The 71,014-nt window shown below is 42.7% G+C and overlaps 5 protein-coding genes across 11 annotated transcripts; 4 read left to right on the top strand and 1 right to left on the bottom strand.

Moving 5' to 3' along the window:
• The first annotated feature begins 336 nt into the window (after positions 1-336).
• LOC120063273 (zinc finger protein 131-like) lies at positions 337-15,233 on the top strand. The gene is made up of 9 exons (XM_039013540.1): positions 337-444; positions 2,908-3,034; positions 3,280-3,381; positions 3,567-3,711; positions 11,716-11,815; positions 11,976-12,164; positions 12,342-12,717; positions 13,353-13,483; positions 13,595-15,233. The coding sequence occupies exons 2-9, from the start codon at positions 2,923-2,925 to the stop codon at positions 14,102-14,104; spliced, it is 1,665 nt and encodes a 554-aa protein (XP_038869468.1). The 5' UTR covers positions 337-444; positions 2,908-2,922; the 3' UTR covers positions 14,105-15,233.
• Positions 15,234-23,511: 8,278 nt separating this feature from the next.
• On the top strand, positions 23,512-30,302 carry LOC120063274 (RING finger protein 37-like). Of its 3 annotated transcripts, none has more exons than XM_039013543.1 (7): positions 23,512-23,628; positions 25,222-25,288; positions 26,665-26,766; positions 26,894-27,627; positions 27,777-28,552; positions 28,702-28,893; positions 29,555-30,302. In XM_039013543.1, exons 2-7 carry the CDS (start codon positions 25,235-25,237, stop codon positions 29,824-29,826), a joined length of 2,130 nt encoding a protein of 709 aa, XP_038869471.1. In that variant the 5' UTR covers positions 23,512-23,628; positions 25,222-25,234; the 3' UTR covers positions 29,827-30,302. The 3 variants fall into 3 exon arrangements, with proteins under 3 accessions (XP_038869471.1, XP_038869470.1, XP_038869472.1); XM_039013542.1 differs by having other exon boundaries at positions 25,225-25,288; XM_039013544.1 differs by lacking the exon at positions 23,512-23,628 and adding an exon at positions 23,679-23,833 and having other exon boundaries at positions 25,225-25,288.
• A 14,149-nt stretch (positions 30,303-44,451) lies between these two features.
• Positions 44,452-51,089, top strand: LOC120062888 (C-C motif chemokine 28-like). Its single transcript, XM_039012955.1, is given in 5 exon segments — positions 44,452-44,515; positions 47,352-47,469; positions 47,661-47,728; positions 47,731-47,789; positions 50,811-51,089. Coding segments are annotated over 5 exon segments (588 nt in total).
• An 811-nt stretch (positions 51,090-51,900) lies between these two features.
• Positions 51,901-59,893, top strand: LOC120063275 (UDP-N-acetylglucosamine/UDP-glucose/GDP-mannose transporter-like). Of its 5 annotated transcripts, none has more exons than XM_039013548.1 (12): positions 51,901-52,100; positions 54,301-54,360; positions 56,388-56,421; positions 56,612-56,698; positions 56,895-56,962; positions 57,150-57,221; positions 57,335-57,403; positions 57,559-57,661; positions 58,226-58,318; positions 58,431-58,498; positions 58,847-58,925; positions 59,319-59,893. In XM_039013548.1, exons 3-12 carry the CDS (start codon positions 56,401-56,403, stop codon positions 59,598-59,600), a joined length of 942 nt encoding a protein of 313 aa, XP_038869476.1. In that variant the 5' UTR covers positions 51,901-52,100; positions 54,301-54,360; positions 56,388-56,400; the 3' UTR covers positions 59,601-59,893. The 5 variants fall into 5 exon arrangements, with proteins under 5 accessions (XP_038869476.1, XP_038869474.1, XP_038869475.1 ...); XM_039013546.1 differs by lacking the exon at positions 54,301-54,360 and adding an exon at positions 59,167-59,249 and having other exon boundaries at positions 59,361-59,893; XM_039013547.1 differs by having other exon boundaries at positions 56,612-56,962.
• A 4,639-nt stretch (positions 59,894-64,532) lies between these two features.
• On the bottom strand, positions 64,533-67,837 carry LOC120063276 (zinc finger protein 367-like). Its single transcript, XM_039013550.1, has 5 exons — positions 67,191-67,837; positions 66,182-66,344; positions 65,866-65,985; positions 65,482-65,620; positions 64,533-65,346 (listed from the first exon to the last, which is right to left on the bottom strand). The coding sequence occupies exons 1-5, from the start codon at positions 67,473-67,475 to the stop codon at positions 65,094-65,096; spliced, it is 960 nt and encodes a 319-aa protein (XP_038869478.1). The 5' UTR covers positions 67,476-67,837; the 3' UTR covers positions 64,533-65,093.
• Positions 67,838-71,014: the final 3,177 nt, after the last annotated feature.

A 71,014-nucleotide genomic window follows, 5' to 3' on the forward strand; every position in this document is an offset into this window, starting at 1 on the left:
GCGGCACAGTCGATAGCGCACCGGACCTCGGGCTAGGAGGTCGAGGGTTCGAGACCTGCTCCCTGCCTGTTTCATTACATTGGTGTCAGAAGTGGGATTCATTACAATTTTGTTTCATTACTGTTTCATTACAATATTTTGGTGTACTGTATTGTTGTTTTGTGTAGAATATGAAAAAAGGGGGAAGGCGCTGACTACCGAAATGGAACTGGACCCGAGAACCGAACCAAGGGGCCCGGGTTCCGGTAAACCAAACGGGAGAAGACCATCTGTTGCTCAGCAACGCTCCTCGGCGTCTTCTGGAGTTTGCAGTGACTGCTGGGAATCTGAGGCCCGACTGAGCGACCGCCCTTTTTAGACGAACGAGCGAAGAGCAACGCTGCAAGTGTCGGGAAAGAGCTATACGCAAAAACAACTTAATAAAGCGGCAGAACGTAACTTGAGGTATGTTTTCAGATGTATGAGGTGAAATATTTCAGGCAAATTATGTCTAAATTAAGAAACGTCTCAGGAAAAAGTGTATTTTAATGCGCGATTTGATGACGTACTGGCGATGGTCAAACTCGAAATGGGGAGAGCCTTTATGGGTCTATTTGAAAGGATTAGCTACTGTAACTTGTTGGCTAACGTTAACTAGATTGTTCGCTGCTTCTTATAACCCATTATGTAGTTAGCGTTGCTAGTATTAGGTACACATTCTGATTAAATATATATCGTTAAGTTTGATTTTACGGCCCTCAATTATAGCCCGAGGCCTTCTGCTGCAGCTAAACTTGCTAGCTACCGTTAGCATTGTCTGCTATATTCAATTGGTCAACTTGATGCCAATCACACTGCTGTCAAACGCATGATTGGCTGAATTCGACGTCTTCTCTTTGCATCGGTAATATTCTATTGGATAACACATGAGGTTGACGCGATTTTCCCGCCTCGAACGTTATCATTTTCACGACGAAATACTGTCGGTCCAATTTGTGCAGAACACAAACATACGACAAACAGCAATATTTCCCACAAATATTGCCCACATTGGCAGATAAAGATGGAAATATACAGTACCAGTCAAAAGTTTGGACACACCTACTTATTCAAGGGTTTTCCTTTTATTTTACTATTTTCTACATTGTAAAATAATAGTGAAGACATCAAAACTATGAAATAATACATATGGAATCATGTAGTAACCCAAAAAGTGTTAAACAAATCAAAATACAGTTGAGATTATTAAAAGTAGCCACCCTTAGCCTTAATGACAGCTTTGCACACTCTTGGCATTTAAAAAAAATAAATGTTTTACTAGGCAGTTAAGAACAAATTCTTATTTATAATGACGGCCTACCAAAAGGCAAAAGGCCTCCTGCGGGGATGGGAGCTGGGATTAAAAATAAAAACAAATATTTAAAGAAAATTCTCTCAACCAGCTTCAGCTGGAATGCTTTTCCAACAGTCTTGAAGGAGCTCCCACATATGCTGAGCACTTGTTGGCTGCTTTTCCTTCACTCTGCAGTCCAACTCAGCCCAAACCATCTCAGTTGGGTTGAGGTCGGGTGATAGTGGAGGTCAGGTCATCTGATGCAGCACTCCATCACTCTCCTTCTTGGTAAAATAGCCCTTATACAGCCTGGAGGTGTGGTGGGTCATTGTGCTGTTGAAAAACAAATGATAGTCCCACTAAGCGCAAACCAGATGGGATGGCATATCACTGCAGAATGCTGTGGTAGCCATGCTGGTTAAGTGTGCCTTGAATTCTAAATAAATCAGACAGTGTCACCAGCAAAGCAACCTCCTCCTCCATGCTTCACGATGGGAACTACAAATGCGGAGATCATCCGTTCACCTACTCTGCATCTCACAGAGACATGGCGGTTGGAACCAAAAATCTTGCATTTGGACAGATTTCCACCGGTCTAATGTCCGTTGCTCGTGTTTCCGTCTCTTCTTATTGGTGTCCTTTAGTAGTGGTTTCTTTGCAGCAATTCGACCATGAAGGCCTGATTCACGCAGTCTCATCTAAACAGTTGATGTTGAGATGTCTGTTACTTGAACTGCTGCAAAGGAACCTGAAACCTTGAACTGAAGCATTTATTTGGGCTGCAATACCTGAGGCTGGTAACTCTAATGAACTTATCGTCTGCAGCAGAGGTAACTCTGGGTCTTACTTTCCTGTGGCGGTCCTCCTGAGAGCCAGTTTCATCATAGCGCTTGATTGTTTTTGCAACTGCACTTGAAGAAACTTTCCAAAGTAAAATATGGAATGTTGTTTGTCTTTGCTTATTTGAGCTGTTCTTGCCCTAATATGGACTTGGTATTTTACCAAGTAAGGCTATATTCTGTATACCACCTCTACCTTGCTACAACACAACTGATTGGCTCAAACGCTTTAAGACGGAAAGAAATTACACAAATGAACTTTTAACAAAGCACACCTATTAATTCAAATGTATTCCAGGGGACTACCTCATGAAGCTGATTGAGAGAATGCCAAGAGTGTGCAAAGCTGTCATCAAGGCGAAGGGTGGCTACTTTGAAAAATCTCATATTTTGATTTGTTTAACACTTTTTTGGTTACTACATGATTCCATATGTGTTATTTCATAGTTCTGATGTATTATTCTACATTGTAGAAAATAGTAAAAAAATAAAGGAAAAACCCTTGAATGAGTACGTGTCCAAACTTTTCACTGGTACTATATATATTCATAAAAGCTGCAGAATGCCCAATGATAACATTGTATTTAAATCTATGTTAAAATCACATTACTGTCTGTGCATCAATATGCTGTGAGCATGTTGTTCATGTTTAACTTGTTTGCCCAGATGTAATTGTACACTCAGACCATATAGTCTGTCATTACTGGTGATGTGAACTGTGTGCCATCTCTGCATGAATTTCTTCCTTGTGTGCAGGTGAGGGGCTGAGCCATGGCAGATGAGTGTGGTAGTCAGTTCCCAGACCATTATAAAGTCATGCTGGACAAACTGAATGAACAGAGACAGCTGGACCAGTTCACAGACATCACTCTCATAGTGGACGGTAAGCTCATCCTCAGTGATGTTTGTTGAATTGCAGAAAGTTAAGGTGCAGCTTTAGCTTGTCAACTAAAAGTTAATTATATATTTTATTAATACAAAAACAGCCTTGTTTCAGTCTTGTAGGTTAATAGTAGAACAAAAAAAAGTTTTTCAATATCATTGTGTTAAGGAAAAATGCCCACATTGTATTAAGTATTCTATTATGTGCTGTACCATTCATGCGTTCATCTTACCTCTGGTCTGTAGGACACCAGTTCAGGGCCCATAAGGCAGTGTTAGCAGCGTGCAGTCAGTTCTTCCACAAGTTCTTCCAGGACTTCACACAGGAGCCACTAGTGGAGATTGAAGGTATGTACTGCTGAACCACTGATGCATCCACTGACGTATGTCTGTCATCAATCAAGAAAATAAACGATAGCAGATAGCGCTATAGACCCTGAGAAACAAAACAAGGCCTACATCCACTTCTGACAATAACTATAAGACTATCACACAATAACCCAATGTACCCATCAATCCGCTGTGTTGTGCAGGAGTAAGTAACTCAGCTTTCCGCCAGCTGATGGAATTTACGTACACGGCTACGCTGGCTGTCAATGGGCCAGAGGAGGTCAACGACGTGTGGAAGGCAGCAGAGTACCTCCAGATGCAGGAGGCCATCAAGGCCCTCAACAACAGGTTGGACGGCCATTATAACATCTGGACCCCCTTACTACTAATATAGTCCCTTACTACTTACTGTGCCTTCAGAAAGTATTCATACCCCTTGACTTATTCCACGTTTTGTTGTGTTAGAGCAGGTATTCCCAAACTGGAATTTCCAGGGGTACGCGCAATGCCGTCGGGGGTACGCCAAATAAAAATGTGATTTACATTTAAAAATATATATTATTTATTTACTTAAAAAAAACAACACACATTTTCAAACAGTCCATTTATATTTTCTAACAGGGCTATCTATACATTTGGGTGAGATTTTTTTATCACCTGAGTAGCCTCGTTTCACTGCCAAAAATAAAATTAAACCAGCTAGTGTTCAGTGAAATAACAACACAATGTCAAATACAGGTAGCCTAGTCAAATAATTAACTTCTTTGGGAACGGGGGGCAGTATTGAGTAGCTTGGATGAATAAGGTGCCCAGAGTAAACTGCCTGCTACTCAGGCCCAGAAGATAGAATATGCATATAATTAGTAGATTTGGATAGAAAACACTAATAATGTCTGTGAGTATAACAGAACTCATATGGCAGGCAAAAACCTGAGAAAAATCCAACCAGGAAGTGGGAAATCTGAGGTTTGTAGTTTTTCAAGTGATTGCCTATCCAATATACTGTGTCTATGGGGTCAGATTGCACTTCCTAATGCTTCCACTAGATGTCAACAGTCTTTAGAAAGTTGTTTCAGGCTTCTATTGTGAAAGGGGAGCGAATAAGAGCTGTTTCAACCAGTGGTCAGGCTGAAAGCTGATAAAAACATCCTAAAGATTGATTATATACATCGTTTGACATGTTTCTACGAGATATAATGGAACTTTTTTGACTTTTCGTCTGGACTTTGTGAGCGCGCTTTGTGCATTTGGATTACTGGACTAAACGCTCGAACAAAAAGGAGGTATTTGGACATAAAGATTAACTTTATCGAACAAAACAAACATGTATTGTCTAACATGGAGACCTGGGAGTGCCATCAGATGAAGATCATCAAAGGTAAGTGATTAATTTTAACGCTATTTCTGACTTTTGTGACAACTCTCCTTGGTTGGAAAATGGCTGTATGGTTTTCTGTGGCTAGGCGCTGACCTAACATAATCGCATGGTGTGTTTTCGCCGTAAAGCTTTTTTCAAATCTGACACAGCGGTTGCATTAAGGAGACGTTTATCTTTAATCGTATGTATAACTCTTGTATCTTTCATAAATGTTTATGATGAGTATTTCTGTAATTTGATGTGGCCCTCTGCACTTTCACCGGATGTTTGTTTGAGACAATGTATTTCTGAACATAACGCGCCAATTTCAAAGGAGGTTTTTGGACATAAAGATTAACTTAATCGGAACAAAACACACATTTATTGTCTAACATGGAGTACTGGGAGTGCCATCCAGGGAAGATCATCAAAGGTTAGTGTTTAATTTTAATGCTATTTCTGTCTTTTGTGACACCTCTCCTTCTTTGGAAAATGGCTGTATGGTTTTCTGTGGCTAGGCGCTGACCTAACATAATCACATGGTGTGCTTTCGCTGTAAAGCCTTTTTGAATTCAGACACTGTGGCTGGATTAACAATAAGTTTATCTTTAAAATGGGGTATAATACTTGTGTGTTTGAGGAATTTTTTTTTATTATTTTTTTATTTTTATATTTTTTTAATTTTATCCCATTTTCTCCCCAATTTTCGTGGTATCCAATCGCTAGTAATTACTATCTTGTCTCATCGCTACAACTCCCGTACGGGCTCGGGAGAGACGAAGGTCGAAAGCCATGCGTCCTCCGAAGCACAACCCAACCAAGCCGCACTGCTTCTTAACACAGCGCGCCTCCAACCCCGAAGCCAGCCGCACCAATGTGTCGGAGGAAACACCGTGTACCTGGCCCCCTTGGTTAGCGCGCACTGCGCCCGGCCCGCCACAGGAGTCGCTGGAGCGCGATGAGACAAGGATATCCCTACCGGCCAAACCCTCCCTAACCCGGACGACCCTATGCCAATTGTGCGTCGCCCCACGGACCTCCCGGTCGCGGCCGGCTGCGACAGAGCCTGGGCACGAACCCAGAGACTCTGGTGGCGCAGTTAGCACTGCGATGCAGTGCCCTAGACCACTGCGCCACCCGGGAGGCCTGTTTGAGGAATTTTAATGGTGAGATTTCTGTTGTTTGAATTTGGCGCCCTGCAATTTCACTGGCTGTTGGCGAGGTGGGACGCTAGAGTCCCACTGGGACGTTGTGACATCAAATGGACTTTGGTGGTCAAGATGTGTATGTATCTGTACTGATGGCGCAAAAGCCATGACAGGGAGACATAGTGGAGTGGTAAAGCGAGTGCAAGCAGTTGCTCCCGACGCCACTTGGGTACACTGCAGCATCCACCGAAGAGGCTCTTGTTGCCAAGGAAATGTCTAACAGCTTGAAATACGTTTTGGACACTATAGTGAAAATGATTAACTTTTTAAAGCAAGGCCCCTGAACTCTTGTGTATTTTCTCCACTATGCAATAGTGGGCAGCGACCATGTAACGCTTTTACAACACACAGAAGTGCAATGGTTATCAATTGGCAAACTATTGACACGTTTTTTTAAATTGAGAGACGAGCTTGAAGTTTTCTTTACTGACCATAATTTTCACTTGTCTGACCGCTTGCATGATGACGAGTTTCTCACACGACTGGCCTATCTGGGTGATTTTTTTTATTTATTTTTTTCTCGCCTGAATAATCTGAATCTAGGATTACAGGGAGTCTACGCAACTATATTCAATGTGCGGGACAAAATTGAGGTTATGATTAAAAGGTTGGAGCTCTTCTCTGTCTGCATTAACAACACACAGGTCTTTCCATCATTGTATAATTTTTTGTGTGCAAATTAACTCAAGCTTACAGACAATGTCAAATGTGATATAGCGATGCACCTGAGTGAGCTGGGTGAGCAATTACGCAGGTACTTTCCCGAAAAGGATGACACAAACAACTGGATTCGTTATCCTTTTCATGCCCTGCCTCCAGTCCACTTACCGATATCCGAACAAGAGAGCCTCATCGAAATTGCAACAAGTGGTTCTGTGAAAATGTCATTTACTCTGAAGCCACTGTCAGATTTCTGGATTGGGCTGCGCTCAGAGTATCCTGCCTTGGCAAATCGTGCTGTTAAGACACTGATGCCCTTTGCAACCACGTACCTATGTGAGAGTGGATTCTCGGCCCTCACTAGCATGAAAAGTAAATACAGGCACAGTGTGTAGAAAATGATTTAAGACAGGCTCTCCAATACAACCCAACATTGCAGAGTTATGTGCATCCTTTCAAGCACACCCTTCTCATTAACCTGTGGTGAGTTATTCACAATTTTCTATGAACAAATAAGGTTTTATATGTAAGATGGTTAAATATAGAGCAAAATTATTGATTATTATTTGTTCCCTAGTCCTATAAGAGCTCTTTGTCACAACCCGGTTCGTGGGAAGTGACAAACTCATTCTTATGTTTAATAAATGTATCTTATAGTGTGTGTGTGGCAGGCTTACAATGATGGCAAAAACAACATTTGAGAGTGCACTGACCCTGGTGCTAGAGGAGGTACGCAGCTGGAGGTTGAATGTTTGAAGGGGTACGGGACTATAAAACGTTTGGGAACCACTGTGTTAGAGAATTCAAAATGGATTAGATTGTGTTCTTTCACCCATCCACACAAAATACACCATAATGACAAAGTGAAAACATGTTTATAAAAATGTTAGCAAATGTATTGAAAATGAAATACAGAAAGTATTCACGCCCCTGAGTCAGTACATGTTAGAATCACCTTTGGCAGTGATTACAGATGTGAGTGTTTCTGGATAAGTCTCTAAGAGCTTTGCACACCTGGATTGTCCAATAGTTTCACATAATTTTTTTATTTCTTCAAGCTGTCAAGTTGGTTGTCTAGGTGTTCCGAGCAGCGTCTGTCATTGCTAGACGGACATTTTCAAGTCTTGCTATAGATTTTCAAGCTGATTTAAGTCAAAACTGTAACTAGGCCTCTCACCTAACTGAGTTAGGAAGGATGCCTGTATCTTTGTAGTGACTGGGTGTATTGATACACCATCCAAAGTGTAATGAATAACTTCAACATGCTCAAACAGATATTCAATGTTTCCTTTATTTTTTACAGATAATTGGGTGATGCACAGAGATGAGGTAGTCCATGCAATTTATTAAGTGACTTGTTAAGCACATGTTTTACTCCTGAACTTATTTAGACTTGCCCTAACAAAGGGGTTCAATACTTATTGACTCAAGACATTTCAGCTTTTCATTATTTTTTTTATTTTTTTTTACAATTTGTGAAAATGTCTAAAAACACAATTCCACTTTATAGGGTATAGTGTCACTAGCCTACACAATCTCAATTTTAATCAATTTTGAGTGGAATAAATATTATGGCTGAACTCAAATGTGCTGGTTGATAAAATACCTGTATTTATGGGAAAGATGTTTGAAAAGGGTATTTTGTTTGTAAATTATATTGTAAATTGTTATGGTAGAGTTATGTCTTTCATGGAGTGATCAGAATTCTATGGGAAGGTTTGCTCAATCCAAGATTACAACCAATTGATTACAGCATTACCCCAAAAATGGACGAGGCAGTTACATTTAGTCATTTAGCAGACGCTCTTATCCAGAGCGACTTACAGTAGAGTGCATACATTTTATTACATTTTTACATACTGAGACAAGGATATCCCTACCGGCCTAACCCGGACGACGCTATGCCAATTGTGCGTCGCCCCACGGACCTCCCGGTTGCGGCCGGCTGCGACAGAGCCTGGGCGCGAACCCAGCCCAGCCTGGGCGCGAACCCAGAGACTCTGGTGGCGCAGCTAGCACTGCGATGCAGTGCCCTAGACCACTGCGCCACCCGGGAGACCCAGGTAGGGATATCCAGTTGGCAGCGGAAGGAGGTAGGGAACTGGTCTGTCTGCCCAATATAAAGAATCAACTGACAGAGGAATACAAATAGCATAAATAGGAAAATATACCAGTTTCATTTGAGGACCAGGATGTTGACAGCTGTGCCATACAGATTGCAAAATATTTGGGAAGAGATTTATGATGTACCAATTCCACGGTACAGGGTGTATGAGGTGATATAAAAATAATGACGCAAGATTCAAGACTTTGTGCTTTTCAGCTAAAAGTATTATATAGAATTCTTGCCACCAACAAAATGTTAAATAATGTTGCATTCAATCATCAAAGCTCTGCAGATTTTTTTGTGAGGATACAGAATCAATAGACCATTTATTTTGGTATTGCCCTCAGGTAGCCTGTTTTCTCTTTCAGGAATGGCTGAAAATGCAGAACATTGATCTAAAATTTACCCTAGAAATAAACTTAGTAAAAAAAGAAACGTCATTTTTTCAGGACCCAGTCTTTCAAAGATAATTTGTAAAAATCCAAATAACTTCACAGATCTTCATTGTAAAGGGTTTAAACACTGTTTCCCATGCTTGTTCAATAATCCATAAAAAATTCATGAACATGCACCTGTGGAACGGTCGTTAACAGCTTACAGATGGTAGGCAATTAAGGTCACAATTATGAAAACTTAGGACCTAAAGAGGCCTTTCTACTGACTCTGAAAAACACAAAGAAAGATGCCCAGGGTCCCTGCTCATCTGCGTGAACGTGCCTTAGGCATGCTGCAAGGAGGCATGAGGACTGCAGATGTGGCCAGGACAATAAATTGCAATGTCTGCACTGTGAGACGCCGAAGACAGAGCTACAGGGAGACAGGACGGACAGCTGATCGTCCTCGCAGTGGCAGACCATGTGTAACAACACCTGCACAGGATCGGTACATCCGAACATCATACCTGCGGGACAGGTACAGGATGGTAACAACAACTGCCCGAGTTACACCAGGAACGCACAATCCCTCCATCAGTGCTCAGACTGTCCGCTATAGACTGAGAGAGGCTGGACCGAGGGCTTGTAGGCCTGGTGTAAGGCAGGTCCTCACCAGACATCACCAGCAACCACGTCGCCTATGGGCACAAACCCATCGTTGCTGGAGCAGACAGGACTGTCAAAAAGTGCTCTTCACTGACGAGTCGCGGTTTTGTTTCACCAGGGGTGATGGTCGGATTCGCGTTTATCGTTGAAGGAATGAGCGTTACACCGAGGCCTGTACTCTGGAGCGGGATTGATTTGGAGGTGGAGGGTCCGTCATGGTCCGGGGTGGTGTGTCACAGCATCATCAAACTGAGCTTGTTGTCATTGCAGGAAATCTCAACACTGTGAGATACAGGGAAGACATCCTCCTCCCCCATGTGGTACCCTTCCTGCAGGCTCATCTTGACATGATCCTCCAGCATGACGATGCCACCAGCCATACTGCTCATTCTGTGCGTGATTTCCTGCAAGACAGGAATGTCAGTGTTCTGCCATGGCCAGCGAAGAGCCCGGCTCTCAATCCCATTGAGCACGTCTGGGACCTGTTGGATCGGATGGTGCGGGTTAGGGACATTTCCCCCCCCAGAAATGTCCGGGAACTTGCAGGTGCCTTGGTGGAAGAGTGGGGTAACATCTCACAGCAAGAACTGGCAAATCTGGTGCAGTCCATGAGGATGAGATGCACTGCAGTACTTAATGCAGCTGGTGGCCACACCAGATACTGACCGTTACTTTTGATTTTCACCCCCCTCTTGTTCAGGGACCCATTATTCCATTTCTGTTAGTCACATATCTGTGGAACTTGTTCAGTTTATGTCTCAGTTGTTGAATCTTGTTATGTTCATACAAATATTTACACGTTAAGTTTTCTGAAAATAAACGCAGTTGACAGTGAGAGGACGTTTCTTTTTTTTTTGCTGAGTTTAGTACTGTTGGGAGATCTGGAGAGACCAGGTCAGTCAATTAATAATATGCTAATACTCTTAGTAAAAGTATTTATCTTCAACTCGCAGTCTGTGGATTCGATTAGATAGATTGAATTTCTATGTTAAACATCACAGCATAGTTGAAAAATATGTGGTGTGTAGAAATCTGCAGTGGGTGGCCAGCAGAGCTAGGTGGGAGGGGCTGAGGGAAGCTGAGGTTTGTGATGTGGAATTGGAGACAAGTGGGAGTGGAGTTGTTGGGCGGCGTATAGAATGATGGTCAAAGATAAAAGTATAAAACAAAAAGTATGTTTGAATGACACTGAGGGACAGTGTTGTTACAGCTAATGCCGGGTTTGCATGAGGCTGATGCCGTGCAGGTGTTTGTACACATGCATATACTCACACTCTCATTCAAATGTGCACATACACGGACACACACGCAGGTAAATAGTGCCATATATGCACTCAAACATATTCAGTTGGCCTTGCGGTCATGATTTTGTTGTCCTTGATGTCTTTGTTGTTTTTTGCATTGTTGTTTTCTGTTTTGCTTTGTCTTTCTCTTTTTTTATATATATATTTTGTTGGTGCATGGGGGGGGTCTTGGGGGTGGGGAATGGGATTTTTTTTATTTTTGGTAATTTTTTTACTGGGGGGGGGGGGGGGGGTCTCAGATGGTTGAGGGTCAGCTCTTGGGGAACTGTGGGGAGGGATCTTGGAGGGCTGGTGGTTGGGAGCTTGGGCCGTCGGCTGATGGATCGCTGTTTCTGGTCCCCGTTTTTTGACCTTGTGTTAGATCTGTCGACGTGCCCTTGACCAGGGTGTTGACCCTGGTTGCTTCTGTGTGTCATTCTGGATGGGAGTCTGTTAGATGACTAATGTGATGTAGTTGTTGAGTGGCTTCACTGCAAGTATATTATATGTTTTAAACATTCAATAAACAAAAATAAAACATTTTACATTCAGGCTCTAACACAACAAAATGTGGAAAAAGTCAAGGGGTGTGAACACTTTCTGAAGGCTTGCGTGTTGGGTTCTATTCTTGTTTAATGGTATCTGTTGGAACGTAAAGCACTTTGAATGAATATAACCCTCTCTCTCTTCTCCATAGGATGAGTGATGGCACCCTCTTCCAGGCTCTGGCGGCAGGGAATAGCAAGGCCAAGAAGAGGAAGATATCTGAGACTCTTCCCTCAGTGGAGGGGGAGCAGGTTAGAGATCTACAATGGCACATTATGTTTGTAGTTGTTATGACATAAAATCGGCATAAAGTGCAAAAAAAGTGTCCCAAATGATACTCATCATCCTCTTCATCATCCGTCCTTTCCTCCTGATATGTATTGCTGTGCTGACCCAAGTCTGTCCTTGCAGGTGGAGATTGAGATCGGGGAGGGTACCATTGAGGTGGAGGAGACGGGGCTGGAGGAGGTGGTGGACGCTGTTCGGAACACCCAGGCAGTCTCGGATGACTCTGCCCTGGCTCTGCTTGCTGACATTACCAGCAAGTACCAGCAGGGGGGGCTAACGCTGCATGTCCTGAAGAAGGAAGGACTGGAGGAGGTAAACAAAGCACTCTGTTTCTCTGTGGCACATGTAAAAACCACACACCTTGATTCAAAACAAAAAAACAATTATATATAAGAATATTTTTTGTTGACGTTTCCAATCTTTCTCAAAACAAGTCATCCTTTCATCTCAATGCATCCATACATCATGGTTTGTGTGTGTGTGATCCAGGAGATGGTGTATCAGGAGGAGACGGTGACACCTCCCAAGACTCTCGAGAGTCTGGAGATGGTCGAGGTCCAGATCTCTCAGCTGGACAACATGTTCCGCTGCAACAAATGTGACCGCAGCTTCCGCCTGTACTATCACCTTAAACAGCACATGCGCGCGCACATGGCCGCGCTGGACAAGCCTCATGCGTGTTGCCACTGCGGGAAGGCGTACACGCGGGAGGGGGCGCTGAAACAGCACTTGAACACGTTACATTACGAGGCGGAGGAGCTGTCGCGCAGCCAGTCCCAGAAGAAGAAGACACACGTGTGCGAGTACTGTGACAAGCAATTTGACCACTTTGGACACTTCAAGGAGCACTTACGAAAGCACACTGGTAAGAGTTATCATACCAAGAGGTATTAATTAAGGGGTTCATATTTGTAGAAGTGCCTGAGTTAACTATACACTGAGTGTACAAAACATTAGGAACACCTGCTCTTTCCATGATAGACTGACCAGATAGATATCCAGGTGAAAGCTATGATTCCTTATTGATGTCATCTGTTAAATCCACTTCAATCAGTGTAGATTAAGGGGAGTAAAAGGGTTAAAGAAGGATGTTTAAACCTTGAGACATGGACGTCCAGGCAACTTGACGTCCAGGCAACTTGACACAACTGTTGGATGTATTGGAGTCAACATGGGCCAGCATCCCTGTGCAACACTTTTGACCCTTTGTAGAGTCCATGCCCTGACGAATTTGAGGCTTTTCTGTTGAAGGTGTTCCTAATGTTTTGTACACTCTGTACAGCTGATGTGCATTTGTAGTTTCTAGGCAGACTAAAACATAGCAACAACAGCACTTCATTGCACATCAACAACACCTTCTCTCTGAGTGTGATCTCTTTGATTGGGCATTGATGAGTGAATGACCTGTTCTTGTGAAGTGAATGTAAATCAGACCACCTTAATAGAATCTCCTGAGTTATGCGGTGGATGTAATAAGTAGTTTATCCCTTGTGTGTGTAGGTGAGAAACCGTTTGCGTGTCCAGACTGCCATGAGCGCTTTGCCAGGAACAGCACATTGAAATGTCACATGGCTGCCTGTCAGAACGGCGCCGGGGCCAAGAAGGGACGCAAGAAACTCTACGAATGTCAGGTGCAGAGAACGCTCTTGTTTTTTCTTGATTTATAAGGAGTCAAAATCACCCATCACATCCCTGAGTAGGGCATATGCTGGATTGTAAAATGACCTCTCCCCCCTCCCCAGGTGTGCAGCAGTGTGTTCAACAGCTGGGAGCTGTTTAAAAACCACCTGACGACACACACGGGAGAAAAGCCTAACCATTGCACCATGTGTGACCTCTGGTTCACCCAGCCCGACGACCTCCGCCAACATCTCCGTGACCTGCACAGCGTCACAGACGACAAGCTGATAACCCAGGAACTGGTCATTGCTGCCGCCACCGTGGCAACGCAAGGGGAAGTGGCCGGGGAGGAGAAGGGAGGCGAGAGGGAGACCCTTCTACTAGAGGACGGGATAAGCGTGGAGCATGTTACCGTGGAGCCCGTAGGTGTGGTAGCATTGTCGGAAACAGCCATGTTGGTGGACGGGGAGGTGACCGAGATGTGTGAGGAGGACATAGAGAGACTGAAGGAAGCGGGTGTTGAGATCCGGGTGTTGCAGGTGTCAGCAGAGGGACAGGTGAACTCTGCGATCCAGGTGGAGGGTAGCGAGGTGGAGGTGGAGGAGGATTCGCAAACGGCTATTGCTGTATGAAGCAGGAGCGGGGCGACATCTCAAATCATACACTATTCCCCATAAATACACTACCTTGGCTCTGGCCAGAAGTAGTGCACTGTATGGGGAATAGGGTTTTATTTTAGATGTGCCCGCTGATGTTTGTCAAACTGGAAAAGCTCCCCCTTACCCCCTTCACCCTATGAAATAATAGGGTAACGGACAGACGAGGATTGGAAGTTACTCATATTTCTAGAGGGTATTTATTTGGAGCCTGATGTCATGGCTCTGTCTTCCTCTGTCTGTGGCAGAGAGAGTGGCTGAATGCCTTCACAATGAACCCGTTCAAGGTTTCGTTTCAATCTTTTTTGTTGTTGCTTTCTTTTGTTTTTTACACTTTAGGATGTACATTTGAGATGATCAATATTAATTTGCTAAGACAATATGCCATCCATAAAGATCCCTACTCATTTCTATGGTGTCACCAGCAGACACCATTTATTGATTGGGATGCACCGTGTGTTATACTGTCATACGGCTGCAGACATATTACTGATATGCCTCACTGATGACGCCACACATTTCCCAGTTTGAACCCATCTGAAGCACAGATCTGTTAGTCAAGCTCTGAATTATTTTTTGACAAAAGAAAGAGCATGTTTGTAATGGTGTCTAGCCCCTAACTGGTAAAAATAGCTTTATTTTCTTAACCTTTTAATCAGTTTGTTTAGCAGAATAATAGCTGTTTGCGTGCGTATGTTTCCCCCCCCCCCTAAATTCCCTGCTTGACTTCCTGTCTACCTCTTCCTACTTCCTGTTCTGACTGCAGCCCACTAAACACTGGGTTCTATGTATGACACTGTTACAGCATGATGCTCCTCAGAAACAGAAGTAAGAAAGTATCAAGTGAACACGTTTTTGTTTGTTTTTATTTGACACATGTTCATAGTTGTATTGTTTTATTTGTACAGAGCAATAAAGAAGTGATGTAATCAATACATTTGGAATTCTCAAAATGTTTCCACACCAGTATTTCTTACAATGCTTTCAAACGTGCCTTTCTGAGACATGGAAGGACTGAAGATTAGATGTTTAGCTTACTAAACATGAAGAATGAACCCCCCAAAAATGTATGTATGCTTGTAAATATAAATGTGGCTGATGTAAACCACAGTGTTGTTGTTGTTTACTGCGTGTGTCTCTGTAACTCTTCTTCTTTCTACCACAGCAGAAGGACCTGGATAGGGCAGCATACATACAGGTTCATATCAACAGCGGTGACGATGGCGTCCAGGACACAGTGTCATCCTCAAGGAAACTGCTTACTGTAACCTTTGGTTATCCTGCCAGTGCCTGGTCAAATAGGGTTAAGGACGTGTGGACAGGGAATTTGGACTATGATCTTCCTCATGGTTATCTTCAGAATGTTCTGACTCAGAACAACTGGGGCCCCATCACTGGCTACCACATCGTTGGCTGTTGGCATCATCCTCTGATTAACCTCTGGCAGGAGGAACTCAATGCAGGAATACAGAGATGATGAAACCGGAGAGGCTTCTGAAGATGTGTTGGCCTGGATCTCGTCCACAGTGTTGGTGATAGTCTCATCAACAGCGAAGTTCCCTTGCCCGGTGTTGGTGATGCTCAGATGGAGTGCAGTGGTGGAGGTGCTTTCCTCTGCCCTAGAGATACTCAGGATGACTGTCTCATGATGTTTTTTTTGTGTTCCGTTCAGACCAAGTGGGCGTTCCGCACCCCGCGCCTAGAGACATCTGTGACTTGCTTTGCTCTACGGAGCAGGGCGCAATTGAAAGGAGTGATAACTGGGGTGGCATTAAGTGTTGAAGATCAACTGAAATTGAAGATTCCCGTTGTCTGTGTCGCCTGCCGTTTGGTGTGACGCAGACCCGGTGGAGAGTGTGGTGAAACAGAGAAGACAGTCTGTCCTACTGAGTTTTGATGCAAGGTCATTACCCAACAGTCAAATTAGGATGTGTCAGTTGTCCCGAACCTTTTACAGTGTTTTAGGTGCCAAGCTTATGGTCATGTTGCAGCAGTGTGTAGAATGGAGATTTCTGGATGTGAGAGGTGTGCAGGAGGGCATTAGACAAAGCAATGTTTAGTATCAGTGGAAAAAGTTGGGTGTGTTAACTGTAGGGGTACCCATGGTGCGGGAGATCCGAAGTGTCCGGTGAGAGAGAGGCAAGTTGAGGTTGCCAGGATCAGAGTAGTACAGATACAGAAGGTGTCGTATGCTGAGGCAGTGAAGAGAGTAGCAGAGGAAGATTATGGGTCCAGGGCAAGGGATCCTAAGAGGATCCCTGTGAGTAGGCTGAGGCCAATATAGAGTGATAGGAATAACATGTGCTTCAGGAACGTTGGATTCTTAGCATTCATAGCCATGGTTATCAACTGTACCGCAGAAATGGAACGTGAATCACAGAAAATAGATGTTGTGGTGGCAGCTGCAGAGAAGTACTTGGGTTTACGAGATTTTACTGCAGAAGAGTTACAAGGTGTGTTGAACGATAGTGTCCCCTCCACCCAGGCTGCTGGACTGGTGTAGGATCAGATAGGGCCAAAGTAGTGGAATAGTGGTGAAGTTTTAACGGGTGTAGGGTTAGTTGGTAGGGCAATTTTTCTTCCCTTTTTGTGTAATGACTTCACACTCCAGAACAGTAGGCTGACACACAGCCCATACGGTAAGTGGCAGCATGTACCTCTAACCTATGTTTGTGGACCGCCATAATACCGAAGATGAAGGCCTGCCTAGCGTTATCCAATGAGGCTGCAGGAACCGGTAAAGTCCCATATTTTGTGTCCTGCATGGAAGTTTGATTTGGGGACAGTGCTCGAGCTAGTGGACATGTGACATGGCAGCTGCAGACGGATTGATACTGAGTTTCCTGAAGTCCCACACGGAAATGGAATTCATGTCAAGGGACCGGGTGAGGAAAATGGCGGATGGCAAAGCTGAGTACTTTCTTCTTTGAGACAAGTACAGGAGGAAAAAATACATGTTATGCGCCTGAATGTCCTGAACAGTCGCTGGATAAGGAACTCGAAATCGATCCTTACAAAAATGAGGAGAAAGAACCTGCATCGTCAGGTGAGGTGAAGGCTTCCGAGCCTCACCCCAACGATCAAAAAAATCCCCTAGATGACTGGTCTAGTGAGAGTACGATTCGTGGAGAAAGTGGATCATTGCCTTTTGGCCGCTCTGTTTGTGGTATCAGGCTGGGAAAGGGAGGCGGTCAAATGATCAATTTGCTCAAAGTATCCAGAGGTAGCCTTGTTGATGTTTTTATTTGCCTGCTGCTCAAAAGGAGAGGGTGCTGCGTGGAGCGCCGCTGAAAGGAATGATAACTGGGGTGGGGTTAAGTGTTAAGGTGGATCAACTGAAGTTGGGGATCCCCGGTGTCTGTGATGTATGTAGTTTGGTGCGACGCAGACCCGGTGGTGAGCACAAGACTGAGGAGACCCTGTGTTCTTTTGAGAAATGTTTGCCAGATCAAGTCATGCTAGGGTATATAAGTTATCCCGTGAGAGCTTTTGTTCTGATCCCACTATGGTGTTTCAGGTGCCAAGTTCATGGTCATGTTGCAGCAATATGTTGAAGGGAGATTCTGAGGGGTGAGAAGTATGCAGGAGGGCATGGGACACTAGAGTGTTTAGCTTCCCCCTTTGCCCTCGGAACAGCCTCAATTTGCCGTGACATGCATTCTACAAGGTGTCTTAAGCGTTCCACAAGGATGCTGGCCCATGTCGGATTCACAAGAACAGGTCACTCACTCATCAATGCACAATCAAAGAGAAGAAAGGTGTTGTTGATAAGTGCAATGAAGTGCTGTTGATGCTATGTTTTAGTCTGCCTAGGAACTACAAATACACATTAGCTGTACACAGAGTGTACAAAACATTAGGAACACCAACAGAAAAGCCTCAATTCGTCAGGGCATGGACTCTACAAAGGGTCAAAAGCATTGCATAGGGATGCTGGCCCATGTTGACTCCAATGCTTCCCACAGTTGTGTCAAGTTGGCTGGATGTCCTTTGGGTGGTGGACCATTCTTGATACACACAGAAAACTGTTGAGTGTGGAAAAACGCAGCAGTGTTGCAGTTCTTGACACAAACCAGTGTGCCTGGCACCTACTACATTACCCCGTTCAAAGACAATTTTTTTGTCTTCCCCATTCACCCTCTGAATGGCACACATACACAATCAATGTCTCAATTGTTTCAAGGCTTAAACATCCTTCTTCAACCCGTCTTCTCCCCTTCATCTACACCGATTTAACAGGTGACATCAATAAAGGATCATAGCTTTCACCTGGTCAGTCTATGTCATGGAAAGAGCAGGTGTTCCTAATGTTTTGTACACTCAGTATGCTGAGGCAGTGAGAAAAGTAGAGGATGGTGTGCGAAGTGTGAGGGAGCCTAAGCGGATCCCTGTGAGTAGGGATCCATACGCCACACATTTTACCTGGCACCCAAAGTACTCGTTTTGAATGCTTAGCAGGACAGGAAAATTGTCCAATTCACGCACTTATCAAGACAACCCTTTTGCCTCTGATCTGGCAGGCTCATTACACAAATGCATCTTTTGTAAATGATGTCTGAGTGTTGGCTTCTGCCCCTGGCTATCCGTAAAAAAATTGAAACAAGAAAATGGTGCCATCTGCTTTGCTTAATATAAGGAATTTGAAATTATTTATACATTTACTTTTGATAGTGAAGTATATTTAGAACCAAATAATTTTAGACTTTTACTCAAGTAGTATTTTACTGGGTGACTTTTACTTGAGTAACTTTCAATTAAGGTATCTATACTTTAGTATGACAATTGGGTACTTTTTCCACCACTGACGCTAAGAAGCCAACCTTAGTGGGGCATATAGTGCATTCGGAAGGTATTCAGACCCCCTGACTTTTTCCACATGTTGTTACGTTACAGCCTTATTCTAAAATTGAATAAATAGTTTTTTCCCTCATCAATCTACACACAATACCCTATAATGACAAAGCAAAAACAGGTTATTAGAATATTTTGCAAATGTATTAAAAATAATAAACTGATGTCATATTTACATAAGAATTCAGACCCTTTACTTGGTACATTTTGAAGCATATTTGGCAGCGATAACAGCCTTGAGTCTTCTTGGGTAAGACACTACAAGCTCTTTCAGGTTGGATGGGGCTGCACAGCTATGTTTTCGCTGCACAGCTATTTTCAGGTCTCTCCAGAGATGTACGATCGAGTTCAAGTCCGGGCTCTGGCTGGACCACTCAAGGACATTCAGAGGCTCAGAATAAGTTAGAGGAAAAACAAAAAGAAATGGAGGAACTTATTTAAGAAACTCAAGTGTAATATATTATAAAAAATAAAGCAAACCGGATAGAATATGGGGACAAATGCACCAAATAATTTTTAAATCTTCAACATAGAAATGCTACCAAAAATAATTTACTGAAACTTGTTACAAATGACAGAGTTACCCATGATTGAACAAATTTTGAAAGAGGAAGCAAAGTACTTTAAGCATATGTTTTTGTTTCAGTCTCCTCCATCTCCTCTAACAGACGCTAATTGTATGGATTTTTTTTCTATTAATAATGTAAAATTAATAGACGTACAGAAAGACTCATGTGAAGGCCAAATTACAAAGGAGGAACTTCTTGATGCAATTAAAGCTTTAAGTCCAGGAAAACTCCAGGGCTGGATGGCATATCAGTTGAGGTATACAAAACTTTTTTGATATACTCAGAGGACCGTTACTGGCATGTTTTAACAACTCTAATGTAAATGGTAGATTATCCGACACTCAACAAGAAGGTCTGATTTCATTATTACTGAAACAGGATACAAGTGTGAAATATAAAGATCCAGTCCATTTAAAAAATTTGGAGGCCCCTTAAACTTCAGTGTTGTGATGCAAAACTTCTACCAAAATGTATAGCTCATAGAATTAAAAAGGTATTGTCGGACATTATTCATTCTAATCAGACAGGTTTTTTACATGGACGATACATGAGAGATAATATAAGGCAAGTACTGGAAACAATAATTGTTTAACACTTTTTTGGTTACTACATGATTTCATACATGTTATTTCATAGTTTTTATGTCTTCACTATTATTCTACAATGTAGAAAATATAGTAAAACTAAAGAAAACTTGAATTATTAGGTGTGTACAAACTTTTGACTGGTACTATATATATATATTAGCAAAAATATATATGGGGGATTGGAAGTGATGCAGACAATTACATTGATGGAAGCTACAATCTATCTGCAATATTAAAGCTGATCTAGCCTCTAAAATACATGTAAAAAAAAAAGTACATTCAGAGGCTTGTCCTGAAGCCACTTCTGCGTTGTCTTGGCTGTGTGCTTAGAGTCGTTGTCCTGTTGGAAGGTGAACCTTTGCCCAAGTCTGAGGTTTCCTCCTCCTCTCTCTGTACTTTGCTCCGTTCATCTTTCCCTTGATCCTGACTAGTCTCCCAGTCCCTGCCGCTGAAAAATATCCCCACAGCATGGTGCATCAACCACCATGCTTCATCCTAGGGATGGTGCCAGGTTTCCTTCAGATGTTACGTTTGGCATTCAGGTCAAAGAGTTCAATCTTGGTTTCATCAGACCGGAGAATCTTGTTTCTCATGGTCTGAGAGTCCTTTAGGTGCCTTTTGGCCAACTCCAAGCGGGCTGTCGTGCCTTTTACTGAGGAGTGGCTTCCGTCTGGCCACTCTACCATAAAGGCCTGATTGGTGGAGTCCTGCAGAGATGGTTGTCCTTCTGGAAGTTTCTTCCATCTCCACAGAGGAACTCTGGAGCTCTGTCAGAGTGACCATCGGGTTCTTGGTCACCTCCCTGACCAAGGCCCTTCTCCCCCAATTTCTCAGTTTGGCCAGGCAGCCAGCTCTAGGAAGAGTCTTGGTGGTTCCAAACTTCTTCCATTTTAGAATGATGGAGGCCACTGTGTTTTGGGGGACCTTCAACCTTCCCTGGATCTGTGTCTCAACAGAATCCTGTCTCGGAGCTCTATAGACAATTCCTTCAACCTCATGGCATGGTTTTTGCTCTGACATACACTGTCAACTGTGGGACCTTATATAGACAGGTATGTGCCTTTCCAAATCGTGTCCAATTAATTGAATTTACCACAGGTATCACAACACTGAACTGTAAGGGGCAATCAAGTTGTAGAAACATCTCAAGGACGATCAATGGAAACAGGATGCACCCGAGTTCAATTTCGAGTCTCATAGCAAAGGGTCTGAATACTTATGCACATTTTTAATACATTTGCAAAAATCTCTAAAAACCTGTTACACTTTGTCATTCCGGGGTATTGTGTGTAGATTGAGAGGATTTGTTTTTATTTAATCCATTTTAAGCCTGTAACGTAACAAAATGTGGAAAAGTCAAGAGGTCTGAATACTTTCCGAATGCACTGTATATCACTCATTGGCTTATCCTTCTGTGCAAGCACATATGTACTATTCACACGGATCCTCTCAGAATCCCTCACCCTTGACCCATCCTCCTCTACTTTCTTCACTGCCTCAGCATATGACACCTTCTGCATAATTTTCTTCTCTTTACCCCTTTTTTCTCCCCAATTTTGTGATATCCAATTGCGATCTTGTCTCATCGCTGCAGTTCCCCAACATGCTCGGGAGAGGCAAAGGTCGAGTCATGCGTCTTCCTAAACATGACCCGCCAAGCCGCGCTGCTTCGTAACACCCGCTCGCTTAACTCGGGAGCTAGCTGCACTAATGTGTCGGAGGAAACACCGTTCAACTGACGACCGAGTCAGCTTGCAGGCTCCAGGCCAGCCACAAAGTGCCTCTAGAGCGCGATGAGCCAAGTAAAGCACCCGCAGCCAAACCCTCCCCCTAACCCGGATGACGCTGGGCCAATTGTGTGCTGCTCTATGGGACTCCCGGTCACGTCTGGGATCAAACCCCAGGGTGTAGCAACACTGCAATGCAGTGCCTTAGACCGCTGTTCCACTCGGGAGGCCTTACCTTCTGCACTACTCTGACTCTAGCCACCTCAACCTGCCTCTCTCACTGGACACTTCCGATCCCCAACACCATGTGCACCCCTACAGTTGACACACACAAATGACATGACGATAAATGTTGCACCTGAAACAGCTCAGTGGGTTCGCCATAAAAGCTCTAACGGGATAATTGTTATATCCTAACATGACCTTGTCTTGTAAAGACTCTGACTCAAAACTCAAAAGGACTGACAGTGACTCCTCTGTTTCACCACGCTCACCACTGGGTCTGCGTCGCACCAAACAGCAGGCGTCACAAACACCAGGAATCTTCAACTTCAATTGCTCCACCTCCACACTTAACGCTACCACAGAAATCATTCCTTTCAATGGTGCAAGAAACAGATCTTGACCCAAGTTGCATGACATGGAGCGCCCGCTTCCTCTGATCAGAAGAAACACAAACAAATATCACAAGTCCACTGCAGGTTACCTATTTACTGATTCAACTGCACCCAACTCCTTTTCCACCCACTCTGAAACCACAAATGGATCCACCAAAAGGCTAGGATCCACTTTCTCCAAAAATGTCACTCCTACTGGATCAGAATCTTCTTTATCATGTCCATCGATGCCATGTTCAGGCCTCCGAGCTTTTCACCACACCTTCCACCTCATTTAAATCGTCCTCGTTCACTTCCATTTCACTTCCAGAACTCGGGCTGGCGCACGGCTCACTCTGTTTGCGCTTGACACCAATCTTCTTCGACACTGCATCTACATTTTTATTGCCATCTTCCTCAAATTCAAATCAACCTCTTCTTACTAATTTTCCCCCTCCATTCCTCCTCAGAAATACCGATATTCCTCTTCTCCCAACTTTGCTTGCGGCCCAATGACATCCTGGCGTAACTCCATCTCTGTCTTTCTCCCTGTGGCATTAGTCCTAGATCTGAACTCTCACTCCAGTTCCCATTGCCTCACTGTCTTTCTGACACGAGCAGCAGATACTACTGTACTGGAGCGGCTCTGTCTCCTGGCTACGTACTGGAGTCATAGCTTAAAAATGGACCAATAGAAGTATAATGAGAGGTTCCTGCAGATGCATGAATGCCCACATGCAGGAACGCCCAGAACTGCGGGCTGCAGTTGCACCCTGCTTAATAAATCTGCCAAGGCACTGCTGCTTTTCTGATTTAATCTTCTGTTGCCACATGGAAACTATTAACCATTTACAATGTAGGAAAATACTTTCATTCATTGCAGAAAAGCTGAAGGAACCGATTTTACATTGTAGACCTACATGCTTTTGGCATCATAGTGCCAGAGACGATTTTTGAGAACGCAGCAGGGTATCTCGGTCACACCATACAGGCAATCGCGAAAATAGTTGACGCCGTAATATGTCCCTTCTCTCTTTCCTTCCATTAGCTAGCCAGTGTTTTGGCTAAATGTAAAGTGGTCCAACCAGAGAAAAGTTCCAGTGATTGCATCGTTTGAATTTCTTCCAGACAGTTCGTGTGAGCTGGTCTACAAGAACATTAGGAAACACGGTGAGCTCCGGTAGCTTACTGGTCAACTTTCTGCAAGAAATTAGACTGGGTTCAGTAAACAAAAACTAGCTAGCGTTAGTTAGCTAGCAATGAAGCAATTAGCCATACTAGATTACCCTGTCGTCGGGTCTCGGCTAGGAAGTAACCAATGAAGTACTAGCTAACGTTAGCTAGCTAGCTTTAGAGATGAGAGGGCCAAAATAAGGTACAGAATACTGTCATAAGTCAGCAGTTTGTGTGTGGAATAAAACATGGTAACTGTACTGTGTACGAAGGCTAACGCGTTAGCTATGGCTCTGTGTAACGTAAGTTAGCTATATGCTAACTAATCTGTGTGGTGGAGGAATAGCTAGGCTAACTGAACATGACTAGATTGAACTCCAGATAGCTACTTTAGGCTACTGGATGCAATTTTATATATATATATATATATATATAGATTGCTTTCTCGACTGTGTTCTATTATAATGTAGTGTGTCATCCTTCTTTGGATTGATGGGATGTAATGTTAACGCCGTCGTTAGTTATAGTAACGTCAGTACGGCGGGGTCTACTAACATTATGGTACCATCACACATTGCTTCCCATGAGATTGTTTTCTTGTCTTGAGTCAAGTAATTGCGTGAGTTTTTTGGGACGTTGGGCTGTATTGTTGACTCCCTTGCCCAATGTCTCAAAAGACTACCGAAGTAGCCCCTGACGCTAACTATTATTGTGATGTGAGACTAAATCAAATTCACCCGTTCTAAGGCAAGGTCAACTGACAGTTCACAGTGGGGAGAGGTCAAGTGTTATAGCAATTCTGAAAAGAAGCAATGTCGTTCAGCCTGTAGGGGGTGGGTATAATTTGTGAAACGTTCCAACAGGAATCTGTTCCAAAAACTTCGTAAAGTACAAGGTTGCCAACAAACAACGCATACAAAGTAGCATGATAAATTAGCCTAGCTAACTAAGTTAGCTGCCGAATAGGTATCAACTCACCACGTAGCTTATTCTTAATGTTTGTCCATAGGCTACCAGAGTGAGGACAGACATGTTTCAGAATAAACGTGGTGAGTGAAAACCCTAATGAAATAGCCCACTCCCTATCCGGTATCTTATTCTGCTGCTAAACAACTTTGTATGCGTGGTTTGTTGGCAACCTTGTTGTTTACGAAGTTTTGAACAGATTCATGTTGGAACCTTCCACAAATTATACCCACCGGCCTGTAGGATTGCCTGTATAGAACTTTGTCATGTGAATGATTCACAACACCCGGATCTTATTATTCCATTGTCAGTTTATTTGCTGTGTGTATGTATTATTATTTTTTACGCTGCACAAGCATTGTCCTTAGCGGATAATAAAGATCTAGGCTATTGAATAGATTATGAATATTCTCTGTCATACATCCACACGTGATTGGTAGGGTTGACACTTGTTTTGCTATGCCTGGTTTAGACTGCATGCTACACTAACCTGGGGTAATTTAACAAAGAGTTCACAGCAAAGAAGCTCTGGCTGTCTGAATAACTTGACTATTCCACAGCATGAGTAGGAGACTAATGTCTAGTGTAGAAGTTGAAAACATTGATTTTAGTTTCTTATTTCAGCAGGTGTGAGACCATGGTGGTGAATCTCTGCCTACCACATTTCAAGACCACCATCCAGTGTGACAAGGTACAAAACAATTAGAGTTTTATGGACTGGAGTAGCCAAAACGCCACTTGAAGTTCAGTACCTTGTTGTCAAGTCAAAATGCTCATCACCCATAATGCTTGCACTGCGATGACAAACCCGGGATATGGCTCCAAAAGCGTACGTACTGAACTTCAAGTGGCGGTTTGGCTAGGACCAGAGCTGACATTATCCCCCATGTCCCTCCATAGATCCTTGACTAACGTTGGTTCAATGTATAACAATCTGAACAAATGGTTATATTCCCAGTCAAAGCAAATGGGAGAAAATGCTTCTAAATGAACATCTAAAATAAGCATTCTTATTGGAAAAATGTAGATACTCTCTTTCCCCTACCTCTTCTTCCTCTTCTCCATACTCTACATCTTCTTCCTCTACTCCATACTCTACCTCTTCTCCATACTCTACCTTTTCTTCCTCTTCTCCATACTCTACATCTTCTTCCTCTACTCCATACTCTACCTCTTCTCCATACTCTACCTTTTCTTCCTCTTCTCCATACTCTACATCTTCTTCCTCTACTCCATACTCTACCGTACTCTACCTCTTCTCCATACTCTACCTTTTCTTCCTCTTCTCCATACTCTACCTCTTCTTGATCTTCTCCATACTCTACCTCTTCTTCCTCTACTCCATACTCTACCTCTTCTTCCTCTACTCCATACTCTACCTCTTCCTCCTCTGGAGTACAACACAAAGCCAATCTTCCCTTTGTCTCATCACACCTCCCTGTCCTTCTCACCTACTGTGGTCATTTTCTGTCCTCTGGGTTTTATGGAGAGGAGGAGGAGAAAGGGAGAGAGATGTGTGCTTGAATGAGAAGAGGAGGAAAGGGTTGAATGATGTAGGTGGCAGATGGGAAGAGGAGAAGGAGAGGAGCAGGGTGCTATGTGGGAGGTTGAATCACAGATGACCTTGCTATGTACCGGTCTTTATATTATAGGTTGTCTGATACTCACTTCGCTAGGTGTTATTCTTCTTCTGGGAATGAGTCTTCCACTTTTTCACCCTCTTTACCTCTCCCCTCTTTCCTTTCACTCTCCACCTCTCCTTTTTGCTCTTTCCGTCGCCTCTTCCTTCACTCCTCCCCCTCATCATTTCACTGCTTTTAAATGTATGTAGTTCTGTTCTTGAGCTATTCTTGTCTATTAATGTTCTGCATTCATGTCATGTTTCATGTTTTGTGTGGAACCCAGGAAGAGTAGCTGCGGCTTTCGCAACAGCTAATGGGGATCCTATTAAATATCAAATACTTCTCTCTTCAACCCTACCTCCCTCTCTCCCCTAACCTCCTCTCTTCCATTCCTTCCTTCTCACGTTCCTCACTCTGCCCCTATTCTTTTCCCTCCCTCATCTAGCTATGTGCAGATGGGTACGACGTCACCAACCTCCTATCGGCCGACCCAGCAGTCCGGAGGCGGGGTTTTAAGCTGGAGTACTTCCTGCGGCCGCCTGTACAGGTGAGCTGACGCTGTAGAATATTTAGAGATGTGTATTATGACATCACTGTCCTATTCTTCTTCATCTCTTTCTAGAGAAGTGGTCATGGTGGGTATGTCTGTCTAATCTTCCTTTGTCTGACTCTAGGTGACACTGCAGTTTGGCTTCCAGGTGGAAGTGTGTCGGGTGGATGTGGAGCTGTGGCCCTGGGGAATGGACCGAGGACAGGCCTGCAAGAGGCTGGAGATCAGCACCAGCTCTGACCCCCCACTCCCCCACAATCACAGCTTAGAGCAGGGCCAAACCCAGGCCCAGCAAGGCCAAGAGAAGGGCCAGCAATGGGACCAAGCCAAGGCCCAGTTCAAAGGCCACCAATGGAGCCTCCAGGCCCAACAATATAGTCTACAAGGCCAGGAGAAGAGCCAGCAATGGACCCAACGTGGCCAAACGCACAGCCATACAGACACCAGCCAGGGGGCTTTCCACCTGGTGGGACGCTGTGAACTAACAGAAGAGACCCACGTCAGTTTCTCCCATCCCTGTTTCCGCCCGCGCCCTCCCTTCCCCTCCCTGCCCCCGGCACCCCGTGAGGGGTGTAGACAAGAGGAGCTGTGGAGCAGGGGCCCGCTCTCACTAGGCTCTGTGAAGCAGCTCCGTGTGACGGTGCCATACGGTGCGGGTGCCTCCGCGATGGGGCTTAAGGCACTGGCAGTGTGGGGGCTGCCTTCTCGCTGCTGCCCTCCGGACGAGGTGGAGAGGGTGAGGATAACGCATGAGAACGCTAGCCTGAGACCAGTGCCACGGCTCAGCCACTTGGCATCAGCTCAGCCTTCACCTGTCAATCAACCACCGGCACTGTCACAGACGACAACAGCAACTAGGTACAGTGTGTATAAAACACTGACTGTTTTCAACACAATATATGAGGCAGATGAATTGCAACTCTTTTTCACAAAGCCAAAGGCAAAACCGTCATCTGTGGGAGGATATTAATGTATTTTTCTCCTCTTTTCTATTCTCTGACCCCCAGCCTCCTGCAAGTCCCTGAGGAGTTCCTGGACCCGCTGACCCAGGAAGTGATGTTGTTGCCCATGCTGCTGCCCAGTGGAGTGTCTGTGGACAGCTCTACTTTGGAGGAGTACCAGAGGAGGGAGGCTACCTGGGGTCGTGTCCCCAACGACCCCTTCACCGGTGTCCCCTTCGTCTCTGAGTCACAGGCCCTCCCCAACCCCCACCTGAAGAGCCGCATCGACCGCTTCTTGCTCCAGACAGGGTTAGAGGTCAGGGAGGGAGCGGTTGGGAGGCAGGGCCACGGGGAGAGTCCGCACCCCTCCAGACTCATACCTCCACAGAGGACTGGAGAGAGTAGGGACTCTGCTGTCACCACTGCTGCTGCTGTAGAGTCAGCCAACCACCAGGGGGCACTTAGCCGAAACAGTGGGACTCGCACACAGACTACCCAAAAAGGGTCAGAAAGTGTTATTACACAGAGGAGCCAGCTTACGCAGTACAGGGGGACTGGGGCTTTTAACAACAGGGCGAAGAATGGGAATGGGAAGGATCGGTGCGCTGGTAAAGTTGGTCCTAAAGAAGGGGCAGTGGATAGAGTGAGTTCCCAGGAGGGAGGGCCAGACTTGGGGACAAGGAGAAAGAGAGAGCTTGAGGTTTGGGCCACTCTGATCCGTTCTAAGGGAAAGGGTGAGCCCACCGGGCCCAAAGCAGCCTCTGCTAGTGCTGGTCACTCCAAGGAGCTACTTCCTGACTTGAAAAGACCAAGAACAGATGCAAACCCCACTATCTCCTCAGGTGAGTGGTAAATTAGACAATGTGAAAAGCGTGAGAACAAAAACATTGCATTCTGGCGTTTAGTTAAAGTGACTTTGTTTAGGGTTGGCTGTATCAAGTGTTTGAATGTGTGTCACTTATGAGTGTTTGTGTTATTCCTCTTGTTCCAGCCACAGTTCCTAGCAGTAGCTCCCATGAGCAACGCTTGTCTGCCAGTCTAGACCAAGAACAGCGTTTGTCTGCCAGTCTAGACCAGGCCCTTCTCTCAGCCCTGCAGGGTCGACCCTCCTTTACCTCCTACCCCTCCCAAACCCCCCAGCTCCAGCACAAACACACAGACACACCTGCTGACACCCCAACAGGTAGGAACGGCCTCTAGCGGCTCTGTTTGAATTTGGCTAAAATGTACCCTTCCTTGGATTATGAATGCATGACGGGGAATTTCTTGAGTTGACTAGTCATTGGTTGAACAAGTTAGACGGTCAAGTAGTGCGATGTTGCCTAGGTAACCGGGAGAAAAACACTGTCAGAGGCAGTCCAAGGACTTTCAGCCTCATTACACTGTACCAAGTATTTTCTAGTCTTTATTATGTTCACCTACAGTACAATAATAATTTGGTGGGTGATTATTTGTCCTGTTTCACTCATGTACAAGTGTTTGTTAATACGCATGTGTGAATTGGAAATGTGTTTTTTGCATAGCCCACTCTCCCTGAGACACCCTCAGAGTGGGGTCACGGCCAGGGTCTGCCATTACCAACAGTGACCCCAGGTTTGCAGAGATAGGTTAACATCTGTCTTTATACTTCATCCTCCTCGACTCGCCATACAAACGTCCTTCCCATTGCTGTAATTAATGTAGTTTGTTGATAGAGCCTTTTTAAAATAGTGTTTGTTGTTGGAGTATTAAGTGGTCAGTCAGGGAGAATAAAATACAAACTGAACAGAGACTCATTCATGGTGTACATACTGCTCAATACATGCATTCTCTTTCTCTCCTTCATCCTCTCTCTCACCCTCTAGCTTTTCCTATTTCTCTCTTTCCCCCTCTTCTCTCCCCACTTCCCTTTCTTTCTCTCCCAGGTGAGAACAGGTGTGGTTCCTGTTCCTGCTCTCTGTCAGTCTACTCGACCTCTCCATCAGCATATCGCCTGCCCTGTGGTCACTTCCTGTGCCGCCCCTGCCTACACAGGAAGTCCCGCCCACTTGTCACTACAGCAATGCCCAATCACATCCTCTGTCCCACCTGCCATAGCCCTGCCGCTTCCAGTGACATCACACACGTGCATCACTGAACGGAAAAATGTGTGTCGCATTAACCACTGAACGGGCTATGGCGGCAGGTAACCTAGCGGTTAAGAGTGTTGGGCCAGTAACTGAAAGGTTGCCGGTTCAAATCCCTGAGTCGACTAGTTGAAACATCTGTCTGTACCCTTGAGCAAGGCACTTAAACCTAATTGCTTCTCTAAGTTGCTCTGGATAAGAGTGTCGGCTAAATGACTAAAATGTAAACGAACTGAACAACCCTACTGCAACTCACTGAAAATGTGTGTGCTCTTAACCACCAATGGATACGCAGTCACACACTCACTCTGCCTGTGCTCTTCACTGCACATGTGAGCAGCAGAATAGTGGTGGACATTGGAGGAAACACAGATTACAATGGGACTCTTTATTGTCCATTGGGCCTTGATGAACAATGACTTAAAATCCCTCCCTGCCTCTCTACCCCTGTCCCCAACAGAACTCATTAAAACGTTTACAGACATCTTCTGAAATGTGTGTTTTAGTTTGTATTATTCACTGTGGTGATGTGGGTTCTACTTATACCCAACTGTCATAACTTGAGAACCTTCCCTTTGCTTGGTCGGGGAGTGTGTTTGTTTCTGCTTTTCCAACTTGTTGTCTTGCTAAACCAAGGCTAGAGTGTAGCGTCAGTGTGTCACAGCTGCCATTGTAGATCTGTACAGAGAGGAATAGAAAAGTGTGTTCCGTCACAAAGAATGGTTAGGAGAGAAAAGAACAGAGGTCCAAGGCTGCTGTCTCATTGAGAAGTGGCCAGTACAGAACAAACATACCTTTGCTCCCCCTCTTCCTACTTTCCCCTTGTTTTCCCTTGTTTCAACTTAATTGTCCCAGAGGGAAAATATATTTTGCAGCAATAATCTTTAAACATGGACATAAATGTCCATTGATGATTGACAGGGACTTCATACATACAGTGCCTCATGAGTAGACATATCCCTTGCACGGTCTTCACATTTTGCTGCCTTAAAATTACATCTAAAAAGGGATTACATTCGATTTCTTTCCTACAGAGCTACACAACCTACTCCCCATATTCAAAATGAAAAGGGTAAAACTTGTTATAAATTAATACAAAAAGCGAAGATGACTTGATTACATATGTCTTCACACCCCAGAGTTAATACTTGGTGGAAACACCTTTGGCAGACATTACAGCTGTGAATCATTTTGAATATTATTCTTCCAACTTTTCACAACTCTTAGGGCAAAATATGTCCATTTGTTCTGGTCAAAATTGCTCAAGGTTGGTAAATTTGGTTGGGAATCATTGATGGATACAATATTCAAACCTTGTCTCTGATTTAAGTAAATTTAAGTCAGGACATACTAGACCACTCAAACTCAACACCTCATGGAAAGCCATTTTGGTGTGTCTTTGGTATAAAAATATTTGTAAATGTGTTGCTGAAATATAAATCTATCCCAGGGTTAGGTTTTCGGAAGACTGAGGCAGGGTTTTTTGTTAAACTTTTTACCTGGGCTTTGCTCCTTTCACATTTCTTTTGATCCTGACAAACTCCCCACTCCCTGCCGATGACAAGCATACCCATAACATGATGCTTCTACCACAATACTTAAATATGACCAAAACCTGTAGTTTTTAATTTAGGCCATACAGGTAATGTCTTGAGGTGTAAAGTACTTAAGTAAAAATACTTTAAAGTACTACTTAAGTAGTTTTGTTTGGTATCTGTACTTTACTATTTATATTTTTGACTACCTAAAGAAAATGTCCTTTTTTTTTTTAGTACATTTTCCCTGACACCCAAAAGTACTTGTGCATTTCGAATGCTTAGCACGACAGGAAAATTGTCCAATTCACGCACTTATCAATTTTCTATTAAGGTATCTTTACTCAAGTATAACAATTTGATACTTTTTCCACCACTGAGTATTACTCAATGTCCTTGTTGCGAACTGAATGGATGAATTTAGTGTTTTTTTAACAGGCTTCCTTCCTTTCACTTTGTTATTCAGGCCAGTAATGTGGAGTGGTGGCAGCATCATCTTTGTTATTCAGGCCAGTAATGTGGAGTGGTGGCAGCATCATCTTTGTTATTCAGGCCAGTAATGTGGAATGGTGGCAGCATCATCTTTGTTATTCAGGCCAGTAATGTGGAGTGGTGGCAGCATCATCTTTGTTATTCAGGCCAGTAATGTGGAATGGTGGCAGCATCATCTTTGTTATTCAGGCCAGTAATGTGGAGTGGTGGCAGCATCATCTTTGTTATTCAGGCCAGTAATGTGGAATGGTGGCAGCATCATCTTTGTTATTCAGGCCAGTAATGTGGAGTGGTGGCAGCATCATCTTTGTTATTCAGGCCAGTAATGTGGAGTGGTGGCAGCATCATCTTTGTTATTCAGGCCAGTAATGTGGAATGGTGGCAGCATCATCTTTGTTATTCAGGCCAGTAATGTGGAGTGGTGGCAGCATCATCTTTGTTATTCAGGCCAGTAATGTGGAATGGTGGCAGCATCATCTTTGTTATTCAGGCCAGTAATGTGGAGTGGTGGCAGCATCATCTTTGTTATTCAGGCCAGTAATGTGGAGTGGTGGCAGCATCATCTTTGTTATTCAGGCCAGTAATGTGGAGTGGTGGCAGCATCATCTTTGTTATTCAGGCCAGTAATGTGGAATGGTGGCAGCATCATCTTTGTTATTCAGGCCAGTAATGTGGAGTGGTGGCAGCATCATCTTTGTTATTCAGGCCAGTAATGTGGAGTGGTGGCAGCATCATCTTTGTTATTCAGGCCAGTAATGTGGAGTGGTGGCAGCATCATCTTATGGTCATAGCCATAGGGGGGTGGGTGTGGCTTAGGAGTATTTTTGCCCACTCATACAGGAGTAATAAATCCCTACTTGAAGGTGTAATCTAATTTAGTGGATTTGTTTTACTTTTTATCCTGGGAGCACCCTCAGCACTCCTAGCACCCATGAATATGGGTATGTTTGTCATCAGCAGGGACTGGGGAGTTTGTAAAAATTGTAATAAATATGAAAGGAGAAAAGCCCAGATAAAAAGACTGAGGCAGGTTTTCCCTCTGTCTTCTGAAAACCGTGGTATAGAATTACATTTTTCCACAGCACAATTACCCACATTTGAATTCCAAAGACACCAGAATGGCTTTGCAAGTGGTGTAGAGTGTTCCTGAATGGTCCAGTCTCCGTGCTGACTTTAAATCTGCCTAAAAAACTCAGATAATGTTTGAATATTGCTGTCCATCAACGATTCTCAACCAAATTTACTGAGCTTGAACAATTGACAAACAATGAATATACTGTGCATTCGGAAAGTTTTCAGACCCCTTGACTTTTTCCAGTTTGTTACGTTCCAGCCTTATTCTAAAATGCATTAAATCGTTTTTTCCCACTCAGTCTACACACAATAACCCATAATGACAAAGCAAAAATCAGATTTAGACATTTTAGCAAATTTATTAAACTGAAATATCACATTTACATAAGTATTCAAACGCTTTACTAAGTACTTTGTTGAAGCACCTTTGGCAACGATTACAACCTCGAGTCTTGGGTATGACGCTACAAGCTTGGCACACCTGTATTTGGGAAGTTTCTCCCATTTTTCTCTGCAGAACCTCAAGCTCTGTCAGGTTGGATGGGGAGCGTCGCTGCACAGCTATTTTCAGGTCTCTCCAGAGATGTTCGATCGGGTTCAAGTCCGGGCTCTGGCTGGGCCACTCAAGGACATTGACTTGTCCCAAAACCACTCCTACCTTATCTTGGCTGTTTGCATAGAATTATTGTCCTGTTGGAAGGTGAACCTTCGCCCCAGTCTGAGGTCCTGAGCGCTCTGGAGCAAGATTTCATCAAGGATCACTCTGTACTTTGCTCCGTCATCTTTCCCTCAATCCTGACTAGTCTCCCTGCTGCTGAAAAACCCCCACAGCATGATGCTGCGACCACGATGCTTCACCCTAGGGATGGTCCCAGGTTTCCTCCAGACGTGACGCTTGGCCTTCAGGCCAAAGAGTTCAATCTTGGTTTCATCAGACCAGACAATATTGTTTCTCATGGTCTGAGAGTCCTTTAGGTGTCTTGGCAAACTCCAAGCTGGCTGTTATGTGCCTTTTACTTAAGAGTGGCTTCCGTCTGGCCACTACCATAAAGGCTTGATTGGTGGAGTGCTGCAGAGATGGTTGTCCTTCTGGAAGGTTCTCCTATCTCCACAGAGGAACTCTGGAGCTCTGTCAAAGTGACCATCGGGTTCTTGGTCAGCTCCCTGACCAAGGCCCTTCTCCCCCAATAGCTCAGTTTGGCTGGGCAGCCAGCTCTAGGAGGAGTATTGGTGGTTGCAAACTAATTCAATATAAGAATGATGGAGACCACTGTGTTCTTGGGGACCTTAAATGCTGCAAACATTTTTTGGTCCCCTTCCCCAGATCTGTGCCCCGACACAATCCTGTCTCAGAGCTCTATGGACAATTCCTTCGATCTGATGGCTTGGTTTTTGCTCTGACATGCACAGTCAACTGTGGGACCTTTATATAGACAGCTGTGTGCCTTTCCAAATCATGTCCAATCAATTGAATTTACCACAGGTGGACTCCAAGTTGTAGAAACATCAAGGATGATCAATGGAAACAGGATGCAGCTGAGCTCAATTTTGAGTCTCATAGCAAAGGGTCTGAATGCTTAATTTATAAAAAAAAAAAAAAAAAAAAATGTAATCTAATTTCTAACAACCTGTTTTTGCTTTGTCATTATGGGGTATTGTGTGTAGATTGATAAGGAAATGTTTATATTTAATCGATTTTAGGATAAGGCTGTAATATAACGCAGTAGAAAAAGTCAAGGTATCTGAATACTTTCCGAATGCACTGTATGTTGCCGTAAGAGTTGTTCAAGGTTGTGGAATCAGTCATTCATAGCTATAATGGCTTAAAAAGGTACTTCCAACAAGTATTAGGTCAGGGGTGTGAAGACATTTGCAGTCAATGCCTACTCATTTTGTATTTCTTAGTAATTGGCAAAATGTTCTATAATTTTTCTATCACTTTGAAAATGTGGAGTACATTGTGTAGATCGATAGGTAAAATATCTAATTCCATTTTTATATTTAATTTTAAGGCAGGAAAATGTGAAGACTGCAGTGGGTGTGTAGACTTTAACTAGCGACGGTAGGTGATCGACAGGGAATTCATAGGTGATTAAATGTAGCTATATACTTCTTCCTTGCCTCCTCTATTCATCCTCTCACGCATGCCATTACGGGGACCCGTTGAGTTGTTTGCTGTAGGCTGAAACACTTCCAAACTTTTAGGCAAGAGAAGAAAGAGTGAGAGGTGTAGAAAGAGGGAGAGTGAACAGAGTGCTCCTTCAGCTGATGTGTTATTGTGAGGAAACAAACGGCAGAACCATGTGCTGAACTGAACTGACCACTGGAGGCCTGTACAACATGAACATCTCTCTGCTCCCTCTCTTCCTCCTCTCTTCCATCTCAACTGACAGCAGGAGGCCAGTACAAAATGGAACTACTCTACACCCAGTGGCGATTTTAGCATGTAAATCTTGGTGGGGCAAAAAAAAAAATGTGGGATGCATGCCAGCAAAGCAACAACACTAAACAATGCATTAATTGCACGATAATGGTGACAAACGGTGCCCACAAACGGTTAGGGCCTACATAAAGCTGTCCCAACAGCAGTCCCAACACCTTACCACTGCTACAGTTCATTCAGCCTCATTTACTGCCTTTAAAAAAAACATAGCTGATATGGCTGACTTGCTTAATCAAATGTGGTTTCTACTGACAATCGAGATGTACAAACTATGACATAAGGGGACGACAAGCGGATACGAGGCAATCCGTAATTTCGATTAAGACAATAATGAGCGAGAGACAACGGACGTACTCAATATAACTATTTGTTCAGCACTTTTGAAATTTACAGCGGCAGAATTCAGAACATGGGCCGTTCTTACATATAAACAGACAATGAAAGCTCTTACAATATTCGATGATTACAATTCTCTAAAACAGGTTATAGGCAAACAAGCACACACTGGCCACGAAGAATGTGTTTACAATACCGAGTTGGTGAAAATAGACCAAATTATTAGGGTGAGGCACATGTGCTACTTACAGCTTACTACACAACATACACTTAGTATTACTTTAGCTACAGTATACATATCTCTCTGGCATCCTATATAATTTATGAAGCAGCATAAGGCATTTTTGGACTCATGTTGTGATGTGCTTGAACAGGAAAGTGGCACCGCGGTCCTTTATGGGCAAATTTTGTCATCAAAAAGAAAGATGCCCAGATTTACAATTCCGAGTTGAATGACCGTTCAAAACATATTTTCCCAGTCATAGCTCGATTTTCCCAAGTTCCCAGTTGTCTTGTACTCACAGTTAGCCACTGATTCCTTCCCAAACCACTCATTGTTGAATTTACGATTTACAACTTGTAATGTTTATGTCCAATGGCCAGTGAGCACTGAGACGTTTATTCTCTAACTTCTCTTCATATGACAAGGATTGATAAGGATTCGATTGTCGACTGAATTCATGTTGACGACTGCTAGCTTGCTAGCTAAGATTTTGAAAGTATGATGTTGACATGACAACGTGATTTGATGTCATTCTATCTGTGGCCAATGACCTTGAGCCTTCTTGGATGGGCACTTCAAATATAATTCTATGGCAGAACCCAAGGGGCAAAAAAGTTCAAGCTCTAACCTTAGAATTGGGTAGACGTACTGTCCCATGAGTGACAGAAAACTGAGCCAATCAGACGCAAAGCTCTGTATTTTCTGCTGGCTAGCCCCACCACCACAGAAAGCACTAAGCTAGGCTAAAACACCTGCATTTTGGAGCTGCCTTACTCAAGAAGCAAAAAAGAGACCATGTTTGTAAGCAGCTTTATTAACTCAATGACTTTTTTTCTACATTGTTTGCAAACTGATATGTGACATGTATTAATGCCAAAATAACAAGCAAAACAGGCAAGCCCCCCCCCCCCAAAAAAATATATATGTACACGCCCGTTCAAAAGTTTGGGGTCACTTAGAAATGTCCTTGTTTTAAAATAACATCAAATTGATCAGAAATACAATGTAGACATTGTTAATGTTGTAAATGACTATTGTAGCTGGAAACGGCTGATTTTTAATGGAATATCTACATAGGCGTACAGAAGCCCATTATCAGCAACCATCACTCCTGTGTTCCAATGGCATGTTGTGTTAGCTAATCCAAATTTATATCATTTTAAAAGGCTAATTGATCATTAGAAAACCCTTTTGCATTTATGTTAGCACAGCTGAAAACTGTTGTTCTAATTAAAGAAGCAATAAAACTGGCCTTCTTTAAACTAGTTGAGTATCTGAATCATCAGAATTTGTGGGTTCGATTACAGGCTCAAAATGGCCAGAAACAAATAACTTTCTTCTGAAACTCGTCAGTCTATTCTTGTTCTGAGAAATGAAGGCTATTCCAATGCGAGAAATTGCCAAGAAACTGAAGATCTCGTACAACGCTGTGTACTACTCCCTTCACAGAACAGCGCAAACTGTCTCTAACCAGAATAGAAAGAGGAGTGGGAGGCCCTGGTGCACAACTGAGCAAGAGGACAAGTACATTAGAGTGTCTAGTTTGAGAAACAGACGCCTCACAAGTCCTCAACTGGCAGCTTCATTAAATAGTACCCGCAAAACACCAGTCTCAACGTCAACAGTGAAGAGGCGGCTTCTGGATGCTGGCCTTCTAGGCAGAGTTGCAAAGAAAAAGCCATATCTCAGACTGGCCAATAAAAATAAAAGATTAAGATGGGCAAAAGAACACAGACACTGGACAGAGGAACTCTGCCTAGAAGGCCAGCATCCCGGAGTCGCCTCTTCACTGTTGACGTTGAGACTGAAGTAGAAGACAGCATGACTACAGGTGCGCCTTTTCTGGCCAATCGCAATGCCACATTCCATGCTTCAGCTGTGCGTTTGTCCGTGGACTCCTCTAGTTCTCCTCCATGTGCTACATTCAGAAATGTCCCAGAGACGGGAAGCACACGTTATTTTCAGAGTCCTCTTTTCATATCCACAATGTTTGAAAGGAAGGCTGGTTTGCAATGTCTATTATTTTTTATTTTTTACAGAGTAGCTAGGCTAGCCTAACATCTTTTTTGTTCCATAAAGGTTTTAGATCATTGTGTTGGAAATGTAGGCTACAACGGGTTGGAGAATAGTGGGAAGATGAATCTGAGTGGGCAGGTAGCTGTTCTTGAACCATTGGAAAATGACCTGGTGGCGTGCACACATCCAAAGTGTGAAGATATTCAGAGAATATTTATTGTTTGTTATTTCATAACTAAGAAAAACATACATTTTGTTTTTCTCATGCAATTTACAATTGTTGTTTTTCTAACAGCCATGCTGTGTTATGTTAATAACAACCACTACTATCAAAGTGTTTTACATCTATGCCATGTACCTAGCTCTAGCTGTATGGCCAGGGGTCATTTGGAATTGGGCAAAATGCTTAAACCACTGACAGAAATAACAAAAGGAGAAAAAGGATACAAGTTATGAACTGTGAAGAAGGCATTGTTGTTCCACATAAGAATGTATATACAGATACATACAGTAGACCTACATATTGAATTATTCAATTCTACAAGACATTATATTTCATAATGCCTCAATAGTTATAGGTACTGTACACACCACCGAAATCCAGAAATGAAATACATTGATTTCTTGCACTGTAATCAGTGTTGTAGAATGATCAGATTACTCTTCAACAATCATTGGTGGTGGATAGAGTGAGTTACCCCATACCATGTGAAGTAGGCTACTTGTAGTCCTTATTAAATTCACTACATCAATGCAATATATTACACCTATTAATATTATGAACCACCATTTACTGAGAATCACTCCTGTTCCTCTATTGTTGAAATGAATCAATCACTGCCAACAAAACTGGTCGGTTGTGTTTTCTACCCAGTTCCAAGACAGGTTCTGGTACGTTTTAACAGTAATTACACCTATCACACAACTTTGCTTTACTGAAAGAAACTGAGGTGAAAGGTGTTTTCTGATGTGTGTGTGTGTGTGTGTGTGTGTGTCTGTGTCTGTGTCTGTGTGTGTCTGTGTGTGTCTGTGTGTGTCTGTGTGTGTCTGTGTGTGTCTGTGTGTGTCTGTGTGTGTGTGTGTTATAATGACACCTGGAGCCAAAGTCACATTCAATAACTGGATTTTTAATTATACAGTGTATTGATGGTTAAATAATAACTGGTCTGAGGAGGTTTGAGAAGACCAGTATGTGATATTGCGATAAGAAAATAGCAAGTTACCTTGTGGTGAGCGAGAGTGAGAAGGCGTGGAACATATGCAAGTCAATAGTAGTTCGAGCAACTAGCTCTCACAGTCTCACTTCAGAATTAGACATTCATGCACATTTTTAAGTTGTTGCAAACATACATTTTTTAAGTTGTTGCAAATATCAAATTTTGACGTGTTTAAGGTTACGTTTAGGCATTAACTCCGAAATCTTAAGGTTAGGCATTAACTCAGAATGGTTAAGGTAGGGTTAAGGTTTGCGATAGGTTTTAAAACAAAAATCTCAAAAACAACTTACCAGGGCTGGATTCAAACTTAGGCTACAACCTTTGGAATCAGAGACAGATGCTTTCAGAAACCTACTTGGAGGTAACAGTGCTCACTGTTGCCCCTAGTGGCTGGTTTCAAAGTCATCTCCCGACATCCTCAGACATGGGTGGACGTGGAATACTGGGTCTGTTCGTAAATTCACTCTGGAGTGCCACAGAGCGCTCTGGGCATTAGTGAATTAAGAGCGTTGTCAGATTGTTAGTTCCTAAATTCAGAGAGTTTCGCTCTAGGAGTGTTCAGCGCGCACACTGGACACTCTGGACGAGGTGTAGGGTAAATCCAGGGTAAATCTGAGTGTTCTGACCTCACAAGGGCAGTCAAGCACCCAAGCTAACTGGCTAACGTTGGGTAACTTGCTAGCTACTTCCAAACACAAATGAGAGAAAACCTCACTCTGACCATTTTACTCGCCCTAGCAGAGCTGGTTAGGCTGTTTTCATGTTATCTAGAGTGCTGGTGACTGTAACTGTTCTGCTGGCAACCATTTTTTATTTATTTTTTGCCAACGTTTACTGACGCTGGTCATATTCAACAGGTGTTGAGCGTTCGTAAATTCATCAGTTATTCTACGCTCTGGCACACTCAGACGAGAGTGCTCTGAAATCGGAGTAGATAAGTGGTATGATGGCGACGACAGAGATGGCAGCATCGTGACTAGCTCTTAAGCAACTCTGCAGTATTTGGTTTGTTTATGTACTATTTTTAACGTAATTAGCTCAGGAATTGTTTTGTGTCATTACATACAGCCGGGAAGAACTATTGGATATTAGAGCGGCGGTAACTCACCAGAACTTCCAGTATTACGACCAGGATTACGACTTCCCTAGAGCAGATCCTTTGTTTGCTCTCCCCAAAGCAATTAACTTATTTCAGAGGCTGACCCAAAACAACGCTGGCGGAGAAGAGGTACTCGAGGCGGTCTTCTGGTCCGACTTAGGAAGCGTGCACACCACCCATTGCTCCCGGTTATTTTACTTGCTCATGTCCAATCTCTGGATAATAAAATTGATGAGCTCAAGGCGAGAGTTGCTTTTCAGAGAGACACCAGGGATTGTAACATACTCTGCTTTACAGAAACATGGCTCTCTCGAGACATACTGTCTGACTCTGTAAAGCCAGTTGGGTTCTAAGTACATCGCACCGACAGGAACAAATATCTCTCCGGGAAGCAGAAGTGTGGAGGTATATGTTTTATGTTTCATGACTAACGACTTATGGTGTAACTGTGATAACATACAGGAACTCAAGTCCTTCTGTTCACCCGACCCTAGAATATCTCACAATCAAATGCCGACCGTACTACCTACTGAAACAGAAGACCGCCTCGAAGAAACAGAAGACAGTCTATATCCCCCCCAAGCGGATACCACGACGGCCCTCAAAGAACTTTACTGGACTTTATGCAAACTGGAAACCACATATCCTGAGGTTGCATTTATTGTAGCTGGGGATTTTAACAAAGAAAATTTGATGAAAAGGCTCCCAAAATTCTATCAACATAGTGATTGATATACTGGCGATGCTAAAACCCTCAACCATTGCTATACTACCTTTCAGAATGCATAAGGCCCTCCCCCGCCCTCCATTTAGCAAATAGGACCACGATTCCATCTTGTTCCTCCCCTCCGATAGGCAGAATCTCAAACAGGAAGCACCCGTGGTGAGGACTATTCAACGCTGGTCTGACCAATCGGAATCCAGGTTGTTTTGATCACGCAAACTGGGATATGTTCAGAGTAGCTTCAGAAAATAATATCGACACATATACCGATACAGTGAATGAGTTTATCAGGAAGTGCATAGGAGATGTTGTATCCACTGTGACTATTAAAACATACCCCAACCAGAAACCGTGGATAGATGGGAGCATTCAAGCAAAACTGAAAGCGCGAACCACCGCATTTAACCAGGGCAAGAAGACTGGGAATATGGAAGAATACAAACAGTGTAGTTATTCCCTCCGCAAAGCAATCAAGCAGGCTAAACGTCGGTATAGGGACAAAGTTGAGTCCCAGTTCAACAGTTCAGACACGAGACGTATATGGCAGGGTCTACAGACAATCACGGTTAATAAACGGAAAATCAGCCACATTGCGGACACCGACGTCTTGCTTCCGAACAGGCTGAACACCGCTCGCTTTGAGGATAATGCAGTGCAACCGACGCGGCCCGCTATCAGGGACTGTGGGCTCTCCTTCTCCGTGGCCGACGTGAGTAAGACGTTTAAGCATGTTAACCCTCGCAAGGCTGCCGGCCCAGATAGTATCCCTAGCCACGTCCTCAGAGCATGCGCAGACCAGCTGGCTGGTGTGGTCACAGATATATTCAATCTCTTTATCCCAGTCTGTTGTCCCCACATGCTTCAAGATGGCCACCATTGTCCGTGTACTTAAGAAAGCAAAGGTAATTGAACTAAATGACTATCGCCCCGTAGCACTCACCTCTGTCATCATGAAGTGCTTTGAGAGACTAGTCAAGGATCATATTACTTCCACCTTACCTGCCACCCTAGATCCACTTAAATTTGCTTACCGCCCCAATAGATCCACAGACGATGCAATCGCCACCACACTACACACTGCCCTGTCCCATCTGGACAAGAGGCATACCTATGTAAGAATGCTGTTCATTGACTATAGCTCAGCATTCAACACCATAGTACCCTCCAAGCTCATCATCAAGCTCGAGGCCCTGGGTCTGAACCCCGCCCTGTGCAACTGGGTCCTGGACTTTCTGACGGGTCACCCCCAGGTGGTGAAGGTAGGAAACAACACCTCTTCGATGATCCTCAACACTGGGGCCCCACAAGGGTGCATGTTCAGCCCCCGCCTGTACTCCCTGTTCACCCATGACTGCGTGGCCAAGCACGCCTCCAACTCAATCATCAAGTTTGCAGATGACACAACAGCTTGATTACCAACAACGATGAGACCGCCTACAGGGAGGTGAGGGCTCTGGGAATGTGGTGCCAGGAAAATAACCTCTCACTCAACGTCAACAAAACTAAGGAGATGATTGTGGACTTCAGGAAACAGCAAAGGGAGCACCCCCCTATCTACATCGATGGGACCGCAGTGGAGAAGGTGGAAAGCTTCAAGTTCCTTGGCATACACATCACGGACAAATTGAAATGGTCCACCCAGTGTGGTGAAGAAGGCGCAACAGCGCCTCTCCAATGACGAAATTTGGCTTAACACCTAAAACACTCAAACTTTTACAGATGCACAATTGAGAGCATCCTGTCGGGCTGTATCACCGCCTGGTACCGCAACTGCACCGCCCACAACCGCAAAGCTCTCCAGAGGGTGGTGCAGTCTGCCCAACGCATTACAGGGGGAAAACTTCCCGCCCTCCTTGACGCCTACAGCACCCGATGCCATAGGAAGGCCAAAAAGATCATTAAGGACATCAACCACCCGAGCCACTGCCTGTTCACCCCGCTATCATCCAGAAGGCGAGGTCAGTACAGGTGCATCAAAGCTGGGACCCGAGAGACTGAAAAACAGCTTCTATCTCAAGGCCATCAGACTGCTAAACAGCCATCACTGCCGATAGACAAAGATTTGGAATCACTGGCCACTTTTAGAAATGGATCACTAGCCACTTTAATAACGTTCCGTATCTAGCATTATTCATCTCATGTGTATAAACTGCACTCCACACTGTTCTACAGTATCTTAGTCACTTTTAAATTGTGTTTACATATTGCATCCCCTATTTCATATGTATATACTGTATTGTATTCTATACTACACCACTGACTGTTAAACAGCCATCTCCAGCACATCAGAGGCTGCTGCCTATAGACATAGATTAGGAATCACTGGCCACTTCAAGGAAATTAAATACTAGTCACTTTAATAATGTCTCCGTATCTTGCATTACTCATCTCATATCTAAACTGTACTCTATACTATTCTATGGTGTCTTAGTCACTTTAATTGTATGTGTAAATATTGCATCACACATCTCATATGCATGTACTGTACACTATACCACTGTATCTTAGTCCAATGCAGCTCTGACATATGTATATATATATTCTTAATCCATTCCTTACTTAGATTTACGTGTATTTTGGGTATATGTTGTGAAACTGTTAGATATTACTGTACTGTCGGAGCTAGAAGCACAAGCATTTCGCTACACTCGCAATAACATCTGCTTAACACGTGTATGTGACCAATAAAATTTTATTTGAGATGGCCAGAGTGAATTTATGAACGCACCCACTGACTTGTATCACGGGTGACCTGGCTGAGTTTGAGACGCTCTCATACAGAAACTCACATTGCCTGATCGCTGCTTGTCAAACCAGTGTTGTGATGATTTGTCAGGTCTGTTGTAGTTTTAAATACACATCATCTATGTTTTTAATAACTGCTGTTAGTGAGCATGTTTTTTTAGCCAAACCAATCAACTACTGTATGTCACCATAGGGGAATTCTACCATGTGAGGCTTTCTGGAAACAGTATAGAGTGGGCGTATATAACTCTTCAATTTATCAGCAAATAGATTTATTAGCAAGTTTAAGTTCAATACCAGTGGGTATTGACATTATTTTTGTGATGGAACAACAAAAGGCATACTGAAAAGTATATGAGATACATCAATGCCTGTTGACAACACAGTTCAACATTAAATGACCTTATATTCACTATACTCACTGTATAGTCCCTTTTATTTTGGTATGCCCGGCCCCACTTTTACCCTGGTCCCTTTTAGTTTGGTATGCCCTGCCCCACTTTTACCCTGGTCCCTTTTAGTTTGGTATGCCCTGCCCCACTTTTACCCTGGTTGTTACCAGGCTGCTCCAGATCTCTGCTGTTGGGTTGTTGTATTAAATTAAATGCAGTAAAAATGTAACCTGTTAAAACATGCCAGACAAATACCCACAACCCACAGAGAGATGGGTGGGGGGGTGGGGCAGTATAAGTTCTGATGAGTTTCACTTGATCTCTCACTTCCACTGTCACCATGGATCTTAGAGTGACGATGCTGCTTCTCTTTCTGTGTGCTCTGGCCATCAAGACCACTGAAGGTAAGGAAGAGAGTGTAATGCCTCACTGTAATAGAAAATGCAATATGATATTTACTATCATCAGAACATTATGCAGTTGCTTGAGAAACAGGTATTGAGAGTTGAGAAATCAGAACTGTGGCATAGTAATCAATGACTTTTACTGGTTGGTCATGAACAGAAAAATTAAGTTATTACACACATATTCAATGCATCACTCCTTTGCATAGGACTCAATGAGTAGCTAGTTGCCATGAATGTTCACAACCTTTTGGGGCTTAGCAGAGAGTAGAGAGACAAGAGCTCAGTGCAGTGTGCAAATGAGACATGAGCTCTCAGTGCAGTGTGCAACAAAAGTCAAACTTTGGGGGGGTCCTATTTGTTTAAAATGCAATGTTGTACTGCTACAATGGTAACTATGCAAATAAAAGCCTATTCCAAATTAAACTAACACACCTGCGTCTCTGTCATCGTTTAAACCAGTTGACAGTTGGTTCAGGTTCTTTCAAATCACATTAATCTCTCTACTCTGCCTGTCTGCCTCTCTCTGTCTTGATTGTGCCAATATCCAACACATATACGATAGGCTACTGCACATTACGCATGACAGAAAAACATAAAAGCCCAAAGATGTAGTTAGCTATATGCTATCTTGGGTAAATACATGAAACTAGCTCCAGTAGTCTAATCTTTTTGAGTGTGAACTGTATCACTGTACTGTTTTGTATTATACTGTATTATATGGACTGGAATTATGCACAGGTTGCAGTCGTAAATGAGAATTTGTTCTCAACTGGCCTACCTTGTTAAATAAAGGTGAAATAAAATGTTTAAAAAAAACATTGTTCAAACCATAATAAAGCAGGGAGAGAACATGTGATTCTGATGAAGCACGTGTCCTACAAAGTTACAAGTATAGGCTAGTGAATTTGATTTTAATTTTGAAATATAATAGGGCCTATTTGTATAATTAGTAGGCTGGCGCATATATACCTTTCATAATATGTCCCCTAATGTTATTAGCCTACCTCCTCTTTCTCTCTCTATTGTTGCTTCATATCTTCCTAGCTTTAAACAGCTAAATGAAACACGTTCCGTTATCCTTATCTTCATCATTCTAACAACCTTGAATATTATAGGACTAGAATTAGATGCAGAAGGCTTTCACTTCTCTTCACGAAGATTGAATAGTTATGGATTTGAATAAATAACTGCTATAGCCTACCGCCATCGCGTGTTCGGTCTTCTTTCAAACTACCCGTGATTTCCATTGGCTGCTGTATTTAATATTCAGCAAGCAAGATCTTGCGTACCTCTTCGAATAGTCTATTATAAAAAATGCAAAAGAAAATGTCCAGCAAGCTATTCTAGTCTAGCTTTTACTGCATGCGACTCCAAGAGCTAAGGAGCGTTTTTTAAGGTGTGTGTGTATTGCGCAAGAGACAGAGGCTATAAATTAGAGCTTATTATGCATAACCCATCATTAATTAGCTAAATATAAGGTTATTACTGCATTGAATGAATTACCTGAAAGAGGTAGGCTAGGACATCTACAGTACATATAGGGCTATATATCAATCTAGAACAGGATTATATATTTTGGATGCAATTTGAATGGAATTGATGGAGAGAAGACTGCGAGAGAGTGCTCGCATGTGCAGTAATTTAAAACAACGATATTTGAGTGATAGGCTGTTTTAAAACATTGCAGCTGCAATAAAAAATACAAATCTTTCCAATTAAAAAATAAATGGGACCCCCGAAAAACAGATGGAGATGGGTAAATTAGAGGCGCATTCGGTCTTTATATTATAGACTATGCTGCAGAAATACAGGCCTACCTGTCACAAGAAAGAAAGTTACCATGATGAGATGATAGATCAACATACATTGTGAACTGCGCTTCAATCTGAGATGGGCTGTCTGTCCCCACCCTGTGAGTTGACGATTCATCATGCAGAGGCCGTAGAGAAGCCAAATTTAGACGTTGCATATAATTTAAGAGTTCAATTTCACGCCATGCTCTTCATACAAATCATTTATTATAATTGACCGGTTTCTCACAATTATTTATCCCGGGAAAAGGGAGTGGTTTTGGGCGGTAAATCTCAGTAACCGGGTTCCAACCATTCAACCCTAGTGTGTGTGTGTATACATGCATGCATGCACGTAAGAGACATTGAAAGAGAGAAAGAGAAAGAAAGAGAGATAAAAATTGGCAGTAACTATAATTGGCAGTTATGTCCCCTAACTGGTATTGCTCAAAGTTGTTTATTTAGTAGCACAGGCAAGCTTATAATTAGTGGATTGTATCTGTTGTGACTTGCTGACTTTCAGTTGATATTCATCAACAACTAGGCTGCCATTCTACTGTCATTCTATAGTCACAGTTTAAAACAACACAGATCACCTGACTTTAAGGAACATGTATGAGTGTAATTCTCGGAAGTACTTCTTCAGCTACCTCCAGTGCTTGACATAGACTGAAATAGGTTCCAGGTACTCATTTTGGGTGCCAGTACTGTTTATGTTTAGGTGCAGGAGCTCCACAATACTTTTGAGCTAATATTCTATAAAAGGAACAGGAGCTCAAGCAGTAGAACATTTGAGGTGCCGGTACTCAGCTCCGGTGAGCTCCTGCCCAAGCCAAGCACTGGCTACCTCTCCTACTCTTTGTTCTCTGAAAGAACACTACCACCTGTACCACTACAACTGTTACTCCTACTTTATTACTACTACTACTATTTTATTACCATGCCTACTGAAGCCACTATTACAACTTCCTCTACTGCAATTACCACTACCATCACTAAAGCCATTATACTGCAACTCTTACAACTGATGGTAAACATTGCAGGTGGCATTCCTAAGTGCTGCGTGAAGACATCTATGGACATTCCCACCAATCTGCTGAGGAAGGTAGAGAGAGCAGAGATGCAGTTGAGCAATGGTGTCTGTGAGATCAACGCACTGATGTGAGTTCAACACAATACTGTCTGGAGTACTATCGTTACAATCATTTAAACTGTCATACTGTACATGAAGGTGTAGTTATGACATACTAGTATGTCTGATATTATTTACGTTAAAGATTCAGTTATGCTAAAGGCATTCTGCTTCAGACGGTGACCTGAGACAATGATGGTCTTATCCTCCATGTCCACAGACTGCATGTGAAAGGGAAGAAGTTCTGTGCCCACCCCAAGTTCAAGAGAAAGCTGAAGAGGCTCCAGAGGATAGGGCAGAAAAGGCAGAATAAGCCTTAGTGCTCTGTGGAGGGAGGGAACTCGTTAATGTGCGGCAGCTTGACTTTTCTCTAATGTATTTTTATACTTTTTCCTTGTTTATTATGAAGTGTTCTGGAGGAGTTTCTTAATTGCATTAGTATGTATGTGTGTTAGGCAGAAACCTGTGGTGCATGTGTGCTTAAAGCTACTTGTAATCCATCAACTAATCAATGTCATTCATGAAATTGTTTCCTATGTAATAAAAAGTACACATCAAATATTTTGTGTAATATACTCAAGGCTGGTCTGTGATATATGAAACATTCTTGTGTTGTTGATATTCTCATAAGCTGCGAGATATTAAAATGCTATCACTGTGGTCACCAACCCTCATTCTAAAGAGGTATACAGGCTTTTTCCCCCAGCCCTGCACAAACACAACTGATTCTGCTACTTGAGGTTATTGATTATTAGTTGAATAGGTGGTGTTAGTTCTGGAATGAGCTCATGTTGCACAACATTTCTATAGGCTATGAAATTGTGTGAGAAAACAGAATGGTGGCCTCTATTAAAAAGAGGAGGCTCCCATCAGCTTACTATAGGCTAGGCCTACTATATTTATTTCTCAGCCTTCCTAATATTAAGCACATTGCTTCTCTTTAAAACAGGAGTATAGCCTACCTGACTGGCATGAAAATGGACCATGGGAAAAGTGTCCTCCATTCGCTATTTAAGTGCATAAATGACATGTATTTTTCCCCCCGCTGCCCCTCTTTCGAGACAGGCGCATGATAATGGTCCAATTTAAATCAAAACAAATTTCACACATATATTATTTAATATATTATATTATCTTGTAAAGGCAAGATTAAATCAAGAATAGTGTGATGGGTGACAATATTACCCTATCTCTTGTGAATTATATATTATCTCTTGTGAATGATGCCCAGCTTAAGGCAAACAGCGCATGTTTTTTTTGCAACTTTTTCTAATCATAGCAGCACACCTCATGTAGCCTAGCCCATAGGCCTATATGCTTTGATAAGGTTTGTATCACAACTAAAGTGGCCAAATAACTTCTTAAAAGGAACCACATTAATCCACTTTACAACGGATGTAGGGCCTGCGCCCGAGTTTCAAGTGTGGGGAAGATCATTTTCACCATAGAAATGCACTTTTATAATTAAAACCATTACATGCATAATTGCATTTGTGGTCACTTTTGAAAATGGTGCTAATGGAACATTCACGCTTATAGCCTACTGCCGTGTGCGCATTGCGGAGCTCATAATGTTAAGAAATAGCCTAATAGTTTATCAACATTTTAACTAAACGTTCTCATCTGTTGCGACAGGCTGATTGCATAAAACAGGTTTTTTTATGCTAGTGGTTGTATTAATTTGGGATCTATCGCATCCCACAACTGTCCCGGACTATGTTTGGAATATTTATTTCACGCACAGAATAGGTCAACTTTTGTACTTTGGGGGGTAGTAGATTGACATATGCTAGTGCTTTTGCTGTTCGTTAGGCCTACTCATCTTGTTGGCTGACAAAAAGTATATGTGGACAGTTCTTCCAACATCTTCAATATACACCTTGGAATTGGACAAGGATGCACACAGCTGCGTCCCCGATGTGTCTGTCTTCACTTGTAGCCTGTGAGAAAGAGAGAATGATGAAGTGTGTATAGCCTGCGCAAAAAAACAAAGCAGTGCTCATGCTTTTCATGCAACTTTTTTCAAATCATCATTAGAGTCGCATCATGCAGCCTTAGAATGTATTAAAATCAAAACATATAGCCCAAAATTTGTATCACAACTAAAGTTACAAAAAGAACTCTAAATTAAGCATATAGGAGTTCCTGTTTCTTTGTTAACCGCTCAACACATAATAGCCGCATGTGCGCACTCCCTCAAATCATTTGGAGAAAATATCCTTTCTATTTTATTCAGTTTTGTTCAATTGTATTCTTCATACTATAAAATAATATAAAATAATGCCGGAATTCTAAGCAAATATTGTCTGCTAAATGAACTAGTGTAGCCCACAGCCATGTGGAATAGCCAGATCAGGGCCTAACATAAGGACAAAGCAGAGTATGCTATTCTGTTCTTCTGAAATAGACTACATTTTTTTCATATCATGTTTCTTTCGACCTGTCTAAAATAAATAAAGGATTTATTGTGATGGTGTAGGCTATATTACATGGATTTATTACACTTTTAAAAATTATCCTAAGATCCCCATGCGCAATGCCAAGTATCGGCTAAAGTGGTGTAAAGCTCGCCGCCATTGGACTCTGGAGCAGTGGAAACGCATTCTCTGGAGTGATGAATCCCTATTCACCATCTGGCAGTCCGACGGACGAATCTGGGTTTAGCAGATGCCAGGAGAACGCTACCTGCCCAAATGCATATTGCCAACTGTAAAGTTTGGTGGAGGAGGAATAATAGTCTAGGACTGTTTTTCATGGTTTGGGCCCAGTGAAGGAAAATCTTAACGCTACATTATAGAATGACATTCTAGACAATTCTGTGCTTCCAACTTTGTGGCAACAGTTTATGGGAAGGCCCTTTCCTGTTTCAGGATGAAAATGCCCCTGTGCACAAAATGAGGTTCACACAGAAATGGTTTGTTGAGATCGGTGTGGAAGAACTTGCCTGCACAGAGACCTAACCTCAACCCCATCGAACACCTTTGGGATGAGTTGGAATGCTGACTGCGAGCCATGCCTAATCACCCAATATCAATACCCGACCTCACTAATGCTCTTGTGGGTGAATGGAAGCAAATCCCCACAGCAATGTTCCATTATCTTATGGAAAGCCTTCCCAGAAGAATGGAGACTTATAGCAGCAAAGGGGGGACCAACTCCATAATAATGTCCATGATTTTGGAATGAGATATTCGACGAGCAGGTGCCCACATACTTTTGTATCTATCTTAAAATGAATGCATTGCTTTGGATAAGAGCGTTTGCTTACTGACTAAAATGTACATGTTTCACACCAGTCTAGAAGGATAGGAGAGGAAGCCACTATATAGACTGTGTGATGCCTACTTGGTATTACATCCTGTCTTCCAAGGAGAGAGATGTGATGAAGTCTGTGAGGCTGGAGAAGGAGGAAGCGGAGAAGGAGGAAGCGAAGAAAGAGAAAGAAGCGGAGAAAGAGGAAGCGGAGAAAGAAGAAGCAGAGACAGAGAAAGAAGCGGAGAGGGAGGAAGCGGAGAAAGAGGAGACAGAGAAAGAAGCGGAGAGGGAGGAAGCGAAGAAAGAGAAAGAAGCGGAGAAAGAAGAAGCGAAGAAAGAGAAAGAAGCGGAGAAAGAAGAAGCGGAGACAGAGAAAGAAGCGGAGAAGGATTAAGTGGAGAGAGAGGAAACAGAGGGAGAGAAGAGCCACTGAGCAGAGTAAAACTGAGCTTCGACTCAGCTCTCTTATCGCCTGCCTACAAACCTGTGTAGAATAAAATGGACTCAGTGAAACGTTTCTAGATTTTGTCATAAAAGCAGCCAAGTACACATATGAGGAACTGTTCTAATTGTATTATCCAGTTACAGTCACTAAGTTTCCATTTCGCTCCAAGAGCAGTGACTTCCAGCAGGGAGAATGTGACCTGTGTGGACTGAAGACAGACAAACAAACATATACACAGATACACAGCTAAATAGACAGTTTGATCTAGCCTGGGACCAGATCAAGTTTGATCAAAAAGAAAGGTGCAAGTTTGCACTGGCTGAATTTTTTTTCAAACAAATTCCACAATGGCGTCCTCTAATGGATTTACATTTTGGTAATTTAGCAGAGCGACTTACAGGAGCAATTCAAATGCCATGTCATTCTACAAACAAAAGATTAGGTCTATATTATAGCCTAGAAGTTGACCATAACTGGAAAATAATTGTGAACGATCATGCAGCAGCCCATATGATTCAGCAAAATGACATTACGTCTATTTGGTACTAGATGTATTTCTCCTCCCTTCTATGCAAAAAGTAAAAGTGAAGATAGGCCTATTGCTTATAATCTTCCAGAATTATGTAATTGTACACATTTCCTTCATAACACTTTTTCACTGCAACTATCCGGTGTATGTGACAATAAAACTAAAACAAATAAAATAATCGCTGCCTGTTTGAACAATCCCCGCCCAGTCTAATAACACTTCCTCCACACGATCGTGACAAAGCCAAAGTGAAAGAAGCGGAGATCATTTCACATGTTGACGATTACAACTATTCTTGAAGTAATGTCGACCTCAGCTAACTTGCCAGAAGCCGAACATTCCGGACTGTTGAAGTTTCTCTCTGCTGCGTTTTACGCCGTCAGTTCATTCTTGATCATTGTTGTTAACAAAACGATTCTCACAAACTACAGGTAAGATCGTTTCGTCACTGCAGTACTTACTGTGCTACTCGCTAGAAATCCTTTGCAAGTGGTGCTTTCACGACAACTGGGAACTCGAAAACAATCGAGGGTAAATCATGACGTAAGTGATCTTTAGGTCGGAACTCTAGAAAGAGGCCCGAACCCGACTTGGAATTCCGAGACGAATGACCATTCAAATCTTTTTTTCCCATTCGGATCTTTTTCCCCCCTAGTTCCCAGTGGTCTTGAACGCATGTAGTGGTAACTCGGATATTCCCGAGTTCCCATGGGATTTTAACGCGGCATGAGCATAGCAACTGGAGCAGTGGTTGGGTATACGCCGTATAACCACTTTTTTTGTGGCCATTGCCTATATTCCACGTCTTAATCCTCACCATGCGTATCAAAGTAGTGTAGTGGATAGTGGAGGTATACACCGTATCAATTAATAAGGCTGAAGAAACAGATCAGAATGTTTAGCTTAAATTGTTGATAAACTATTATTCCTTAACATTTTAAGTGTTCCAATGTGCACACAGCGGTAGGCCTTCGTGCAAATGTTCCAAAATGCAATTGGCTGGAAAACACCGTTCTAAAAGCGTACCGCACAAACCAGCGCTTTCGTGGACAGAGTTGGAAATATCCATTAGAAATTTAGAAAGAGAGGTGATCTAAAGAAACAACAGCTATCATGGGTTGGTAATATCACTAAGATAATTCCTTTGCCTGCTAGACAATGAAAGAAATTAGAAAGCTAATAAAACAGTAGAGCACATGAGGAAGTCTATAAAATAATTGCCTCCACGTTTCTATTGTAGGATTTTTGGCTATAGGCTACTTTGAAGCAAGGTAAGACATGACTGAATACAGATATGCATCTGTTGGTCACAGATACCTTTAAAAAAGGTAGTGTAGTGGACCAGAAAACTAGAAAGTTTCTGGTTTGACCATTAGCCTCATGCAGCGAGACATTGACCAGGCTGTTGATTAAACATCTCCTTCACATAGAGTTGATCAGGCTGTTGATTAAACATCTCCTTCACATAGAGTTGATCAGGCTGTTGATTAAACATCTCCTTCACATAGAGTTGATCAGGCTGTTGATTAAACATCTCCTTCACATAGAGTTGATCAGGCTGTTGATTAAACATCTCCTTCACATAGAGTTGATCAGGCTGTTGATTAAACATCTCCTTCACATAGAGTTGATCAGGCTGTTGATTAAACATCTCCTTCACATAGAGTTGATCAGGCTGTTGATTAAACATCTCCTTCACATAGAGTTGATCAGGCTGTTGATTAAACATCTCCTTCACATAGAGTTGATCAGGCTGTTGATTAAACATCTCCTTCACATAGAGTTGATCAGGCTGTTGATTAAACATCTCCTTCACATAGAGTTGATCAGGCTGTTGATTAAACATCTCCTTCACATAGAGTTGACCAGGCTGTTGATTAAACATCTCCTTCACATAGAGTTGATCTGGCTGTTGATTGCACATCTCCTTCACATAGAGTTGATCAGGCTGTTGATTGCACATCTCCTTCACATAGAGTTGATCATCGGGCTGTTGATTAAACATCTCCTTCACATAGAGTTGATCAGGCTGTTGATTAAACATCTCCTTCACATAGAGTTGATCTGGCTGTCGATTACATATCTCCTGCTGTTGATTACACATCTCTTTCACATGGAGTTGATCAGGCTGTTGATTGCACATCTCCTTCACATAGAGTTGATCAGGCTGTTGAATGTGGCCTGTGGAATGTTGTTCCACTCCTATTTAATAGCTGTGCGAAGTTGCTAGATATTGGCGGGAACTGGAACACACTGTCGTACACGTCGCTCCAGAGCATCCAAAAAGTTCTCAATGGGTGACCTGTCTGGTGAGTATGCAGGCCATGCGAGAACTGGGACATTTTCAGCATCCAGGAATTGTGTACAGATCCTTGCGACATGAGGCAGTGCATTATCATGCTGAAACATGAGGTGATGGCAGCGGATGAATGGCACAACAATGGGCCTCAGGATCTCATCACAGTATCTCTGTGTATTCAAATTGCCATCTATAAAATGTAATTGTGTCCGTTCTCTGTAGCTTATGCCTGCCCATACCATAACCCTATCGCCACCATCGGGCACTGTATTCACAACGTTGACATCAGCAAACCGCTCACCCACACTACGTTTACCATCTGCCCGGTACAGTTGAAACCAGGATTCATCCGTGAAGAGCACACTTCTCCAGCGTGCCAGTGGCCATCGAAGGTGAGCATTTATCCACTGAAGTTGGTTACGACGCCGAACTGCAGTCAATGCAATACCCTGGTGAGAACAACGAGCATACAGCTTCCCTGAGACGGTTTTTGATAGTTTGTGCAGAAATTCTTTGGTTGTGCAAACTCTGTTTCATCAGCTGTCTGGGTGGCTGGTCTCAGTCTCCAGCAGGATATGCAGGTCCTGGGCTGGTGTGGTTACACGGGGTCTGCGGTTGGAGGCCGGCTGGTCGTACTGCCAAGTTCTCTAAAACGACGTTGGAGGCTGTTGTAGAACATTCAAGTCTCTGGCAACAGCTCTGGTGGACATTCCTGCAGTCAGCATGCCAATTGCACACTCCCTCAAAACTTGAGACATCTGTGGCATTGTCCCATTTTAGTGTCCTTTTGTTCCCAGAACAAGGTGCACCTGTGTGATGATCATGCTGTTTAATCAGCTTCTTGTTATGCCACACCTGTCAGGTGGATGGATTATCTTTGTAAATGAGAAATGCTCACTAACAGGGATGTAAACAAATTTGTTGACAAAATTTGAGAGAAATCAGCTTTATGTGCGTATGGAAAATTTCCAGGATATTTTATTTCAGCTCATAAAACAGGGTGGGTATAATTTGTGTAACGTTCCAACAGGAATCTGTTCCAAAAACTTCATAAAGTACAAGGTTGCCAACAAACAACGTACACAAAGTAGGTATCAACTCACCACGTAGCTTATTCTTAATGTTTGTCCATAGGCTACCAGAGTGAGGACTGACATTTTTCGGAATAAACGATGGGAGTGAAAAACTTAATGAAATAGCCCACTCCTTACCCTGTGTCTTATTATGCCACTATACAACTTTGTATGCGTTGTTTGTTGGCAACCTTGTTATTTTACAACGTTTTTGCAACAGATTCCTGTTGGAGGTTTCCACAAATTATACCCACCCCATGAAACATGAGACCAACACTTTACATGTTGCATTTGATATTTTTGTTCAGTATAGCTACAAAGTAGCCTATGCCTACCTGGCAGAATGATATGATTATTTGCACCAATCCAGTGGCCATTTGTTTAGCAAACTCTATCTCGTGTGCGCTACAGAAACACCACTAACCAAACGAGCAGTGCTAGAATTAAAGGGTAACTACACTCAAATCTACATTTCTTAGATTTTTCCTTGACCTCAAGTGGTCTGCTGATGTGATCTAAGCATTGTTGTGGACTTAGAACATCCAATTTTGTTGTTTTTCTATTAAAAAAGTGTGACAGATTGTAACGGCTGTCGTAGTCGTTCTCCTCCTCAGACGAGGAGGAGCATGGATCGGACCAAGATGCGGATTGGTAAGTATTCATGTTTTAATAGGAAAACAACAAACACTACAAAATACAACAACCAACAAACGTGACTAACCTGAAACAGTCCTGTGTGGCCCAAACACTGACACAGGAACAAACACCCACAAAACACAAGTGAAACCCTGGCTGCCTTAGTATGACTCTCAATCAGGGACAACGATTCACAGCTGTCTCTGATTGAGAATCATACCAGGCCGAACACAAAATCCCAACATAGAAAATCAACCATAGACAACCCACCCAACTCACGCCCTGACCAACTAAAATAAATACAAAACAAAGGAAAACAGGTCAGGAACGTGACACAGATTGAAAATAACCTGAAAAGAATGGGGGAAATCTGAAACCTGTGAATTTCTGTCTCAGTTGAGTCTCCATTGATCTGTTTCAATAATATGCCTACTATTAGCCTACCAAGACCAATATGGAAGCAATGATATCTGATCTTTTTAGGTTATTAAGAATGTATGTCACAATTTGTCATATCATTTCTTTCACATAGGGTGCCATTTCTTCGCCGGGTTGGCCGTTTGGGATATTTTTGCAAAATTAGAGTATACCAACTTCCCCAGGCAACACTGAACTTGAAGCTCCAACAGGCAGCCAGTTGTTATGGGGTTGTTACAGTTTATTAAAACGTCTTCTTGATTGACCAATAACATCTCTTTTCTCACTCTTAGATTTCCCTCGTACATGTTTCTAGGAATTGGACAGGTAATATTCCTCAATTCAGGAATCTTGAGGTAGAAGTTGCACAACAGATATACCCTCAGATTACCTTCATATCATCATAACCAACAAACCAAATTGTTGATGGAAAAAATATCTGATTCAATGTCAGTAACGCAAAATTGCCATCTTCTCATAAATATCGAATCCTCTCTTGATTTCCCCCTTTTTCCAGATGGCCACTACAATCATCATTCTCTATGCTGCTAAAATTAACCAAACAGTTCATTTTCAAGACTTTGACAGAAGCATTTTCATCAAAGTAAGTGTTTTTATTAAGTGAAGTAAGTTTGTTATATTCTTGTTTCAATCCTATGCCTGTCCGTCACAGATGCATACAACAAAAGGTGAACCACAATAAGCCTCAAAAAGAGTCAGATGTTCCAAGATGTATTTTTGCAGTTTGCCATCAATATAACATCTTGAATTCATTAATTAAATTAATTATTGCAATACAGATCTTCCCTCTACCTCTGCTGTATGTTGGAAACCACATAACAGGACTGGCGGGTACAAAGAAGTTAAGGTACAATGTAGTCTAAATTCATGAGTGAAACTTAATGCATTAGTTTCAGATATCATCTCTATTACAGTATGTACAACTTAAACACCAACCTCTACTCATAGGGACTTAGACCAGTGTTGCCAAGCACTCTGACAAATGCATTTATAAAAAGCAGACAAATGTGAATGATCAATTTAATCCTTTACAGCTTACCCATGTTCACAGTCTTAAGGAAGTTCACCATATTGATGACAATGATCATGGAAGCAAGGATATTGAAGTTTGTGGCCATTTTTTTCACATCTGTATATTTTACTGTCATCATAACTGCTCATTTCTTTTTTACAGTTCAGCTTTATAGTATTAACATGTGAATTTCAATATCCTCTCCAGAAAAAAAATCCCTAATCGTCTGATCTACAGTGTTTTGGCCATCGTTTTTGGAGCATTGGTGGCTGCAAGGTAAGTTGCAACTCAAATTTTCACACTGTTAACAAATTCCTGTTGAATGAGCTACTCTTCTCTGCTTGATATTACTTCTGAAAACATCAAAGGTACTTTGAAGGAAGTCTTCATTACCATTATGAACAAAATGTTCCCTTTATTTTCTCCCATAGCTCTGACTTGGCCTTTGATGCCGAGGGCTACACATTCATTCTGCTTAATGATGTCTTCACTGCTGCCAGTGGTGTGTACACCAAGAAGAAACTGGGAACTGAGGTAGGACACATTCTTGCCACACTATAATAATAAGAGATAACACATTGATTTGAGCACGTAAACTTGTTTTATTTAATTTTTTCTAATAAAATCCCAGAATGGTCCTGGATACTTTTAAAATACCAAGCACCTGATACTAGATTCTCTTTACAGGTAGATACTTCCAGTTTTCAGATTAAGATATTCTTAAACAGACACAGGAGACTGCATACATATTTCTAAGGCAGGTTGGATGAATCCAGGCATCATGTATGTTTACATTCCAGCCATGTGAGGAAAGGTGAGGAGGTGAGGTATTGCTGACCTGAGCTCTATTGGTTGCATTGTGTTTGTGTAGGGTCTGAATTTGCATGATAATGACCTAATTATGGCCAGGTTAAGTGACGTTGATTCATTTGTTAGGACGCACACCGGTAAAGTAAACAGTGCAGTATGCCTAACATGGTTGATCATTTTACCTTTAAGCTCCAGCAACACTCTCCTCTTATAGTTGACAAGTTGAATAGCTAACTGTTTTGTGTAATACTGACTCACGTACAATTTCATTTTCTATTTTTTTTAAAGGGTCTTGGAAAATATGGTATCTTATTTTACAATGCATTCATCATTTTCATTCCAACTCTTTTGGCGAGTGCATTCACTGGGGATTTATACAAGGTAAACGCATTTCCCTTTTTCTCAGGATATACATTGATTTTAGGCACAGATCTAGGATCAGCTAATCCCTGTCTGTCTGACCTTGCCTGTGTGTGTGGTTTTGTGTTGACAGGCCATTACATATGAACACTGGTTGAACACCCCCTTTGTTTCTTGCTTCCTTATGTCTTGCATCATGGGGTGAGTGTACACATTACTGAAAGAGAAACTGGCAGCATATCCCTTTCTCTATGGCTGTTAAGGGGCATTGTTCCACCTAAACTAGGCAGTTTAGTATGTTGATGTTCAACATTGTAAGAGCAATGAAGTGTAGACTGAATGAGGATATACTTCCTTACCAACCGGAGGCAGAGCAGAACACTGAGACACGCCCCACCGTAGCCTTGGCGTGGTCCCATTGGGCTCCATTGTTGCCGACACAACTTCCTCTAACAATTCTCAGGACATATCAAAACATTAAATAGACCCCCAGTAGAGGGTGGTGATGGCCTTATTAATAAGAAGATCTTGTGCTTCTCTCTGTTTCAGGTTTGTGCTGATGTATTCAATAGTGCTGTGTAGCCACTACAACTCAGCACTCACCACCACAGTGGTGGGAGCAATTAAGGTAAGAAGAACAACTGGACCAGTAACATGTGGGTCAATATGTTTGTTCCTAACATTTGGGGTTATATTGACACAGCTGGTTCGGGGTCAGTGAGCACAAAAGGGGAAAAACGTGTTTTCAAATGCAACCCTGATGCGAATGCCTGTGGGGAATCGTATTCTGATCATTTCCTTCTCATGAGTCCACATACCCATGAATATCATGTTAGTCAACTATATAGTGTATCAATTGTTTTCCTCAGAATGTTGCGGTGGCCTACATCGGTATGTTTTTAGGTGGAGATTACCTGTTTTCATGGACAAACTTCCTGGGCTTGAATATTTGGTAAGAATGGATGAATGTATTATTTACACATTAGCACAAGAAACCTGTTGCTATGCCATTCTGTTTTAGGTTTTGCCAATATCCAACTCTATAGTTGTCTCTTCTCGTCAGTATATCAGGGGGACTTGTGTATTCCTACCTGACGTTCCACAGCAGCAGCAAACCATCCCAATGCAATGGAAGCAGAATCCAGAAAAACCAGGATCAGCTGAAGATTCCCATTATGGAAGATTCCACAGACCGACTCCTTGTAAAATAAGTTATCTTTATTTAACCTTTTATTTTATCAGGGAGTCCCATTGGGACCAAGGCCTCTTTTTCAAGGGAGCTCTGTGTGAACACAATTTCTAAGTGAATACGCCTGCGATACAACTGGTCATGATGCCATAGTTTATTTTTCTGTACTGTCAGCACTACCCTTTGTAACTGATCCATATTGGAGCAGATGTTCTTACATTTTGTATGTTTTAATGTATCTTTATGAAAAATGATGATCATACTTTTGACAATGTTTATTATTTGTGTTGCAAGTTCAAATCTGTAATTTTAATTGTGTTGTCAAGACAAGTGTTGTTATACTATATATACAGTGGGGCAAAAAAGTATTTAGTCTTCCACCAATTGTGCAAGTTCTCCCACTTAAAGATGAGAGGCCTGTAATTTTCATCATAGGGACACTTCAACTATGACAGACAAAATGAGAAAAAAAATCCAGAAAATCACATTGTAGGATTTTTGATGAATTTATTTGCAAATTATGGTGGAAAATAAGTATTTGGTCAATAACAAAAGTTTATCTCAATACTTTGTTATATACCCTTTGTTGGCCCATGACAGAGGTCAAACGTTTTCTGTAAGTCTTCACAAGGTTTTCACACACTGTTGCTGGTATTTTGGCCCATTCCTCCATGCAGATCTCCTCTAGAGCAGTGATGTTTTGGGGCTGTTGCTGGGCAACACGGACTTTCAACTCCCTCCAAAGATTTTCTATGGGGTTGAGATCTGGAGACTGGCTAGGCCACTCCAGGACCTTGAAATGCTTCTTACGAAGCCACTCCTTCGTTGCCCGGGCGGTGTGTTTGGGATCATTGTCATGCTGAAAGACCCAGCCACGTTTCATCTTCAATGCCCTTGCTGATGGTAGGCTTTGTTACTTTGGTCCCAGCTCTCTGCAGGTCATTCACTAGGTCCCCCCGTGTGGTTCTGGGATTTTTGCTCACCGTTCTTGTGATCATTTTGACCCACGGGGTGAGATCTTGCGTGGAGCCACAGATCGAGGGAGATTATCAGTGGTCTTGTATGTCTTCCATTTCCTAATAATTGCTCCCACAGTTGAGTTCTTCAAACCAAGCTGCTTACCTATTGCAGATTCAGTCTTCCCAGCCTGGTGCAGGTCTACAATTTTGTTTCTGGTGTCCTTTGACAGCTCTTTGGTCTTGGCCATAGTGGAGTTTGCAGTGTGACTGTTTGAGGTTGTGGACAGGTGTCTTTTATACTGATAACAAGTTCAAACAGGTGCCATTAATACAGGTAACGAGTGGAGGACAGAGGAGCCTCTTAAAGAAGAAGTTACAGGTCTGTGAGAGCCAGAAATCTTGCTTGTTTGTAGGTGACCAAATACTTATTTTCCACCATAATTTGCAAATAAATTCATAAAAAATCCTACAATGTGATTTTCTGGATTTTTTTTCTCATTTTGTCTGTCATAGTTGAAGTGTACCTATGATGAAAATTACAGGCCTCTCATCTTTTTAAGTGGGAGAACTTGCACAATTGGTGGCTGACTAAATACTTTTTTGCCCCACTGTACATACATACTAGTACATGTGTAAATAGCAATGGCCACTAGTGGTTACTAAGCAACTCTTGAAACCAATGTGTGTACTGAGAGACATGCTGTATGTTCAAGGACAACTGAACTGCAGTGTAGTGATGATGAAGCTCTTACCAACCATTAACATAACAATAAACTAGAAGGAATGAAACTGTCTCCTGGATCATTGATGGTGTTTATTTAGGACCAACAAGTACCAACAGTGTGGACTGCCTATAAAGAGAAACTGTTTCGCAACAACAATGTTGTCTCTACAAAGCAAGTCAGAACATTTCATATCAAGGCCTAAAACGCACAATGCTATGGTCTGTTAACATGGTGGGAGGGAGAGTGAATTTCATAATCATTTAAACATCAACTCTTGTACTGTAGATTGTGTGCAGGAGATTTGTTTTCTCCTTTTCAAACAAACAAGTTATGGAATATATTAACTGCCAAAACTTAACTTTTTAACCAAATAATCAACAAAGTGTTCAAGATATATACACTACACTTGGGTTGTTTTGATTAACTAAATTCCAGTTGAACCTGTGCTCTATCAAAACAATGTATTGGACATGTCTTCCCACTGGACACAGACGTCAATTCAACATCTAAACTCAAATAACGTCACAGATCTTCATTGTAAAGGGTTTAAACACTGTTTCCCCTGCTTGTTCAATAATCCATAAACAATGAATGAACATGCACCTGTGGAACGGTCGTTAAGACACTAACAGCTTACAGACAGTAGGCAATTAAGGTCACAGTTATGAAAACTTAGGACAATAAAGAGGCCTTTCTACTGACTCTGAAAAACACCAAAAGAAAGATGCCCAGGGTCCCTGCTCATCTGCGTGAACGTGCCTTAGGCATGCTGCAAGGAGGCATGAGGACTACTGATGTGGCCAGGACAATACATTTCAATGTCTGTACTGTGAGACGCCTAAGACAGCGCTACAGGGAGACAGGACAGACAGATGATCGTCCTCACAGTGGCAGGCCACGTGTAACAACACCTGCACAGGATCGGTACATCTGAACATCACACCTGCGAGACAGGTACAGGATGGCAACAACAACTGCCCGAGTTACACCAGGAACACAGAATCCCTCCATCAGTGCTCAGACTGTCCGCAATAGGCTGAGAGAGGCTGGACTGAGGGCTTGTAGGCCTGTTGTAAGGCAGGTCCTCACCAGACATCACCGGCAACAACGTCACCCATGGGCACAAACCCATTGTCGCTGGACCACACAGGACTGTCAAAATGTGCTCTTCACTGACAAGTCGCGGTTTTGTCTCACCAGGGGTGATGGTCGGATTTGCGTCTATTGTCGAAGGAATGAGCGTTACGCCGAGGCCTGTACTCTGGAGCGGGATCGATTTGGAGATGGAGGGTCACAGCATCATCGGACTGAGCTCGTTGTCATTGCAGTCAATCTCAATGCTGTGCGTTACAGGGAAGACATCTTCCTCCCTCATGTGGTACCCTTCCTGCAGGCTCATCCTGACATGACCCTCCAGCATGACAACGTCACCAGCCATACTGCTCGTTCTGTGCATGATTTCCTGCAAGAAGGGAATGTCAGTGTTCTGCCATGGCCAGCGAAGAGCCCGGATCTCAATCCCATTGAGCACGTCTGGGATCAGACGGTGAGGGCTAGGGCCATTCCCCCCCAGAAATGTCCGGGAACTTGCAGGTGCCTTGGTGGAAGAGAGGGGTAACATCTCACAGCAAGAACAGGCAAATCTGGTGCAGTCCATGAGGAGGAGATGCACTGCAGTACTTAATGCAGCTGGTGGCCACACCAGATACTGACTGTTACTTTTGATTTTGACCCCCTTTGTTCAGGGACACATTATTCCATTTCTGTTAGTCACATGTCTGTTGAACTTGTTCAGTTTATGTCTCAGTTGTTGAATCTTGTTATGTTTATAGAAATATTTACACATGTTAAGTTTGCTGAAAATAAACGCAGTTGACAGTGAGAGGACATTTTTTTGTTGTTGCTGAGTTTAGTTTTAAATTACATTTGATTGAGTTGTCAACAAACATAATATCAACAAACATTTGAACCATGTTGTTTAGGTTAAAAGTTGGGTGAAAAAGACAAATATTCCCTAATGTCCTTTACATTAATGACTTTTTCCAAATTTAATCAGTTTTGCACGTTGATTCAACGTCATAACATCGTTTTTTTTATGCCTTGGAAACAACGTTGATTCAACCAGTATGTGCCCAGTGGGATACAACACTTAATCACATATGGCCAACAAAGGATCTGGGTGTTTGCTGAAGCACAAACCTAATGAAAACAACAAAAACATATATTTAAAAACAAGTGGCAATTTACACAATGTTAAGAGATGTAGTGTTGCTAACAAATAATAAAACATTGCCAACGCCAAGCATTCATTACACCCTCTTTTATGTAGAAACATGTCCCATTTCTCTAGACTAGTCTAATAGTTGGAAACATGTTACATTGCAAGCTTAATCCATAAATGCAAAACTTAGTAGCAGATACTGTAGATACATACGTGCTGCTGCAAAGGGGAGTACAATTTTAATGACCATAAGTTGACGTCGATAGATACTAAATAATTTTAGGGAGGCGATGATCAATATATTCTTCAATGGAACTATGTCAGTACTTGGAGACAGCTTGTGATAGCAAATCGTTAACAAAAAAGATGAAAAAACATGATGAAATAAATACCTATGAAATGTTGATTATAGAGAAGACTTGTACGTACACCACCAATGGGGCTACAAGTCCGTATCTCCAATCAGCCAGCATCTTTTAATATAAAAGATGGCGACACTAATGACTTTACATAGTCCTCTTCCGTATGTCTGGCCATGTAATTTGGTTAGAGTGGAGAAGGCCAACGCCAGGCCTGCACAGCTATAGCATGGGCAGGCTTTTGTTCCAGCCCAGCTCTAACACACCTGACTCAACTAACTGTGGTCTAAATCCCCATGATAAGATGATCATCTAGATCAGGTTTGTTAAGAGCTGATATGGGGCTGCGTCTGCTCACTCTGCGGCTCTCCAGGACCAGAGTTGTCCCTCCCGGGTTATAGCTACAGTTCTGGGTGTGATACGTTTAATAGGTGAAGGGGTTGGAGCTTGAATTTTTGTGAAAGCTTGTGGCTAGCCACTACTGTAGATTAGGCTTGCAATGGGTTGCATCTCAATAGTCTCTACAGTGACTTCCTCCCCTCATCTACTCTCCTTCACCTGCACTGATGTGAAAGAACTAGACAGGTGGAAGCGAAATCCCCTGACAGGCTTCCACCACATTGCTTTTTCACCTATCGTGTCACAGTCCAGATCAGAGAATCAGGAGAGGAATCCACTTTCCAGTATTTATATACACCTAAACTGTCCTATGACTGACCGCACCCTGCATCACTCCATCCATCTGAGCTAAATCTACATAGACTTCCATTATATAAACATACTCACACAATATACTTTATCGTCAAAAATAAAAGACATAACAAATAACTCGTTACCACCAAAGTGCAAACAAAACAAACTAAACATTAAAAGGTAATCTCCTCCAGTCTTTAGAAGGCAGAGGAAAGTGAAACGTTCTTCATATATTGACATCTACAACACAGGAGGCTGGTGAGGGGAGGCTCATAATAATGGCTGGAATGTAGAGAATGGAATGTTCCATTTATTGCATTCCAGCCATTATTATGAGCCCGTCCTCCCCAACTAAGGTGCCACCAGTCACCTGTGATCTACAATCTTAGCAGCCTAATAAGGATACAATTGGAAGCTGGATAAGGTGCTTTTAGCTTGTGCCTGCCCCACACTGCACATGGAGAAGAAGAACCCCAGATACTGATCTAAGTTCCGCTTAGAATTTCCCCCCATTAATGGTTAAGTATTTGGGGAGGGTAAGCTTATCCTAGATGTTTCCCTACAGACAACTTCTACCCAGAACACATTGAGCAGGGAGGCAGAAGGGGAGTGACTGGGGAGGGTTTCAACACTGGGATATGGGTAGGGTTTCAGGCAGACAGGTTATTAGCCAGCTCAATGAGCGCCAGGGCACCATGGAGACGCTCCCGTTGCTCTTGGAGACTCCGTTTGGCAGCCCCACCCCCGTTGCACTTCTCTTCCTCCATTGGCTCCTCCTCTTCCTCCTCATCTGATTGGAGAAACTCCCGGGGGTCCTGCTGCTCCTGGTCCTCCACCCCGCCCTTGCCCTGGTGTTTCCCCTTGGTGGGCACAGGGGCACGCTGCTCACGGGTCTGCCAGTACCTGCCACAACACAGAGAGTCAAAGGGGGATATGGTGAGAATTGGGGTGTGCAGAATAAGGTGAGATCCCTCAATTGCTTCACTTGTTTCACTATCCATCTGATCTGCCTGTCCACCTCCCTCCAGAGCCACTCACTTTGCCAGCCACTCTGCCACAGCCTTGTTGTCCACAGACTGGGCCTTGTCTGGTCCCTCCTTGGGGTCTTCTCTCTTCAAACGGGCATATGGGTGCTTTGGGCAGTGCCGGTTAGCATGGGTAAAGCGACTCCCGCAGGCTTGGTAGATAACAATGATATCAGAGTTAGTGTCAATGCTTTTCTATATGGTGGATTCTGCACCCCTCCTATGAGAAAGGTCTAAAGGTACCACCTATATTTGGTAGCCCGTCATTGTAAAGTAGGCCGTTATTGTAAATAACAATTTGTTCTTAACTGACTTGTCTAGTTAAATAAAGGTTCAATAAATATCTAAAGGGCCTTAAAGTACAATCTCAAAAGTGAAGGTCTAGTTGTGTGCTCACCTTTCCCAGAGCAGACAAAGGGCTTCTCTCCGGTGTGAAGGCGCTGGTGGGTCTTTAGCTGGCCACTCTGGACAAAAGCCTTGCGACAGTCAGGGTAGTCACACGGGTAAGGCCTCTCCCCTGGGAAAGAACACAGAGAGAGTTATTAGTTTGTAATTGTTCTATTTTTCTAGCAGATGCCTATAAAAGTGTGCTGGTGTTGTAACACAGGGAACTGCATAGTGTCCTGGTAGTTTGGGTGTCAGTCTGTCAGGGGCCATCTGTGCTCTGCTTTCACCTGTGTGTTCTCTTGTGGGCCCGTAGAGACTTTTCTCACCTGTGTGTGTTCTCTTGTGGGCCTGTAGGGATTTCTCTCTAGGAAACACACGATTGCAGATGTTACAGCGGATGCGGCTGGAGGAACTCTCCCCTTCGTTAATCAACTCACGGACAGTGTCAGCACGCGGGCGGCCACGCCGAATAGCGTCCTCTTTACTGTCCTGAAAACCAAGTGTAAACAAAGTGACCTACAGTTATATTAATAAATGCAGCTTTATTTACTTTCTGAATAGTGCATGTAGGCTTACAACTGCTTAGAATGCAGCATTATTCCATATCAATCTTTAAATAAATTGTATGGCCTATCATTATGCAAAACTAAAGTTAATGTGGTCATTGGTTAAGTAAAACTTACTAATGCATGGTGATATGTGACTGTTCAATTCTTGTCCAGTCCAATTTCAAATAATTGCTACATTATATTTTGTTCAATTAATGGTGCCGCAAGGTGCATGTATTAATTTATTCCAAGCACATCCGGAAACATTTTTGGCGGGCGACGCTACGTCACGTATGACAGCTGCCTGGGGTTTAAAATCCATCATGTCACACCGTGAGCGCGGGCGTTTTTTTAAATACACTTTTCCGAGTTTCCGTTTCACTCAAAATACGTTATTTTTGTTACAAGCACTCAAAGATACGGACTCTTAAAAAAAAACTTGGACAGCTATTCAGATTGCGAATAGATTGCATCATTCAATGATGCAGTGTAAAGTTAACTTTTAGCTGGCCAGTGACCTAGCCATCCTCTGAATGTAACATGATCACTAAGATTCTAAAGTTGAAGCAATGTAACCGATAATCACATTATTCATTGCAAGAATATTTAACACAACAAATAATTGAAAGTTACATGCAAATAAATGCTAATGTTTCAGTTATTACGGCGTCATATCAGACACATAATTCATGCAAGATCTAAAGAAGCCTATCGGATAGGATTATTCAACTTCAACACAACACTATTAGGTTAAACAACATGAAAAACAACCTCAAACTTATCCTACCTTCATCTGGTCAGGGGAGGCACCCATGTCCGCCTCGCTGGCGGTGTTGGTCCCGGTAGGGGAGGCAGCCCCGTTTACGGAGCCCGGGCTCAGGCTCAGGCTCACATTATGGGCGTTCTCCCCCCACTTCCACGGGTACACCATGAACTCGCTGAATCCAGGGCTGGTCGGTATCAGAGATTCGTTCTTCCTGGGCTTCATCGGGGTGGTTTTGATCACAGACACCAGGACCCTCTTTGGAGAGTCGTTGCAAAAAATAACTTGAGGATGCTTGTTCTCGGCCATCGTTGAGATGAAAGACGAATGTGTCAAAAGCTGATCAAATCTCAAATTGTATCACAATGCTCAGGAATCACTTGCCATCTAAAGAAAAAAGCTATTTACCCAGCTTTGCTATCAAGTAACCTAACTTTTGCAAAAAGTTGGGTTAGGCAGCTATAAGACTGAAAGTGTCCCACAAAATTCAGCTATTCAATCAGGAATGAAAATAGGATTCATTTCCAAAGACGTAGAAAACCGTGCCACAATTCCTTATAAAAAAATAGCACAAAAACTCATGAATTTACAAAAATTGTGTTCACACTGTAAATGTGGATACAATGTGTGCTCCTATTTCTGCAAGTATTTCCCGCGTTGCAAATCGCGCCTGGGCGGTTCATAAATCCTTTTACCACATGTATGGGAAATAACCTATTATAAGAGCCAAAGCATGAGGTAAACCCGAACGAGCGCAACACAGTAACCAATGGTCATCATCGGAACATTCAAAGTACGCTGATTGGTTTGTACTTTTTATCCAATGAGTTTTAAACGTTCTTGAGCGCGCCTTTACGTACTGACAGCAGATTGAACCAATGTTAATAACGCAAATGAATCCGCTACGTATATTGGACGAATCAACCAATGGTACTAAAGGGCGGTTCATTTGACAGTAGACTGGGATTGGACCACTGCCGATCAAAAGCCTCTCCCGCGCATACAGCAGCCTATGTTAATATATTACGTTTTTGGGACGATTTAAAGGGAAAGGGTGAGTCAATGGCGCCAAAGTTACGTAATCAAACCGCCAGAGAGAGAAACGATACTGAAACAAAGGTTGCAGTCAGTCATTTAACATAAGCACTACAGTACAGTTGTTATTACTATATTATTACACTGGGCCTATATAATTAAAGTAATATTTTGTTTATCAGAGGAGTATACAGTTTGTCCTATGTAAGAAGAGTGGCATTGTAACATTTTAAAAAGATAAAGAAAACCACTGAATACCTTTACCCTGGGTGCATATTGCACATTGCCTTGTCCTTATCTGTGGACATGTTTTGTGTAAGGGAGGAGTAAATAATTATAGTTCAATAGGCAATACCTCTGTGTGTGTGTGTGTGTGTGTGTGTGTGTGTGTGTGTGTGTGTGTGTGTGTGTGTGTGTGTGTGTGTGTGTGTGTGTGTGTGTGTGTGTGTGTGTGTGTGTGTGTGTGTGTGTGTGTTTGTGGCCTCATTTTCCCTCTTCTGGTTGTTGTGCCTCCTCAGGCCGGATCCCAATGCATATCATGTTTTTTGTGATCGAATAGGAGCATCAATTGTGAATGGAGGTTGTATGACAAATATTTTTTATAGCAACTTCGTCTGAAATAAGTGAGATGGTGTCAGGGCTTTCAAAAAAAATTTGTTGTATTTTTTTTGGGGGGGGGGCGGTAAGCATACTATGGCCTCCTCCAAAAGGTTGTGACCTTTATGGGACAGGCACTGACTGCGCTCTCCTATCCAGTATCTGATTCTGATACATGAAATGAGGGTCTGAGACAAGAACAGAGAGGGAAATGTTTAAGAGCGACTGCCCCTGAAATCCAGCGAATCCCTTTGAAAACGGCCTATGTGGCATCAATATGAGAAAATTGATTACTTTAAAAGGTCAACTGCACTTCCCGATTTGGCCTATTTTTATATCAACGCTCATTAAAAAAATACCATGACAAAAAAATACCATACTCATTAAAAAAATGTCATGACAGAAGGCAAACGAGAGTTGTCTTAAGGGTGTGGTTTGATGTGGGTGTGTCTTGGGTGTGTCCTTGTCATTCAATCACAACAAACATGTGCAGTAGTGAGTATAGCAAGGTAAGGTAAGCTAGCTTTGCTATGGAGAGAACAACATTTTTATGTTGAGGACTTCTCCCCTCCTGACTGACTCGTCATCTCAATATGGTCAGCTAATTCAGTTCTATGTGTAGGCTAAAGCCTGCGCTGACCTTGTGTTTAGCTAAGCTGACAGCAGCCTGCTAACCTAGCTTGGTGATAGCTGAAGCTGTCTATCAATTTAACTGATATTTCTGTCAAATCAGTTATGGCAAGACAGCAAGAGCCAGTGTCTGGAATGTTTTTCATAAGACACTCGTTCTACAACTTAGTTTCAATGGCCATCACCTCATGTAAATACATTTTATTGTGTAAACGATATCAATTACTGCGAGTTGAATGCCCGTGCACGGTCTTCAGTCAGCTCAGCTTTCCAACAACACAATATTCTATAACTGGCTAGTTTTGTCTCGTCTCGTCTCTCCTTATGTCCGCTGTTAGATCTTTCTTGGGAGACAAATCCCAGAACTAATATCCCTGCACAAACATCACCCAGCTTGAGTGTAGATACATCAACAAAAAGAACGATGGATTTGTTTGTCCTACAAAGACAAAACATTTTCTGCTGTAAATATCATATTGATGTGCTTATAACAACTGTATGCCTACACTTCACCTAACAAATCAAAATCAGTTGTGTGTAGAGTACAACAAGTTTAATCAGAACTAGAATGGCATTTCTATTTCTATCTTCTACTTGCCCAAATCTAAGGATTTGGCTGTCTAACACACTGACATGCACAGCTCTCTTGGGTGAGGTTCTGTCTTCAAGTCTCCAGTGGGTGATGAAGTCCCTTCCATCTATATAATATATTACAGGTTATAGTCAGGTGGCAGGAGGTGTGGAGTGTATGACATCCTGGATATGACAGAGTTTGCCTCATGGGTAAATAATTACAGGCAGATGTGTGATGCAGAAGGATGGCACTCTTCTTGCACAGAGTAGCCTACAGAGTAATATTAAAATAATTCAATTGCTGAACTTACTTTTCCCACATTTTGTTACGTTATAGCCGTATTCTAAAATGGATTAAATCGTTTTTTTCCTCCTCATCAATCTACACACAATACCCCATAATGACAAAGCAAAAATCAGATTTAGTGTCACGCCCTGACCATAGTTTGCTTTGTATGTTTCTATGTTTTGTTTGGTCAGGGTGTGATCTGAGTGGGCATTCTATGTTGTATGTCTAGTTTGTCTATTTCTATGTGTTTGGCCTGATATGGTTCTCAATCAGAGGCAGGTGTTTGTCGTTGTCTCTGATTGGGAGCCATATTTAGGTTGCCTGTTTTGTCATTGTGGGTTGTGGGTAATTGTCTATGTGTAGTGTTTTGTGTCAGCACTATTATTCGGTAGCTTCACGTTTGTTGTTTGTTATGTTTGTATAGTTCGTTCAGTGTTCTCTTTTCTAAATAAATTCAAGATGAACACTTACCATGCTGCATATTGGTCCTCCGATCCTTCCAACTACTCCTCCTCAGAAGAGGAGGAAGATTAACGTGACATTTAGATATTTTAGCAAATTTATTGAAAATAAAATTCTGAAATATCACATTTCATAACTATTCAGACCTTTTACTCAGTACTTTGTTGAAACACCTTTGGCAACGATTACAGCCAGGATTTTCTTGGGTATGACGCTACAAGCTTGACACACCTGTATTTTGGGAGTTTCTCCCATTCTTCTC

Source organism: Salvelinus namaycush, chromosome 18, assembly GCF_016432855.1.
Source record: "Salvelinus namaycush isolate Seneca chromosome 18, SaNama_1.0, whole genome shotgun sequence".
NCBI lineage: Eukaryota > Metazoa > Chordata > Actinopteri > Salmoniformes > Salmonidae > Salvelinus > Salvelinus namaycush.

Bases quoted from the DNA above. Each gene is read 5' to 3' on its own strand.
- LOC120063273 (XM_039013540.1), top strand. From the start codon at position 2,923: ATGGCAGATGAGTGTGGTAGTCAGTTCCCAGACCATTATAAAGTCATG. The intron at 3,035-3,279 runs GTAAGCTCATCC...TCTGGTCTGTAG, and splicing joins CATCACTCTCATAGTGGACG to GACACCAGTTCAGGGCCCAT. The intron at 11,816-11,975 runs GTTAGAGATCTA...CTGTCCTTGCAG, and splicing joins CCTCAGTGGAGGGGGAGCAG to GTGGAGATTGAGATCGGGGA.
- LOC120063274 (XM_039013543.1), top strand. From the start codon at position 25,235: ATGGTGGTGAATCTCTGCCTACCACATTTCAAGACCACCATCCAGTGT. The intron at 25,289-26,664 runs GTACAAAACAAT...TCCCTCATCTAG, and splicing joins CCACCATCCAGTGTGACAAG to CTATGTGCAGATGGGTACGA. The intron at 28,894-29,554 runs GTAGGAACGGCC...CTCACCCTCTAG, and splicing joins ACCTGCTGACACCCCAACAG to CTTTTCCTATTTCTCTCTTT.
- LOC120063275 (XM_039013545.1), top strand. From the start codon at position 51,943: ATGTTGACGATTACAACTATTCTTGAAGTAATGTCGACCTCAGCTAAC. The intron at 56,699-56,894 runs GTAAGTGTTTTT...ATTGCAATACAG, and splicing joins ACAGAAGCATTTTCATCAAA to ATCTTCCCTCTACCTCTGCT. The intron at 58,926-59,318 runs GTAAGAAGAACA...ATTCTGTTTTAG, and splicing joins CAGTGGTGGGAGCAATTAAG to GTTTTGCCAATATCCAACTC.
- LOC120063276 (XM_039013550.1), bottom strand. From the start codon at position 67,475: ATGGCCGAGAACAAGCATCCTCAAGTTATTTTTTGCAACGACTCTCCA. The intron at 65,986-66,181 runs GTGAGAAAAGTC...GTTCTTTCCCAG, and splicing joins CCACAAGAGAACACACACAG to GGGAGAGGCCTTACCCGTGT. The intron at 65,621-65,865 runs GTGAGCACACAA...TTATCTACCAAG, and splicing joins CTTTGTCTGCTCTGGGAAAG to CCTGCGGGAGTCGCTTTACC.